This window comes from Panthera uncia, assembly GCF_023721935.1.
Source record: "Panthera uncia isolate 11264 chromosome B3 unlocalized genomic scaffold, Puncia_PCG_1.0 HiC_scaffold_2, whole genome shotgun sequence".
Lineage (NCBI taxonomy): Eukaryota > Metazoa > Chordata > Mammalia > Carnivora > Felidae > Panthera > Panthera uncia.
The window spans coordinates 1,851,539-1,921,912 of NW_026057583.1; the positions used below are offsets into that span (position 1 = coordinate 1,851,539).

Sequence of the window (70,374 nt, forward strand, 5' to 3'; positions counted from 1 at the left end):
TCCAAACTGTGGAGACTCCGGGGTCTTATGTGAGAACCAGTGTTCACTTTGGGCGAGCCCCTACCTAAAAAATAATAGAAGCCTTTCTTTACAATGAAGAAAACGCACCTGTCTACCAGATTTGTTGATTCATTCAGTGCAGTTAAAAACAAACAAACAAACAAACAAACAAACAAAAACCCGAAACATTTTGGGGCACTTGGGTGGCTCGGTTGGTTAAGCGTCCAACTTTGGCTCAGGTCATGGTCTCATGGTTCTTTGAGCCCTGAGTGGGGCTCTGTGCTGACAGCTCAGAGCCTGGAGCCTGCTTTGGATTCGGTTTCCCTCTCTCTGCCCCTCACCCGCTTGTGCTCTGTCTCTCTCTCTCTCTCAAAAATAAATAAATAATAATAAAAGAATAATAATAATAATAATAAAGAAGAAATTAAAAATAATATTATTAAAAATAAGAAGAAGAAGAAGAACATTTTGTGGTGGACTGTAAAATTCTTAGAATGACCAGCTCAAGGGGTAATGTGAAAGACTCCTTCAGTGCTAGTTCAACCATTCCTTCAATGTGTACGGTGTATCTTCCAACAAATATTTACTGGGAACGTTCTACATTCCAGACTGTTCTGCGCATTGTGGTTACCCACAGGAATCACACGTGACCATTGCCTTCCTGAAGCTCACAGGCCAACAGAGGCGAGAAACCATAGAAAATACACTGCAATACCAAATAATGTTTTCTTTTTTTTTTTTTTTTCCATATAGCTAGTGCATCTCAATTGTTTTGCTATATAACTGTAGTCAGCTGCAAAATGACCACAATAGCATTTTGGAGAATTCTGCCCACCGTAAACAAACATCTGGTTTTGCTCAGCAGATACGTTTTAGTTAGATGGAAATGGGATAAACTGAAATCTCATGGGAACCCAGAAACAGCAAGGAACACCCTGGAAACCTAGGGAGTGCCAGGCTCCCATAAACGGAACACAGTTCAGGACCTGGATAATCAGAGGCATCTCCAGACCCCTCAGGGGTCTTTCTGGCATTCCGCCATCAGGAAGATTCTATGGCTCTTCAACCGATCATCAGGGAGTGTGGAGGGCAGGTACACGAAGAGTCACTGAATCTGGCCGATGGCTCTCCCTTGCCTCTCCCTCTGGCCTCGTTCCTTCTGCCCCCGCCTCGCTCTCTTAGCCTTTTATTCATCGTTATCAGATGTGTGGGGAGAAGAAGGGGAGGAGAAGCTCGGTCTCATGAGAAAATCAGCCTGCAGAGAAATGAGGCCATGTACCCCGGGTGGCTACTTGGAGCAGGCCCATGACCTATTAGGAGTTGGGTGCTTACAGGTGTGGCAGCATGGAAATGGAGGAGGGGAGGGAAGCTGAAAAGACTTCATGGAGGATGAAGAGAGATTTTTAGCAGGTGCTTTAACTCCCTCTAAGGGAGGGAGTATATCGTCCTTTGGTGCATAACGAATTACCCCTCAAACGCCGTGGGTTACCACAGCCATTTATTATGGTTCCTGCGGCTCGCGAATCCGAGCAGCTTAGCTGGCTGTCTCTAATCGAGGGTCTGTCACGAGGCTGCATCCAGGTGCTGACTGGGGCTGCGGATGATCCGAAGGCCTGACTGGGGCTGGAGGCCCTGCTTCCAAGCTCACACATACACAGGCTGTCTCCTCACACGTAGGCCTCTCCTCACAACACGGTGGCCAGTTTCCCCAGAATGAGCGATCTGACAGAAGCAGAGGCTCACCTAATCTTGGAAGTGATATACCGTCCCTTCTGCCAAATGCCCTTGGTCATGCAGACCACCCCTGGTACGGTGCGGGACAAGGACACGAATACTAGGAAGCATGGATCAGTGGGCCACCTTGGAGACCGGCTACCACAGGACTAAAGTGGACTTTAGGACATTTTCCTTGTGACGCTCTGTCAAACTCCTGTGGCACCTCTTTAAGGAAACTTGTAATAGAGATCTATACGTATGGGGAAGCGGGGAGGGACAGTCACAATGTACATGGCATGACCCAGAGGTACAAATTAAAAAACAATATTTTTTTATTTTAGAGAGAGAGAGAGTATGAGCAGGGGAGAGAGTTAGAGGGAGAGAGAGACAGTGAGAGAGAGAGAGAGAGAGAGAGAGAGAGAGAATCTCAAGCAGGCCCCACACTCAGTATGGGGCCCAACGTGGGGCTCGATCCCACAACCCTGGAATCATGACCTGAGCCGAAATCAAGAGTAGGATGCTCAACTGACTGAGCCACCCAGGCGCCCTAGTACACATTTTTTTTTTAAGTCTTCATGGCTGCACTAAGATTCCTCAGAAGATTCTCATTACTGGGCAGCTCTTCAGCTTACTGGTTAAAAAGAACATTCTCTTTCGGGTTTGAAATAGTTAAATCTGGGCAAATCGTAGTCCATTTAAAGTTCAAATTCCCTCTGAAAGCTGTCTGTCTCCCCCAACGGGGTCCTCTCCACTTACTCATTCCCAAGATGTTATCGGGGAGCAGGGGGCGCACGGGGGGAAGGGACCCCAGTTCTCCAGCTGACCTTCTCCACCGACTCCTGCTCACCCCACGCACAGCTCACTCACCAGATCTCTCCTGGCCTCTCTACTCATTTCATCGCCACTGACCCATCCAATTCCGGGGGCCTGTTCTCTCCGGTGCCTGCTTAGGCCACCGCCCTGAAGTCTTGGCCAGGGGTCTTCAGCCACAGGGTGACCCTTCGGGAGGCCTCCTGGCTCTCAGTTTCAGCCTGTCCCATCACCCTTACTGGGAGCACTTGGAGATTTCTGAAACCCTCCATGGTACACAGCATAAGCCTCAGGGTGCTGCTTCTGACCCTCTGTCTGCCCGATTCATCCATGGCTGCCATTTCCACACTACTGTAACTACGTCACGTTGACTCAGGGATGCTCTACGGGTCAGTCTCCTTTAACAGTTCAAAAAAGAAACAGGCTGCGATTTCTTTCTTTCTTTTTTTAATAGGTTTCCTTCATTAAAAAAATTTTTTTAATGTTTATTTTTGAGAGCGTGGGGGAGGAGCGGGGGGATGGGGGGGACAAAGGGTCCAAAGCAGGCTCCAGGCTGACAGCACAGAGCCCGATGCTGGGCTTGAACTCGCCAATCGTGAGATCATGACCTGAGCCGAAGTCGGAGGCTCCCCCCGCTTCCCCGGCTGAGCCACCGAGGTGCCCCAGCTGCAATTTCTTTTATTTCAGTTTCCCTTTCAGTCTCTTTGGGGTTCTTAGCACTGTCCTGCGTCTGTTCCCGTTGGCGATAAACTTCCTGGCCTCCTTTTAATGGCCCCAGCCTGCCTGGAGCCCCTCTCTAAGGAACTGCGCCTGGCTGTGTGTAAGGGACTACTGTCGTTCAGCCTGTAGGGGCTATTTTTCTCAGGTATCAAGAAGCGTGGAAATAGCACCGGTCCAGCCACTCTGGGAGGGCCAGCAGGGACTCAGATGACCTCTGTGTCTCTGCTCTGCCTACCTTAGTGGGAGGCCCTTGTCTTGGTCGCTTCCAGTCATCACGTCCGGGTTCCAGAATAGAATATCGTTCCACCATTAAATGCTATCAGCATTGAACTAATGCAGAACGTGGAAAAATGAAAGATGTGTAAAAAAAAAAAAAAAATGTGGCAAAACAGGTGCATCAAGCACGATCACACTTGTATGTGGTGAACACTTGTCATTTGTCTACTAGCTCACTGGTCCCGGGTATTACAAGAAATAGCACCCGATCTTTCTTGAGGAAACAGCACCCGTGGTTCAGATGTCAGCTGGCCTCTCCTCGCGTGACCCTCCCCTCCGTCACAGGGTTTGGCTTAGAAGCGGGTACTTGAGGGCCGGCTGGGTGGCTCAGTCGGCTAAGTGTCCCACTCTGGATTTCGGCTCAGGTCGTGATCTCGCGGTCCGTGGGATCGAGCCCCACGTCGGGCTCTGCGCTGATATCGCAGAGCCTGTTTGGGACTCTCTCTCTCCCTCTTTCTCTGCCCCTCCCCTGTTTGTGCTCTCTCTCTCTCTGTCTCTCTCTCTCTCTCTCTCAAAATAAATAAGTAAACATTACACTCTGTACTGAAAAACAGAAGTGGGTACTTGATCCAGACTGAGCCAGTCACCGCCCCGTGCCACCTTGCGGCGACAGTTTGTCAGAGAGTGTGCTGGTGTATCGAGCAAGGGCCTGTCAGGAACCTTCCCTGGCACTTCTTAATCTGGAACCAAAGAAAAAAGGCCTTTTCCCACAGGGGAAGATGGGGGGCCGGGGGGCCGGGAGGCTGGGGCAATGGGCCGCCACGTTTCCTGCCGGGTGAACTGCAGTCTGAGTGCACGAGTGGACCACAGAGAGCTGGAAGCAGACAGCAAAAGCTGGGGGGCAGTCCTGAGAGCCTTCGGGTCTTTGGTCACTGAGGCCAGAAGTAACCCTGACTTTTCCCTAAGTGTGTCTTATGAGTCAATACACATTCCTTTCCTGCCTAAGCTAGTTTGAGTGGCAAAGGTCAGACGCTCGAAATTTAAAAATTCCCCAATAACGCACCGTTCCTGTCAAAGCAAAATCCGTGGACGTGGACACACACGTGCACGTATATACAAATATGAGAAGAGCTTTTGCTCACCTGTATTTCAAATCTCTCTCAATGACCCTAGTCGGTTTTTAATGCCGTGTTTTAGAATTATCCAGTTAAACGTACTTTCTGTAAAGCGTTCAGATAATTCGCCTAAAAGAGAATGCGATTAGAAACAAAATGTGCAGCTTTCATCCTTGCCGGTGATAACAAACGAGCAAAATTACTTGAAACCCTTTTAAGCTGAACCACTTCCAGGAGAATTAACCAATTCAACTCCTTCTTGGTAGAGATTCAAAACCAAGTATCTATACCTAATGTGATAAAAAGGATCAGGCGGGGATTATGACCAACTGGTATGATAATGAGGTAATTCTCCCAAACTCCCTCCTTACAGAAGAGACAGTATATCTTCTGTAAAGATGTGTTCTCATTTGGAGGAGGGCCTGAAATTTCCAGAGGGCTTCCGCACAACCTCCTTCCAGGATCTGGGAACCAACTTTGTTTCCCGTCTCTGGTAACCCGACATCACTCATAAAAGACTTTTTTGTGTACTGTGAATCGTATGAGGAAGACTTTGTGACCCTACAGGTTACTTTTTGCAAGACAGAAATTCTCTATTTGAAAATGCATGTTGAGATCACATATTCCATCACCATGGGGAGTTTCTTACTTCCTCTAACAAAAAATCTTTTATTTTTATGATTATGTAAGTAAAATGCATTCATTTTTTAAAAAATTAGAAATACAGGGGCACCTGGGTGGCTCAATCGGTGAAGCGTCCGACTTCAGCTCAGGTCATGATTTCACAGTTCCTGAGTTCGAGCCCCACATCGGGCTCTGTGCTGACAGCTTAGAGCCTGGAGCCTGCTTTGAATTCTATGTCTCCCTCTCTCTCTGCCCCTCCCCTGCTCATGCTCTGTCTCTCTCTCCTTCAAAAATAAATAAAAACATTTAAAAAAATTTAAAAAGTTAGAAATACAGAGAAATAGATAAATCCTACCACCCACTAAAAAAAATCACTTAATATTTCGCTACATATCTTTCCTCTGTGTGTGTGTGTGTGTGTGTGTGTGTGTGCGTGTGCGTGTGTGTCTGTGCATGCGTGCTAGAAAATTTTGCCCAAGCAGAAGCTACAGTTGAGATATCTCTGGGGAGAAGGGGGAATCCTTCCCTTCTTTCCTCATTCCATTTGATGTTCTTATATGTGTCGGTATCCGAGGTCCTTTACTTTTTTGTTTCAAGAAGGAGAGTGGAGATTTGGGGGCAGAGGTACCTGGTGAGAAGAAGCGATGAGGACAAGGTGGGGAACAGTTTGGTGACTGGTGTGTTTTTTGGCCACTTATGAAGGCAGACCGAGAAACTCGGAGAGCCGTGCTCAGCAGAGGCCGGCTGGGGCCCCGGGCACCGGGCACCGGCCGTGCTCTCCGGGGAGCAGGGATGCCTCGCAACCCAGGACTGGAGAGGGGCCCCCTCCTAACCCGGGGGGTGGTACTACCTGGCCAACAGCCTCTACCGCACAGGCAGCCGGAGAAGGGTGTGGGCTGGCCAAGCTTAACAACTGGAGTAGTGTCACATCTGGGGATGCCTCTAAGGAAAGGGAAGAGTTTTCCGAGCGAGGGTGAGGAAGGACATGGGGGTCTTGCAGTCAAGGGCATGATACGTAGAGCAGCACTTCCCAAATCTTAATAGCTACGTGAATCACCTGGGGCGGGGGGGGGGGGGGGGAAGGCTTGTGTTTTTTGTTTTGTTTTGTTTGTTTGTTTTTATTTTTAAATGCCTTTTAAATTTTTGGCTTTTTTCCTCCCCCCACTTTTAATGATGTTAACATAGCACTTTATTTACTGGGAACCTTTTACTTTACATTACTTCCATAGATGATCCAAAATAAAGCCATAAGATTTTCATGTTGTATTACTTGGGGAACATTTCTTTCTACTGGGATGATTAAAAAAAATTTTTTTTAATGATTATTTTTTTTTTTTGAGAGAACAGCAGAGCACGAGCAGGGGAGGGGCAGAGAGAGAGGAGATACAGAACCCGAAGCAGGCTCCAGGCTCCGAGCTGTCAGCACAGAGCCCGACGCGGGGCTCGAACTCACAAACCTCGGGATCATGACCTGAGCTGAAGTTGGACACTTAACTGACTGAGCCACCCAGGTGCCCCTCTACTAAAGTGACTTAAGCAGCATTTTCTCTTCCTGTCCTGTGGGAACAAAAGAAATCTAAGCTTTGTTAAAGGTTGCAGGCAATATGTTAGGTTGGCTTCATTTAAAAAATGTTTTTTGTTTTTTGTTTATTTTTGTTTTTACATTTATTTATTTTTGAGAGACAGAGTGAGACGAAGTGAGGGTGGGGGAGGGGCAGAGAGGGAGGGAGACACAGGATTGGAAGCAGGCTCCAGGCTCTGAGCTGTCAGCACAGAGCCCGACGCGGGGCTTGAACCCACAGACTGTGAGATCGTGACCTGAGCCGAAGTCGGATGCTCAACTGACTGAGCCACCCAGGCGCCTCTAAAAAATGTTTTTGAAATAAAATTCATATAGCATAAATTCAAAAATTCAGTGGTGGTTAGTATATTTACAATGTTGGGCAAACGTCACCACTATCTAATTCCAGAACATTTCCATCATTCCCCAAAAGAAATCCCTCACCCATCATCAGTGACTCCGATGCCCCCTTTCGCCCATACCTTAGGCAGACAATAATCTTTTTGTCTCTATAGATCTGCTTTATCCAGGACATTTCAAATGAATGGAATCATACGATATGTGCTCTTCTGTGTCTGACTTCTTTCATTTAACATAATGTTTTCAGGGCTTATCTATGCCATACCACATATCAGTATTTCATGCCTTTTTATGGCTCAGTAATATTCCATTGTGTGGACAGACCTTATTTGCTTATCCACTCATCAGCTGACGTGGGAGCCTGTATATTAAATATGTATTCTGATTCAGCAGGCGGGGCTAGGACGGGGTCTGAGATTCTGCATTTCTAGCAAGTTCCCAGGTTGTTGTCCCACACTGCTAGTTCAAACACCACGCTTGGAATATAAAGGATTTAGGGGCACCTGGTTAAGAGTCGGTTAAGTGTCCAGCTTCGGCTCAGGTCCTGATCTCACGGTTCGTGAGTTCAAGCCCTGCATCAGGCTCGCTGCTGTCGGTGTGGAAGCCGCTTAGGATCCTCTGTCCCCCTGCCCTCCTCCCACTTGCGCTCTCTGTCTTTCAAAACATAAAAAAATGAACGTAAAAAAAAAAAAGGAATATAAAGGATTTAGACTCTAAACACCACATTTTAGAGCATCATAATTTAGGATACTAATATGAGTACAAGCCTGAAGCATACTGGGTAAACACACTCATACACAATTTTTTTTTTTTTTTTTTTTGGTGCCGAGACCTGGGATCATACACAATTTTTAAAAGAAGGATGGACTCCTGCTGTTAGCGTACTTTTGTTAACGTGAATGAGGCGTCAATCTTCAGCATGGAGCTCTGCCTTCATTAAAGCCTTTACTCACCATGAATGCAGGGAAGAACCTTCCTTTCACAGCCCGGACTTGACCTTGACAAACGTTATCAAGCACTGATACCTGTAAGCCACAAATGGTCATATTACTTAGAGTGAATGTTTATTACCAACAACGGAGATCCGAGGTCCCTGATTTATGAATTTGTTCATCGCTCTTCCTTTTATGGGTCGTTCCCACAGGAGATGGGAGTGCCTCTTTTGTGAGAACATTTCTGGGCCCAGGATATCAAGAGACATGCTGATACGCAGCAGCCCAAATGAATTACCGTCTTTCATCTAAAATGCCACTACATGCCGCTAAGAGAGGGAACAAAACTGCCTATTAAACTCTGACATGCTGTCAGTTGTAAGGTGCATCCTGACTTCAATGATGCCACCATAAGGTAATCAGGGGCAGAGAAATATGGCAACGCCCCCGTGGGCCCCAAACTCACTTTATGTGCCCACTGAAATCCCGTACTGGCCTTGCTTTCCGGCCGGGATGCGAGCAGCGACCTGGTCTGTGGCTGCCGCAGGCTCTGAGTCACAGGAGGGCACGAACCCACCGAAGCCACCGTGCCCGGCCTCGCACCAGCATCTGTGCTTCCTCCCTCTGCCTCGCGGGTTCTAGCCTCGTCGGAGGCTGCCTTGGGTTCTAGCATTTGCCATAACTGCTGGAGGAGGAAGGTTGCTCAACTCCTAAGAGAGAAGAGGTTAATACCCTGCAGGGACAAACGTTGACTAATGAGGGACTTTAGCAGCCTGGAGATGGCTTGATCCTCCCTTCCGTGCCCCTCCCCCACACCGGCCCCCCACCCCCCACCCCGTCCCAGGCTCAGAGATGATACAGCTTTTTTTTCGGCTTCTCAAAGACATCCTGTGAGACACAGGAAGCAATCGTGTTTGCAAAAGCTGTGGCCAGTACAGTGATGCCTGCTCTCACATTTGCTCCCCTCCTTCCCTTGCTGTGCTCCCTTTTCCTCATCACTCCTGCGGCCCTGGGAACGGATGCTCCCACACAGTCTGGTATAAAAACCTCGCCTCAGATTCTGTTCTCTAAGGAACCCAGGCTCAGACATCATCTCCACCGACGCACGTCGCGGGAATGAAGTCACATGCCGATGTGGATGGGGAAAGACGGGGCGGTGTTGAAAGGAGAGGAGAAGTAGCAGAGTGTTCTAGAATTTTCCAAGTTGTCAGTACCAGGGCTTAACTGATTTCTTACTCACAAAACACACTGGACATAGATCTCTATGATCAGGTGAATAGCTAGTATCTGCCTGCAGAAGGGAGGGTGGAGGGGCGCCTGGGCGGCTCAGTCGGTTAAGCGTCCGACTCGGGCTCAGGTCATGATCTCACGGCGCGTGAGTTTGAGCCCGCGTCGGGCTCTGTGCTGACAGCTCGGAACCTGGAGCCTGCTTCGGGTTCTGTGTCTCCCTCTCTCTCTGCCCCTCCCCTACTTGTGCTTTGTCTCTCTCTCTCAAAAAATAAATAAACACAAATGGGAAGAGTGGATTCAGTATGTGACTTCTTAGAGACTGACACTAAGGGTAACAGCAGCTCCTTCAACCCAGCATTTTCACTTCTAGGAATTAATCCTACAGACACATTTCCGTGCGTGCACCGTATATAAAGATAGTATCATATTGTTGGTTATAACTGGAAGCATCTCAAACGTCGTCAGTACGAGACGGGCTAAATGAATTAGGACATCCCCAGGCCATGAAACACTATGCGGCCATTCAACAGTGAGGAAAATCTAAACGTTCTGGTGTGGACTGCCTTCCAAGATATAGTACAGCATGAAAAAAAAAAAAAAAAAAAGCCCCAACACCAAAGCAGTACGTGCCGTCGACCAACATTGGAGTGAAAAAGATCCATATACCAGGGAGCCTGGGTGGTTCAGTCAGTTGAGCGCCCGACTCCTGGTTTCGGCTCAGGTCATGATCTCAGGATTCGTGGGATCGAGCCCCCCGTCGGGCTCTGGGCTGAAAGTGTGGACCCTGTTTGGGATTCTCTCTCTCCCTCTCTCTGCTCCTCCCCCCTCAAAATGAATGAATGAATGAATGAATGAATGAATAAATAAATAAATAAATAAACATTAAAAAATATATATCTGTAAACATGTTTCTATCATTCATAGACTTTCTCTGTAAAAGTAAAGAAGAGATCGCTAAGACTGGTTACTTCTGAAAAGGGCAACTGGGGTCCTGTGGCCTGAGGGACAGAGGTGAGAGTGAGACCTGTTCGTTTTACTTCCGTTTTTTAACGGTGTGTATTCTTCAATCGCCTAAACGTGTTTTTGAGCACTGGCTGGGTGTTTCTCTTCTTCTGTGAGGTGGCAACTCTTAGTGTCCTGATTCCACAAGGAGGACACCAAGGTAGAAGAGGTGAAATGACTTGCCCAGGGTCACACGCGGCTATGGCAGCTGAGCCGGGATTCAAAACTGGATCTAACTCCAAAATCCAGGGGGATCAACTCATCCTGATTTGCTGGGATTCTCCTGGTTTAGCAGTGAATGACCCTCACCCTGGGAAATGCTTAAAAACTATCCTGTTTTTTTTTTTTTTTAATGTTTATTTTTGAGAAAGAGAGTGAGACACAGTGTGAGCACGGGAGGGTCAGAGAGAGGGAGACACAGAATCCAAAGCAGGCTCCAGGCTCTGAGCAGTCAGCCACAGAGCCCGACTCGGGGCTCGAACCATGAACCGTGAGAACACGACCTGAGCGGAAGTCAGACGCCCAACCGACTGAGCCACCCAGGCGCCCCTGCCCTGGTTTTCAGATGGAAAGCCCGCATCCTGGACACTTCCTTGGGCCTGGACAAAGCAGGATGGCTGGCCACCCTACCGAAATCCCAGATCTCGGCCGCTTTGCTCTGCTACCTTCCCGACGAACTCACGTGTTCTATCCGATCCAGCGTTGACAAATACCTATAAACCGGGAATTTGGAGCCGCACCTGTGGACACCTTCTGAGGTCCCTCTCCGGGCCACACCGTCATCTGGGAGAAATGCCCTCCCTGCTGGTGCGGGTCCCTGGGGCCAGTACGCACCACGGGACTCTACTTTTTCCTGCACAAACGGTTGCAGCGTGAGGGCACTTTTGATCCAGGTCAAAAACCCAGCGGTCACAGATTCTCTCTCCCAGGAGTGCGGCCCTGGCACTCTGGAGACTCCCTACTTGAGGCTGCAAGCCCCGTGAGGGCCCGGTAACCCTGGCCTGAGGCGCCACTGGGGCCGTGCGCTGGAGGCAGACTTGCCAAGCAGAAGAATGAACCCCATGTCAGACAGCAGCGGACGCGGGAGGTCACGGGGCCGCCTCTGGGCCCGGGGCCACGTGGCTTCTCGAACTGGGTCAGAGTACCCTGCGGGCTTGGTCTCATTGCTTCTCCTGGACACTACCTTGTCGCCCTGTACCTTCCCACCCGATCTCCCTTTTGGTCTGGAGCTATTCTCCGTGGGTTTCCATCCCTTGAAGACAAACATTCCCTAAACAACGAAAACAATGCTAATTAAAAATGTAATCTCTGCTGGGGCACCCGGCATGCAACTTTTCACCGTGGGCTGATGATAGGTTTGAGCCCCACGTTGGGAGTAGAGATCACTTAAGAATAAAATCTTAAAGGGGCCCCTGGGTGGCTCAGTCGATTGAGCGTCCGACTTCAGCTGAGGTCACAATCTCGCGGTCCACGGGTTCGAGCCCCGCGTGGGGCTCTGTGCTGACAGCTCAAAGCCTGGAGCCTGCTTCAGATTTTGGGTCTCTTTCTCTCTGCCCCTCCCCTGTTCAGGCCTCTGTCTTTTTCTTTCTCTCAAAAGCAAATAAACATTAAAAAAAATTGAAAATAGGGGCGCCTGGGTGGCTCAGTCGGTTAAGCGGCCGACTGCGGCTCAGGTCATGATCTCACGGTGCGTGAGTTTGAGCCCCGCGTCGGGCTCTGTGCTGACAGCTCAGAGCCTGAAGCCTGTTTCAGATTCTGCGTCTCCCTCTCTCTGACCCTCCCCCGTTGTTCATGCTCTGTCTCTCTCTGTCTCAAAAATAAACGTTAAAAAAAATAAATAAAAATTAAAAAAAAATTAAAAATAAAATCTAGAAAAAAGAACACACACACACACACACACACACGTGTGTGTGTGTGTGTGTGTGTGTGTGTGTGTGTGTATTGTGTGTATATATATATAATCTTTGCTTCCTGAGGGCTGGCAATCCAAGGCAGAGAACACTGATATTGCCCAATGTAGGGGGCCAGAGGACAATTTCTTTGGTCCTTCAATTCACAGGGTTCTTTTCTTCCTTTTAAAGTAGGTAAGTAATAACACATACTTATATTTTCATGGTCAAGGTCTCAAATAATACAGAAAAGATGAAGACCTACCTCTGCCTTCAACAATCCCATTCTTTTCCTCTGCCCCGAGGAAACCACTGTTAAAGGTCTGGTGGATGTGTATCCTTCCAGACCTTTCCCCTACATTTCTATTCACATGTGTACTTTTCTCCTAAATGCCACTGCACGCTGGGGGCCACAATCTGGCAGCCTGTAGGCTTATAGCAGGTTTGGCTTGACCCACAGAGCATTTTTGAAAATCTCTAAGTTAGTTGGCAACATTTTAAATTGGGATATCTCGTGAAAGTCTTGGAAACTTGGAAGATAAGGCGACAGGGGCTCTCACTTCTGCCTGGAAACCGCGGAGTAGCACCCAGCAGCGGACTGCCCCCTGCAGGCGGGACGAGCCCTTCTCTTCTCCGGCACCCACTCTTCCCAGAGGTCTCCCACCGGCCCGCCTCAGCCTCATCGGTTTACACGTCGCCTCTCTGGCCCTCTGAAGGATGTGCTTTTTCAACCTCTGTACGTAGTGTTCCGTGGCTCTCTCTTTTCACTTAAAAACCTATCGTGGGCGTCCTTCTGCAAGTACAAACTGACCTACCTTAGTCCTTTTCACAGGTACAGTCCGTGCTCACTATTTGCGGATTCTCTATTTGCAAATCTGCGGCTACTCTCTAAGATTTATTTGTAGTCTTCAAGTTAATAGTCCCAGCGCTTCCGGGGTCACACGGAGACATGGGCAGAGCACTGGACAATTTCAGTGGCTTGATGTGCATGTCTCCCGCTGAGGCTGAACGAGGTGAGGCCCTACTTCCTTGTTTCAGCTTTCATACCGCAAACGAGTGCCCCCAAATTTTGGCAGTCTTTTTAATGCCATGATTTTTGTATTTCTGTGCCCTTTTTTTCTTTTTTTAGAGACAGAGAGAGCACGCATGCAAGCGGGGGAGGCACAGGGCGAGAGGGAGAGGGAGAGTCTTAAGCAGGCTCATGACCGAAGCTGAAATCAGGAGTCAGACGCTTAACCGACCAAGTCACCCAGGCGCCCCTGTCTTTTTGTGCTTCTGCTGTTGATTTCACTTCTTCCATGAAAACCAGTAGGGCTGGAGTGGTGTCCAGCGTTCCCAGGATCAAGAAGGCTGTACGGGGGCTGAACCTATTGCAATAATCATTTGACAACACATGTCAATCAATGCATCCTGTGTGCCCCTTAAACTCACGCGGTGACGTGTGACAATTATTTCTCAGTAAAACTGAAAAAAAGAAGAAGGCTGTGATGTGCCTTATGGAGAAAATACATGTGTCAGATAAGCTTCATTCAGGCTCCAGTCAGTGCCCACTGGCTGTGCGTTCTGTGTTAATGAATCAGTGACACTGTCCACCTAGTTAATTTTGCAGGCAAGCCAGGTCTGCTGAAGAAGGGTTTTAAAAGACTACCTGCTAAATGTCATACAGGAAAAGGGTTACGTGGACGAGAAGGTTTGCAACACTGGTTAGACTGGCTTGTTTTACAAGGATGTTGGCAAATGAACCTACTTAAGGCAACTAGCCTCCAAAGCCCTTGGCTTTCAATCATTGAAAGACCTTGCTATTAATTATTTTTAAGCAATGTGTAATAAGTCAAGTGTCTTTAAACAGACACACACATGGGGCGCCTGGCTGGTTCAGTCGGTGGAGCGTGCAACTCCTGATCTTGGGGTTGTGAGTTCAAGCCCCAGGTTGGGTGTGGAGATTACTTAAAAAAAAAATCTTTTTAAAAAATCTGAAAATAAGAAATAGAAAGAAAATGTGAGCAGAGGCTCCCAGGAACCTAACCCGTATTTCCTTTAAGAGCACTGGTTCTGTATTTGTTAATTCAGTGTTCACAGTACTTTACAGAACGTGACTACTGTGAATACTGTGAATAATGAGAATCAACTGTACTTCTATTTAGCCACTCTGTTATTTATCAATATTTAGGTTGATGCCATTTTTTTTCATGTTTATTTATTTTTGAGAGAGAGAGAGAGAGAGAGAGAGAGAGCGAGCATGTGTGAGAGGGGAGGGCCAGAGAAAGAGGGAGACACAGAATCTGAAGCAGGCTCCAGGTTCCGAGCTGTCAGCACAAAGCCCGACGCGGGGCTTGAACCCACAAACCACGAGATCATGCAGGGCGCCCAGGGGTCTCAGTCGGTTGAGCGTCCGACTTCGGCCAGGTCATGATCTCACAGTTTGTGAGTTCGAGCCCCACATCGGGCTCTGTGCTGAAAGCTCAGAGTCTGGACCCTGCTTCAGATTCGGTGTCTCCCTCTCTCTCTGCCCCATCCTCACTCATGCTCTGTCTGTCTCTGTCTTAAAAATAAATAAAACGTTAAAAAAAACAAAAACAAAAACAAAAACACGAGATCACGATCTGAGCCACACCTGAGTCAGATACTTAACCGACTGTGCCACCAAGGTGCCCCCGGTTGATTCCATTTTTTAAATATTACATCCAGTGGGTACGTGTCTCTATATGCATATGAATGAATTTTCTCTAGGATAGGTATCCAGAAGTACAAAGCTGATTCAAAGGGTGTGCCCATTTAAAACACTGATAAATTCTGGGGCGCCTGGGTGGCTCAGTCGGTTAAGTGTCTGACTTCAGCTCAGGTCATCATCTCACGGTTTGTGAGTTCAAGCCCCATGTTGGGCTCTGTGCTGACAGCTCAGAGCCTGGAGCCTGCTTCGGATTCTGTGTCTCCCTCTCTCTCTGCTCTTCTCCTGCTCATGCTCTGTCTCTCTCTCATTGAAGAATAAATAAACATGTAAAACAACAATAATAATAAAATAAAATATCGGTAAATTCTGCTAAATCACATTCCAAAAGGCTCCTTCAATTTCACTGTCTACCAAGTTTGTGAAAGTGCCTGTTTTTGTGCATCTTCATCAAACTTGGTATTATCAATTTTTAATTTGGCCAATATGTTTGTCATATAATGATACATTGTTTTAATATGTATATTTGTACTATTAGTGGCATTATATATCTTTGCATATGTTTTGTGACCAGTTCATAAGGTTTTAATTGAAAAGTATAATAGCCAGGTTCACATATAATTTCCTACCATTACAGACATTATTACAAATACACACAATGAAACAGAAAATCTGAACAGGTCAACTACTAGCAAGGAGATTGAATTAGTAATCAAAAACCTTCTAACAAAAGTCCGGTACCAGACAGCTTCACAATGAATTTCATCAAACGTTCAAAGAATAATTAATACCAGCCCTTCACAAATTCTTCTAAAAAAGAGAAGCGGGGGGGAACTCTTCCAAACATATTTTATAACACCAGCATTACCCTGATAGCAAAACCAGACAAGGACGCTACAAAAAAAAAAAAAGGGAATTTTTACAGGCCAATATCCATGATGAACATAGATGCAAAAATCCTCAGCAAAATATTAGCAAATTGAATTTAACAATACATTAAGAGGATCATACCCCATCGTCCAGTGGGGTTTATTCCAGGGATCCAAAGATGTTTCAACATCCGCAAATCAGTTCACAGGATACAAAACGAAGGATAAAAATCATATGATCACCTCAACAAATGTAGTAAAAGCATTTGACAAAATTCAACATCCATTTATGATAAAAACTCAACAAAGCTGATATAGAGGAAACGTACCTCAATGTAATAAAGGTTACGTATGTCAAACCCACAGCCAACATCATACTCCATGGTGAAAACTGAGAGCTCTTCCTCTAAGATCGGGAATAAGACAGGAATGTCCACTCTCACACTTCTTTTTTTTTTAAGTTTATGCATTTACTTTGAGAGAGAGAGAGAGAGAGAGAGAGAGAGAGAGAGAGAGAGTATGTGAGTGAGCTGGGGAGGGGCGGAGAGCAAGAGAGAGAATCAACACGGGGTTCAATTTCATGAACTGTGAGATCCTGATCTGAGCCGAAATCAAAAGTCAGACACTTAACCAACTGAGCCATCCAGGCGCCCCAACTCTCACCACTTCTATTCAATATAGTATTGGAAGTGCTAGCCACAGCAATTGGGCAAGAAAAAGAAAAAAAAAAGTATCCAAATTGGAGAGGAAGAAGTAAAACTGTCACTATGTGAAGATGACAAGATACTATATATAGAAAACCCTAAAGGGGCACCTGGGTGGCTTAGTCGGTTGAGCATCCGACTTCAGCTCAGGTCATGATCTCACAGCTTGTGAGTTCAAATCCTGCATCGGGCTTTGTGCTGACAGCTCAGAGCCTGGAGCCTGCTTTGGATTCTGTGTCTCCTTCTCTCTCTGCTCCTCCCCCACTTACGCTCTGTCTCTCTCTGTCTCTCAAAAATGAATAAATGTAAAAAAAAGAAAAAGAAAAAAAGAAAACCCTAAAGACACCATCAAAAAACTGTGAGAACTAATAAATTGAGTAAAGTTGCAGAATATAAAATCAACAAATATCTATTGTTTCTTTACACCAATAATGAACAGAGAAATTAAGAAAAGAATTCTATTTACAATTGCATCAAAAAGAATAAAATACCTAGGAATAAATTTGACCAAGGAGGTGAACAACCTGTAGTCCAAAAATTATAAGATACTGATGAAAGAAACTGGAGAAGGTACAAACAAATGGAAAGATACTCCAAGCCCACGTACTGAAAGAAGTAATATTGTTGAAATGGCCATACTAGCCAGAGCAATCTATAGACGCAATGCCATTCCTGGCAAAATTCCAATGGCGCTTTTCACAGAAATAGAACAAACAATCCTAAAATTTGAATGGAGCCACTAAAGCCCCCTGAATGGTGGCATCACACTCCCTGAATTCAAACTCGATTTTGAAGCAACAGTAATGAAAACGGTATAGTACCGGCATAAAAACAGATACATAGATGAACGAGACAGAATAGAGAGCCCAGAAATAGACCATCACTTATACGGGCAATTCATTGATGACAAAGGAGAAAATAAAACTCGATGGAGAAAGGACAGTTTCGTCGGTAAGTGATGTTGGGGAAATTGGACAGCCATATGCAAAAGAATGAAACTGGAGCACTCTCTCATGCCATACACACAAACTAACTCAAAATGGATTAAAGATTTGACTGTAAGATCTAAAACCATGAAAATTCTCGAAGAACACATGAGCAGTGAACTCCCCGACACAGGTCTTGGTGATGAATTTTTGGATCTGGCACCAAAGGCAAAAGCAACGAAAGAAAAATATGGAAGTGGGACTCCATCGAAGTAAAGAGCTCCTGCATGGCACAGGAAACCATCGACAAAATGAAAAGACAACCTACTGAATGGGAGAAAGTAAGTGCAAATTATGTCTCTGATAAGGTGCTAATATCTAAAGTATATAAATAACCCAGACTCAATAGCAAAAAACAATCTGATTTACAAATGAGCGTAAGATCTGAATAGACATTTGTCTTAAAAAATTTTTTTTTGAGAGAGGGAGAGAGAGAGAGCACGGGCAGGGGAGGGACAGAGAGAGGAAGAGAGAGAATTCCAAGCAGGCCCCACATCATCAGCATGGAGCCCAATCCAGGGCTCGAACTCACAAACTGTGAGATCATGACCTGAGCTGAAACCAAGAGTCAAATGCCCAACTGCATGAGCAACCCAGGAGCCCCTGAGTAGACTTTTTTCTAAAGTTTTTTTTTTTAATTTTTAATGTTTGTTTTTGAGAGAGAGAGAGAGGGAGCGAGTGGGAGAGAGGCAGAGAGAGAGGGAGACACAGAATCCAAAGCAGGCTCTAGACTCTGAGCTGTCAGCACAGAGACCCATGTGGGGCTTGAACTCACAAACCACGAGATCATGACCTGAGCCGAAGTCAGATGCTTAACTGACTGAACTATGCAGGCGCCCCAAAAGAAAACATACAGATGGCTAATAGGTATGTGAAAAGATGCTCAATATCATTAATCATCAGGAAAATGCAAATGAAAACGAGAATAAGAGATCATCTCCCCCCTGTCAGAATGGCTATTACCAAAAAGACAAGAGATAACAAGTGTTGTGAGGATGTGGAGAAAAGGGAACCTTTGTGCACTGTGGGTGGGAATATAAATTGGTGTAGCCATTATGGAAAACAGTCGGGAGTTTCCTCAAAAAATTAAAAATAGAACTACTATAGGGGTGCCTGGGTGGTTCTGTTGATGAAGTGTCTGACTCTTGGTTTCGGCTCGGGTCATGATCTCACGGTTCATGGGTTCGAGTCCTGAGTGGGGCTATACACTGACAACATGGACCCTACTTGGGATTCTCTCTCTCCCCCTCTCTCTGCCCCTCCACCGCTGGCTCACGCTCTCTCTCTCTCAAAATACATAAGTCAACTTAAAAAAAAAAAAGAACTACCATATGATCCAGCAATTCCAAATTCCACTTCTGGGCATATATCCAAATAAAACAAAAACACAAATTTGAAAAGATATATGGCACTCTTCATGTTCCCTGCAGCATTATTTATAGTAGCCAAGATATGGAAACAATCTAAGTGTCCACTGATGGATGAATGGATAAAGACATTGTACACACACAGACACACACACACACTCAGAGGCTGGGATGTTATTCAGCATTTTCAAAAGAACAAAATCTTGCCATTTGCAACAACACGGATGGGCCTCGAGAGCATCATGCTAACTGAAATAGGTCAGATACAGAAAGAAAATACTGTGATCTCTCTTAATGTGGAATCTAAAAATAAATAAATAAATAAATAAATAAATAAATAAATAAATAAATAAATTAAAAACCAAGCTCACAGATACCTCTTGGTGGTTGCAAGAGGTGAGGGGTTGGGGGTGGGGAAGAAATGGGTGAACTGTTCTATTTAGTGTGGTTTTAAAACACTGAATAATAATTTTAAAAACCCTACATATTCATTGAACCACGCAAGGCTGACATGATCTTCAGCTGCACTTAGGGAAGCTCCAGGTTTGGCACCATTGGGGGGTTACCAATGTCAAAGCCCTAGATTCTTTCTTCCCACCATGCCATCCCGGGCTGGCATCCCTCTTGCCACAACATGGCTGCAAGCGTTTCCGATATCACACTGGCTACGGAAAAGTTCCCAGAGGGAATGAGACCATCTCTTCAGAATATGCAAACTATTCCTAGGAGCCCCTGCGGCACATCAGCTTTCTCATCCCATAGGTCAGAATCGGGTCACTTGTTCACCCTTTAAACCAGTCCCTGGTAAGGAAAATGGAACCCCGGTGAGTAGCTTCAAGTCCACAAATAGGCCAGACAGTCCTGCCTCAACCAGGCATTGCTTGCTCATCTTTCTCTGATCTTTTCTCACTTCTCACCTTAGCAGCCAGGCTTTTCTTGACCATTGTGTTCGCAATGACACCTCCAGCGTTCTCTTTTTCTCTTCTCTGCTTTAGTTTATTCTAACATAGCATATGCTTTACTTGTTTTTTGAAACGTATTGCCCACCTCTTTCAACCAGAATGTAAGCTGAAGGAGTGTAGGAATTTTGCTGTTCTATTCGCTGCTAAATCGTTAGCACACTCTGGCTGTATAAATAATACTCCGTATTTGTTGAACGAGTGAATACTATTTGAATGAATTCTATCTGAATCCATCTCTCAATTAATTCTAAACTCAGGTGAGGAAAAGAGGGGAATTGTTTATTGAGTCCTCCCCCCTCCCACCCCGCCTGGCCGCTGCAACAGCAGCTTGCACATCAGCAGGACAGGGTGACCCCATCGTCACCTACCAATCTTGGCTCTGTCGCAGACTAGGAGTCTGGAGTTCTTCTCTCTTGTCCAGCAAGAGAGCAGACGCAGCATTGAATACGAGAGAGGCTAATGTCCGGGAGGAGACAAGAGCCCCGAACAGGCATTTCATCTCCGTATTTATTGAGCTCTCAAGATCTTACACACGTGGTGAATGTGGAGAAAACAATGGGACAGTAATTGTTAACTTGTGTAAGAAGTAAAGGGTCTGGGGGGCAAGTGGTGTTTGTGATCAAAGTGTATTGGCACCAGATGGAAAGTAGTCTCCTGTAGGTGACGTAACAAGTTACTTGTGATCCTGTGAACAATATCTCGCTAGCTAACCTCGGGCGCTTTTGCCACATGGTGGTGGCTTTCCGCCCTAAGCTTTTTTCTACTAAGTGGTTAACCTTGGGAGCTTTCACCCTGTGGTGGTGGCTCTCTGCCCTAAGCCTTCTTAACCCATTTATGTGAGTATAAGGAATTCTGGAGACTATTTCCCCCCAGGCTCCACGTACAGCACTTCTACCTGGATGTGAGGTTGCTTCTGCCGCCCGATCGCAGGTGCATTTGAGCCGAGGCACAGTTCCTGGTGTTGGCTGTTCTGCTCCAACGTTCCTCACAAATGACCACGACCACCCGTTGGTGTCATGTCTTAGCTGAGAACCTCTACTCCAGGCCACTCTGCGGTCATGTTATGGCTTTGGGACCAGTATCTTGCCCTCATCCTCGGTTGTTTACATTTCCACCACCTGTGCTCATGGTCCCTTCTCCTCCTCTACTCTGGTGACTCACACCTCCATCTACTCAACCTCTGAGGCGTGGCCATATCAGGAACCTGCTTCTGCTTTAGGACCTCAACACTGTTCTCCTTATTCCCTCTCTTCCTTTCTCTTATAACAACAGGGACAGCTCTTTATCTTCACTGATGCCTCTTTTGCGTCCTTGCTTATTATTCCTCTTACTGTCCACTCAGTCTGGACCCTACAGTTGGTTCTTCAACCATATTCTTTTTTTAAGTTTTTTATGTTTATTTACCCTTGAGAGATAGAGCGAGAGCAGGGGAGGGGCAGAGACAGAGAGAGAGGGAGACACAGAATCCGAAGCAGGCTCCCGGCTCTGAGCTGTCAGCACAGAGCCCGACATGGGCTCGAACCCACGAACCCTGAGATCATGACCTGAGCTGAAGTTGGACGCTTAACCAACTGAGCCACTCAGGTGCCCCTCAACCGTGTTCTTGCTAGTGCCCTAGAATTCCTGTTCTCCAGCTTCTCGGTCTGCCCACTGTGTCATTCCCCACAAAGGGGAATTCCCTGCTGTCTGCGTCTGCAACTTTCGGGTGGATAGAAGTGGTCCTGACCCGGCCCAGCCGGAGGGGCCTGTCCAGGCGGTACAATCCCCACAGTGCCATCCGCCATTTTTCTTCCTGGAGCTGTCTGGGGTCCTGCCATCTGACCAGCCTGGGGAGTGGGAAGGAGATGGGTCAAGTGAAGGAGGGAGAGAAATGTGGGGCCTCGGTGCGCTGGGCTGGCCAGCCTGGGGGAGATTCTTCTCTCTCCTGTTCCTCCTTGAGGCTAGCCCAGATCCCTTACCTACGCCTAAAAACTTTCACATCACCAGGGAAACTGCTTGATTTCACAAATGCTTTGAACCAACTGGGAACTTCTTATTAGAGATGAATGAAAACAGGGCTTGCCCTCCAGGAAGCCCCTAGCAGCTCACTGGCTCCCCAAGTTTTAATGCTTTGAGAAGAAGCTGAAGTAGCAAATGAGAAAAGCAAAAACAAATGCCCAGAAAGACAACAGTATATGGACTTCACCTTCTTTACTGGAAATTTGGAAATGTGTAAGAATGTATTTCTTTATGTTTTCTAGGCACAAGAAATAACTCTAGCTTTTCTTGATGATTTATAATTAAACTGTTGGTCTTGTCCTAACCCTTTCATTTATTTATTTTTAATTGTTTTAAAGTTTATTTATTTTGAAAATGAGGGAGAGAGAGAGAGCACAAGTAGGGAAGAGGCAGAGAGAGAGAGGGAGAGAGAGAATTCCAAGTAGGCTCTTTGCTTGTGGGGCTTGAACCCACAAACTGTGAGATCATGACCTGAGTGAAATCAAGAATCAGGTGGTCAACTGACTGAGCCACCCAGGCACCCCTATCCTAACTCTTTTAAATACACTCAATTTGATTTTGAAAAGAAACTGTTTCCAGAATGAATCCAGGCCATAACCTATTATTAACCCTCAGCTTAAATATTGGCAATATTTTTTTAATGTTTATTTATTTTTTGAGGTGGGGGAGGGGCAGAGAGAGGAGGAGACACAAAATCCAAAGCAGGCTCCAGGCTCTGAGCTGCCAGCACAGAGCCTGATGCGGGGCTCAAACCCACATACCGTGAGATCGTGACCTGAGCTGAAGTCAGATGCTTAACCTACTGAGCCACCCAGGCACCCCAATATTGGCAATGTTTAAAGGTAATGCTGTATTTATTTATTTAAAAAATTTTTTAATGTTTTTATTTACTTTTGAGAGAGAGAGAGAGACAGAGTGTGAGGGGGCAAGGGGCAGAAAGAGGGAGACACATAATCTGAAACAGGCTTCAGGCTCTGAGGTGTCAGTACAGAGCCCGATGTGGGGCTCGAACTCACGAACCATGAGATCGTGACCTGAGCCGAAGTCAGATGCTCAACCGACTGAGCCACCCGAGCGCCCCTAAAGGTAATGTTTTGAAGAGAACATGATTGCAATTCTCATGCAGATATAAAGTGAATACATGTCCAAGATTTTATTGAATGCATTAACTAATCAAGAAACTAGTAAGATGTTCACAAGAGTATTCAAAGAACTACACACACACACACACACACACACACACACGTAGGCAGATAAGAAATGCTAAAAGGAATTTATAAATCGATGCAAATGTATGTATCCACAGGGCAGTAATCAGTTCCATTCCACCAGACATGACTAATTTGCATTTCTCTGGACAAGAATAACTTGCATTAATACTGGTTTTCTACAACTTACAGAGGTGTAAAATAGGTCAAAGATGAGAAAGATACCAGGGATGGTCCTCTAGATAAGACACCCAATAATGTTCATTTGGTCCAGTTTAGTCTTTTGCTTTTTCCTAATAGTGACCACTGGAGGAGAAAACCAAGAAGTATGAATACATAAAAATTTAAAACATGTACATCACAGTATATACATACATACATACATATATATATATATATATAGTTGTTATATATATATATATATATAGTTGTTATATATATATATATATATATATATATATATATATAGTTGTTAAAACTCTTTGGTATGTACACCTAAGATCTGTGCATTCCATTGTCTTATATTTTACATACATTAAAATAATTATTTCAGGGTTGCCTGCCTGGCTCAGTCAGAAAAGTACACGACTCTTGATCTCGAGGTCATAAGTTTGAGCCCCATGTTGGGTGTAGAGATTAAATAGCTAAGTAACTAAATAAATGGTTTTAATCTTAAAAAATAACAAACTGACGGGGCGCCTGGGTGGCTCAGTCGGTTAAGCGGCCGACTTCAGCTCAGGTCACGATCTCGCGGTCCGTGAGTTCAAGCCCCGCGTCGGGCTCTGGGCTGATGGCTCAGAGCCTGGAGCCTGCTTCCGATTCTGTGTCTCCCTCTCTCTCTCTGCCCCTCCCCTGCTTGCTCTCTCTCTCTCTCAAAAATAAACATTAAAAACAAAAATTTAGGGGCACCTGGGTGGCTCAGTCGGTTAAGCATCCGACTTTGGCTCAGGTCATGATCTCACGGTCTGTGAGTTCAAGCCCCGTGTTGGGCTCTGTGCTGACAGCTCAGAGCCTGGAGCCTGTTTCAGATTCTGTGTCTCCCTCTCTTTGACCCTCCCCTGTTCATACTCTGTCTCTCTCTGTCTCAAAAATAAATAAACGTTAAAAAAAAATTAAAAAAAATAAGCTTAAAAACCTTGTGGATGTTAAAAATGTTACTAATAAATTTTTCAGTTCAGCACTACACTGAGAAAACATTTGAAACACGTATGACAATAGATGAGCATCGTCAATAAATAATGGGGTCACGTGAACCAACTGAAAAAAATTAAAACTCATATAAATGGGCAAAAGCTACTAACACACAACAGAAGCAGAGACATACATTTAAAACCATTCATACCAGTGATTAATCACAAATTTAAATAAACTCTTTTTCACGTATCTAATGGTCCGAGAGTCTTAAAAACCATTTTGCTTTGGACAAGGGTGCAGGAGGGTAAGCATTCCATATCCTGCATGCTGCTGGTAGGACACACGGATACCTGTTTTTGAGGGCCTCTGTTTACAGCATGAGTAAAAAGACTTACAAATGTTTTTGACTCAGTAATTCTAATACTAGGTCTCTTACAAGGAAATAATTAGAAATAGCCCGGGTGGCTCAGCTGATTGAGGGTCTGACTCTTGATTTCGGCTCAGGTCACGATCCTCAGGGCTGTGGGATTGAGCCCCATGCTGGGCTCCACCCTGAGTGTGGAGCCTGCTTGGGATTTTCTTTCTCTCTCTCTGTCTCTCTCTCTCTCTGTCTCTCTCTCTTTCTCCCGCTGCCCCTTTCTACCACTCAGCTCTCTAAATTAATATAAAATAAATAAATAAAAAGAAATACCTTCCAAGACGTTATGTACAAAAATATTCAATATTGTGAAAAATTGGAAATAACCAGTATCTAGTAAAAGGCGAATCACTACAAAAATTACAAAAGAGGGGCAACCAGCTGGCTCAGTCTGAGGAGCCTGTGACTTTTGCTCTCTTGTGAGTTCGGGCCCCATGTCGGGTGTAGAGATTACTTAAATAAATAAAACTTTAAAAAAATTACAATAGAACCATAAGGTGAAAAGATCACTCAACCATTAAAAATAATGTTCAAGGGACAGCTTGTTGGCTCAGTCCGTATGGCATGTGACTCTTGATCTCGGGGTTGTGGGTTTGAGCCCCAGTCTGGGTGTGGAGATTACTTAAAATCTTAAAAAATAATAATGTTTATGAAGAATTTATAAAGACATGGGGTGATGCCCAAGATACATTATGCGAAAAGTGGATGTGGATCTGTATAGGTTACATTTACAACCATATAAAAAATATATGCACCGTATATTCATATGTCATAGATGCTGTGCTGGAGATGTAACTTGTGGTTCTGTCACTGCTCTACGAAAAGAATGCCAGAGGGGAGCCTGGGTGGCTCAGTTGGCTGAGTGTCTGACTCCTGGCTTCGGCTCAGGTGATGATCTTGTGGGTTCGTGGAATTGAGCTGTGAGCTGGGCTCTGTGCTGACAGTGCAGAGCCCGCTTGGGATTCTCTCTCTCTCTCTCTCTCTCTCTCTCTCTCTGTCCCTCCAACACCTCCCACCCCTGCTCTCTTACATCCCTCCCCACACACATGAGCCCTCTCTTAGTAAAGAAACATTAAACAACAACAACAACAACAACAACAACAAGAATGCCAGAAAGTCTTCTGGGGAGGAGATGCTATATGAGGTCTCCTTCCTCCAAGGGAGGTAACTAGAATTTAGCTGTTTTGAAGGGCTGGCCCCCGCCAGAGACAATCGGGCCCTAATGTTAGGGTAGGTGGGGACCAGTTACCAGCCTTTTGTGTGAAAGGGTACACAAAGGAGAATGCGTAGGATCCCTGGAAAGCCTACTGAAAGTCGCATTTGGGGCGAGGGTGGAATTTGCAGCCCTGCGGTCCAGGGGGGAAGTGGAACAAGACCAGTCTGGTTTTGTTTTGTTTTTATATGAAATTTCACTTTTTTTCCAGTTAATTTATTTATTTTGAGAAAGAGTGCACATGCGTGGGGCGGGGGAGGGGCAGAGAGAAGGAGAGAGAGAATCCCAAGCGGGCTCCGTGCTCAGCACAGAGCCCAATGAGGGGCTCAAAGTCACGAACCTCGACATCGTGACCTCAGCTGAAATCAAGAGTCAGAGGCTTAACCGACTGAGCCACCCAGGCACCCCAGGCCCAAGCTGTTTTAAGGGTCGAAAACACCTATGCAAGAAAGAGAAAGCGGTTGGTAGAATTACACAGCTTTTCATTGGAGCCAATCCTGAGACAGTGCTGGGGCTGGACACCTAAACGAGGCCTTGGGAGCTGGCAAAGGACTCTGGATTAGCTGACGCTGAGAGAGTGCACTCCCTCCTCCCTAGGACCTAACAGACCCTGTGTCCAACATCCTGGCCATCAGTCCCTTGGTGGGAACAAGCAGGAGCACCGGAGAGTGACACCTTGTGGTGGAAAAGAGCAACTGCAGAAACAGCCACAGCGCGGACAGGAAGACCTTAGGACAGGAAGGCTTTTCTCCCGCAGTTTTGAGCGGGACTCCTTTGTGTATTACATAGACTCCTGGGCAGGCCAGGAGAAGGGGGAGCTCCAAGAAGCGGGTAAATGGCGAATTTAGTAGTCAGAGCTTGGTTTTAGTTTCATTTATTTTGGAAAACTTTTTATTTTTTTTAAATACTTATTTAAAAAAATTTTTTTTTAATGTTTATTTACTTTTGAGACAGAGAGAGACAGAGCATGAACGGGGGAGGGTCAGAGAGAGAGGGAGACACAGAATCTGAAGCATGCTCCAGGCTCTGAGCTGTCAGCACAGAGCCGGACGCGGGGCTTGAACTCACTGACCGTGAGATCATGACCTGAGCCGAAGTCGGACGCTTAACCGACGGAGCCACCCAGGCGCCCCTTTAAATACTTATTTTTGAGAGAGACACATACACACACACACACACACACACACACACACACACACACACACACACGAAGCGCAAGCTGGGGAGTGGCAGAGAGAGGGAGACCCAGAATCCGAAGCAGGCTTCAGGCTCAGAGCTGTCAGCACAGAGCCTGATGTGGGGCTCAGACTCATGAACTGTGAGATCATGACCCAGGCCAAAGTCAGATGCTTGACGGACTGAGCCACCCAGGCGCCCCTCCTTTGTCCCTTTTTCTATAGAGTTGTTGGTCTTTCTCATGCTCAGCTGTATGGATTCATAGTAAATTATAAATTATTCATTTGTTACATGTTACAAATATTTCCCCTACTTTGTCATGTGACTTCATTTTTAACTTTTTATGCTACACAGATGTTTTTAATTTGGGGGGGTTCAAATTTATTTCTCTTTCTTGCTGTGTCTGAGTGCATTTGTTTTATAATTAAAAAAAATTCAAGTTGCTTATATGTGTGTGTGTGTGTGTGTGAGAGAGAGACAGAGAAACAAATCAAATACACAAGTAAACGACCATTAAAGTCTATGGCCAAACCATTCCCTGGGGATGTCTCTACCTCCCACACCATGTGGCTCAGTCAATCTCAGTCAGTGGCTTCCATATTGGCATAGGAGCAGCAGTCTGGTTTGACAAGCCAGTCGGGGAACTTGTCCCGGAGCCTCTCCTGCATGCCAAGTGCCTTGCAAGCTTTTACTGCAGGTTACAAGATTTTTCTTTTTTCTTTTTTTTAATCTTTCCAATGGTCAACTATTCCAGGAATGATTTTTCTTCCTATGAACTGAGCAGCCTAGGGATTATATATACAGCTGACTCTTGAACAATATGGGTTTGAATTGTGCGGGCCTTCTTCTATGTGAATTTTTTAAAATAATTTTTCTAAATGTTTATTTATTTTTGAGACAGAGGCAGAGCATGAGCAGGGGAGGGGCAGAGAGAGAGGGGTGACAGAATCTGAAGCAGCTCCAGGATCTGAGCTGTCAGCAAGAGCCTGACGGGGGCTGGAATTCATGAACCGTGAGATCATGACATGAGCTGAAATTGGACGCTTAAGCAACTGAGCCATCCAGGCACCCCTTAGGTGGATTTCCTTTCTTTTTTTTTTAAATAAGCTCCATGTCAATGTGAGGCTTGAACTCATGACACAGAGATCAAGAGTCATATACTCTACCAACTGAGCCACTCAGGCACCCCTAATGTGGATTTTTTTCAATAAATACCATATGGTACATCTATTGTATAGTATATGTAGTTTCTTTTATGATTTTCTTTATTATTTTTTTTAATGTTTATTTGAGAGAGAGTGTGTGAGCGGGGGCGGGGGGAGGGGCAGAGAGAGGGAGACACAGAATCTGAAGCAGGCTCCAGGCTCTGAGCTGTCAGCACAGAGCCCGACACGGGGTTCGAACCCACAAACCATGAGATCATGACCTGAGCCACAGTCAGATGCTTAACTGACTGAGCCACCCAGGCGTCCCTCTCTTACGATTTTCTTAATGTTTTTTTTTGTCTGCTTTATTGAAAGAATACAGTATATGCACATATATCAAATGTGTTAATCGACTGTTTCTGTTATTAGTAAGACTTCTGGTCAACAGTAGGCTATTAGTAGTTGAGTTTTTGGGGAGTCAGAAGCTCTGAGTAGATTTTTAACTGCTGGGGTGGAGATGGGGGGGCAACATCGGTGCTTCTAATCCCCACATTGTTCAAATGTCAACTGTATGTGTGTGTATATATATATATATGTATATATATATATATATATATATATGCACGTGTATATATAGTGTGTGTGTGCATGCATGCATTTACATTTTTTCTTTTTTTTCTTCCCTTTTTTAAAAATGTTTATTCATGTTTGAGTGGGGGGCAATGAGGGGTAGAGAGAGAGAGGGAGACACAGAATTGCAAGCAGGCTCCCAAGCAAACAGCCTGATGTGGGGCTCAAACTCACGAATATGAGGTCGTGACCTGAGCCCAAGTCGGACGCTTAACCAACTGAGCCACCCAGGTGCCCCTTTTCTTCCTATCTTCATAATTAGTCTTTGCTTGTAATAACCTGAGGGGACACTGGCGATCATGGAGCTAAATCCCCCGTGAAGCACACTCTATGTCAAAGCATTCCTGGCACCACTCCCGCCTCTGCGTTTGGCAAGCACCGCTCTGCACGAGGCCGCCTCCTGAGTCATTCTGTCCAGCCCAGAGCGCCCGTGTGTCTTCTGAGAAACATCCTTGACTAGAGCGGTTCACAATAGGGCGTGGGAACTGGCCGGAGGCTCTGAAACCATTCTTTCTCTTCCTTCTTGGCACAAAGAGGCTAAGGAGCCCAGGCCAACAGGACAACTTGAGAGAGAGAAACCAGCATCACAGGAAGAGAAAGACAGGGACCAAAGGGCCTCCCCTCTGTCGCACTAACTACAAACCATTTAAAAAAGAGGTGGGGGGGGGGCCGCGCAAGGCGCCTGGGTGGCTCAGTTGGTTAAGCATCCGACTTCGGCTCAGGTCATGATCTCACAGTTCGTGGGTTCGAGCCCCACGTCGGGCTCTGTACTGACAGCTTGGAGCCTGGAGCCTGGTTCAGATTCTGTGTCTCCCTCTCTCTCTGCCCCTCCCCTGCTGACGCTCACTCTCTCTCTCAAAAATAAATGCACATTTAAAAAATAATAAAATAAATAAACATTAAAAAATAAATTAAACATGGGGGGGTGGTGTCTGTGTGGCTCAGTTGGTTAAGCATCTGACTCTTGGTTTCGGCTCAGGTCATGATCTCATGGTTCATAAGTTCGAGCCCTGTGTCGCTGACAGCGCAGAGTCTGCTGGGAATTCTCTGTCTCTCTCTCTCTCTCTCTCAAAAGAAAATAAACATTTAAAAACCAAATCAAATCAAATCAATGTTTCCCCGATCATTCCCTAATTTCTCTTTCTCCCTGGGCATTCCTACTATGAGCGAGCCTCCCTTTAGATTTTTTTCTCTTTTTAGGCCAGTCTTACAGCACCCTACAGCACTGTTCACTTAACGATCCTTCCCCGGTCACACATAGGGGTGCTGGCTCCGTGGCACACCTATCAAAAATGAGACACACATTGTTCACGCAAATGAAGAGACTCCCTTCCTATACATGGAGGAAACGGGGTCGATTAGGCAATGGTGGGGGTCTCAGGCAGGGGGAGATTCTTCCTAGGCCCTGCCTCAATGCCTGAGTCTGCTTGGAGGTCAGTGGCCCTGATCCTGACCGAGTGTTATGGAAATCAAGTTCCCCCGCCCCATCGTCACCATCTCATCACTTCCAGCTGACCTGGGAGCTCCCCCAAAAGCCTTAGGTTGAGCATTCCCTGGGGCAAGGTCTCTTCTCACTCAGCATCTAAAGACAAGTGGTGACACATGTAGTTTCTTCCCGTTCACTTTTCCCTAACGGGCCTTCCATCGCTGGAGTGGAGAACCTGTCTTTGCGTGGGGTTATGAGTAAGGAAAACTAGGAGCCAGATCCAATCCCCTCACTCGGGTGGGTTGCAGGGGCGGGGGGAGAGGGGGGAGCAGGTGACAGGCTCAGCCAACCCAAGGCGCTTCCCCTGGTCTCAGAACCTTGAGAGGAAGGCAGGCTAACAGAGATGCCCGCAGGATCGCCAGGGCTCATGGGGAGGGCACGCTGGCCTGTTTCTGCTAAGAGGTTGCTGCTGCGATTCTTGGGGCCTTACTTAGCCTCTGTTTCTTGATCCCAACTGTTAATTAAGCCTGATTCTTCAGCTCCCATTTACTCGTGAGTTCTCTACTATTCTTTCCCGAAGTCCCTTTTACTTAGCCAGACTAGTTCTCTGAAGCTTTTAACAAGGAATGCCCACTGGTAGAACAGAGCGTCTGTGACCCCTGTGGTTTGGGCGACGGAGAGGAGATTCACTGGGAGGAACAATCCTATTCACCGAACAGGGTTGTGTTTCTAGGCTTGCTTGCTGTCCCAGGATGCTCTTAGGGCTCTAGCTTGGGTACCAGGACCATTATGCCATAAGCTGGTCTTAAATGTGAGTTGCTTTCTATCTAAACCCAGGACAGTTGACACTGGCCAGGACCATCTTCCGGAGAATCAGGCACAGGGAAGAGACGGCCGGCTCCAGGATTCTCCTGTGACAAGACAGTGCCAGTTTCCTGTGGTCCAGGGTTGGCCTGGGAGAGCAGCAGGGGCAGATTGCACTGGTAGGCTGTTAGAAAGCTTCAGCAGTGCACCCCCTCTCACCACCTAAACTAATCTTTTCCCTTTTGTGTAAATTCCCATTCCTAGTGGGGATGGAACTGTGGAGAAACAGATCTTTGTAATACGAGATCATCCCCCAGAATTATCATCCTCAATTATTTTGCATAACTGGCTCTCTAGGAATGCCGACCACTAGAGGGGAGGCTGGGAGTTTTGCCTTCAGGCAGGTGGTGCAAACTTCTCAAGCTGGCCAGGAGGTGGTGCTATTTGCATGAGGTCGGTTTAGGCTAATAAACGGAGGTTGTAATCAGTAACCGGACCTCACTTTGCATCTAAAAAAAATTTTTTTTTAATATTTGAGAGACAGAGAAGGAGACAGAGTGTGAGCAGGGGAGGGGCAGAGAGAGAGAGGGAGACAGAGAATCTGAAGCAGGCTCCAGACTCTGAGCTGTGAGCACAGAGCCTGACATGGGGCTCAAACTCTGAAGGGCAAGGTCATGACCCGAGCCAAAGTCGGACCCTCAACCGACTGAGCCACCCAGGCACCCCTGCATCTTTACACTTGCACTAATTAAAAGGATTAATTAGTGAAAAACAGGTGAAACTCAAATTATCTTGGGAGTGGGGAGAGAACTTTCTAAGAATGACACAAAACTCAGAAGTTATAAAAGACAAGGTGGACAGCATAAAAATTTCTATGCCAAAAAAACGGCAAAAAAAAAAAAAAAGTACAGCAAACAGAAAAATAGCAACTTCTGTGACAAACTAATAAAGAACTCTTACAAATAAATTTAATTAAAATATAGGAAGAAAAAGAAAGATCTTGCCATTTGCAGTGATATGGATGGATCCAGAGGATTTAATGCTAAGAGAAATAAGTCAGAGATAGACAAATACCATATGGTCTCACTCACATGTGGCATTTAAGAAACAAATGAACAAAGGAAAAAAGAGAGACAAACCAAGAAACAGACTCTTAAGTGGAGAGAACAGATGGTTACCAGAGAGGAGGTGGGTGAAACAGGTTATGGGGATTAAGAGTGCACTTGTTATGGGGAGCCTTGGTTAAGTGCCGACTCCTGATTTTGACTCAGGTCATGATCTCATGGCTGTTGAGTTCAAGCGAGTTCAAGCCCGGAGTTGGGCTGTGCACTCACAGCATGGAGCCTGTTTGGGATTCTCTCCCGGCCTTCTCTGCCCTTCCCCTCCTCTCTCTCTCTCTCTCTCAAAATAAATACGCTTAAAAAAAACTCTTCTAAAAAAGGGTGTGCGTTGTCGTGATGAGCGCTGAGTAATGTATGGAATCGTTGAAGCCATATATTGTACACCTGAAACATAGAACATTGTATCTTAACTATTGGATCAAAAGAAAAAGAAAAAAAAAAAAAAAACCATGGGAAGATATTCTCCACTGGTATCTCTCAGTTCACAGAAAAGGAGATTAAAATTATCCAGAGAAACATAAAACATCTTTCAACTACTCATGAAATTTTCATAAATATGAAATGAAACATAAATTAAAAATTAAAGCAACAAATGTAGTCATTTGCTTGTGCGCCTCCAGTGACTGGTCTGCATAATAAAAGCACTCACAATTGTCGTTATCACAGACCACTGACAGCGTGTTTGTTTCCATCCTCATATTGCCCCCTTGGGTTTCCAGACGGTTTCTCACCTGCAGGCGGTGTTGGGGCAGTCCTTTCTTCGAGGGCGCCAACTGTGGGAAGGACAGAGGCGGATCTCCCACTCTCACCTCCCAGGGCTGAGACCCACGGTGAGCGGCGCGGGCGTCGGTGACTGACACCGAGCCGCGGAACAGGTGTGCTGGGCGCGGCGTCCGCGCCCGGGGAGGTGATGATGGGGCAGGCTCCGAGAAGACCAGGTGGACCAAAGAAGGGAGTTCTTCGGTGGCAGAAGAGGCGGGGACTTGCCTCCAGCAGGAACGCCACGTGCGAAAACAAAGGGGTGTGCCGAGGCCAGGTGCGTCCGTGGACTTGCAGGTTGAGGGAGGGGGCGCCGGGCTCGGGCAGCCGCGGGGAGGGGGGTGCTTTTCCCGGGCGGACTCCCGCCTGCTCCGGGCACAGCCTTCGGAGGCGCCTAACAACATGCCTTGCCACGCAGTCCCCTCCGCACAACTTTCATTTTTTATAGGCAAGTACGCGGAGGCCTTCGGGAAGTGAAATGACCCGCATCAGGTCACAGCTCTGGTCCACCCTGGGGTCCTGAGGGCCGGTCCGCGGATTGGCCTGCCGCACTGCCAGGGCCGTCCACGCTGAGCGGCGCTCCCAGCCCGCGGCCCGGGCCGCCGCTGTGGACTACGACTCCCACAATGCCCTCGGCCCAGCCTCCCCCCCTCGGCCGCCTCAGGAGAACCAGTAGAAGAGCAGGATTTCCAGGGGCCGTTCTCGGCGGCCAATAAGCGCGGTGGGGGGCGGGCCTCTCCCGTCCATTGTTCTCGGTGCCCCTCGGGCTCGAGCCGCGGTGGATCCGGAGGGGTCGTGTTGTGCCCGGGGGCGCTTTTGCGTGCGGAGTGGCTGCGGAAGCCCGATCTGGTCTCCCGAGAGGTGAGCCGGGAGAGACGGGCCGAGAGCGGCGCGGGCCGGGGAAGTAGCTAGCCCGCAGCAAGGGAATAACGGGCCTGGAGCCAGTGCGGGCAGTCCTGCTGGGGGAGGGGCGTCGGGGGCGCTGTCCGCGACAGTGGGCCGGGGTCCCAGGGTGGGACGCCTGGGGTCCGCTCGGCGAAAGCACCCGGACGTTGCTCGCGGGCGGTGAGCTGCCTGCAAGTTCAGCCGGGGGCGCGGGATTGGGACTGGAAGGCACGCTGGACGGCATCCCGCTCAGCTCCTGGTTTCACGGATGGGGAAACTGAGCTTCCGAGGGGGCGTGTCTTGCCCGGGTCCGAAAGCGAATGAGCTCACCGGGTGCAGTTTTCCCGGGCTCCCAAGCAGGACTTCTGTTATACCTGTGCCTCTTCTAGCCCTTTGGTAAATAACACATTGAGAGCTTCAGTGTTCCCACTAGCTTTCTTCTTTTTTTCCTTCTTCTTCTTCTTCTTTTTTTTTTTTTTTAGTTTTTCCTTCCCAGTTTTCCCTTTTTCTGGGGGGGGGGGGGGGGGGGGGTTGTTATATGAGTCTTTACGATATAGTAATGATTTTTAAAGAATAATTTTCCCTTTTATAGTCTTTGAGTGGTAATTTCACTGCCCTCAACATCTTGTGTAATTAACGTCCCAAGTTTTTGTTTTGTTTTGTTTTTTGCCTTGTGTACGTGTTCATTTTTAAAGGGATTTGGGGTCATACTTTGTCTAGTGTTTCTGTTTTGCTAGGTGTGTTTTTTTCCATAATTTTCATATTTATGAAGATTATCCCAGATTATTAATGGTTAATAATAATCTTTGTCAGCATAATTTTTAAAAATATTTGAAACTACAGCAGAATGCACACATCTGAGATTTCATATGTATGTTTTGTGCAACCATCATCAAATCAAGGTGTAGAACGTTTCCAGCACCCCAAAGGCTTTTTTGAGCCCCTTCTCAGTCAGTACCCCTGCCCCAAGGTAACCATTATTAAATCAGCATATTTTTTAAAAAATTGGCATAAAGTAAATATATTTTACTGTGTGGCTGTGACATAATTCACTAACTATTCCTCTGCTGCTGGATTTTTAAAACGTCAGGTTTGTTTTGCAATTAGGAACAATGCCACGGTTTTGTTTCCTTGCAAATATATTTTTCTTTACAAAGATGAATATTTTTAAAGATAAATTCCTGAGGGGCCGAGTCTGCATTGAGGAGAATGAACATTTTAAAACTTCATACTTTCTTTTCTCATTTATAATTTTAATCGAAGCATTGCTGTTTATTTTTTAAAACTTCATACTTCTATGGTAATAATGCAGTTAAGGTATTGCCTTCCTTCCAGCAAGGCTCACAGTATCTTCACACCTGATCCATTGCCAATCCTGAAGATGTCCCCGTAAGAAGGATGGTCCCTGAAGTTAAGTGACTAAGTTGTGTGTTAGGTCAAGGTCATTCCGCACCAAGTTTGAACTGATTCAGGGCAGAGTAACTCAGTCTTGGGTTCTTCGGAGGGCTTTGGATTTCTGATACTCCTGCTTTTGGAAAGAAAAGTGCTTGTTTTTTGTGCTTGTGATTCATCTTTTGCCGTAGAAAAGTTTTCAGGAATAAGCCGTTTTTCCTTTAAGAGAGGCAGGAAACTTGTGTTGATCTGTGGACGAGAATCACTTGGTGGCCTGACCTGGGCTGCTGTGAGTTAGATCCCTGTAGGACAGTCTGCTTATTGATTGTGGTTCCCTTTTCTCATTTCTCAGCCAGACAACTTGTGGAAATTTGAGGACGGAGGTGTCTTCTCAGACGAGCCTGGCTCTAGAAGACTGACGTTCAAGGCTCGAAGCCTGCGGGATTGCCTCGGGAAGGTGGATGATGGCTGCAGAGGGGCCGAGAGTAAGCACTCCCTTGAGCCCCTTGGTCCAGGCACCTCACGAGGAAGATGAACAGGAGGAGGTCACCACCATGATCCTGGAGGACGACTCTTGGGTGCAGGAAGCTGTACTTCAGGAGGATGGCCCTGAGTCCGAGAGCGCCGGCAAGGGCAGCCCCCACGGGGAGGCTGCTGGAGGGCCTCAGGGTGCGCTTGGCCGCCTTCGGGAGCTCTGTCGGCGCTGGCTGAGGCCGGAGGTGCACACCAAGGAACAGATGCTGACGGTGCTCCCCAGAGAAATCCAGGCCTGGCTGCAAGAGCACCGGCCCGAAAGCGGCGAGGAGGCCGTGGCCCTGGTGGAGGACCTGACGCAGACCCTTCGGGACGGTGGTAAGACGCTGGGCCTCACCGGGAGGGTGGGCACATGCCTCCGACGAGGGGGAGTGTGGTGTTTGTGGCAGAGGAGAACGTGGCGTCCAGGACGGAGCCCGGTGCAGCCCATTCTCCTGCTCTGTCTGCAGGCGGTCAGAACGCTGTCACCCCGTTTAACGCCCTTGTTGTGTGCAGTGACAGTTCCAGAATTTCACAGGACTACGCTCGGAGCTCTGTCTGTGCAGTAAGCGCAGTTTTTATGTCTGTGCTTATTTGGCGAGGGTGGGAAGCCGGTGGAGGTGGGGGAGGAGGGCGGCTGGAGACCGAGTAAACCACCCCCCTTGGCACCTTCCCTTGGTTGTGCAATACATGTTCAAATATTTGAAGTGCCAGCAATTAGAAAAACCAGATAATCCTACGTTCAAAGAGTGATTATTTTTATGAAACCAAGATCAGTGACGAGTAAGCCAGCTAATGCCTAGGAACTGTCTGTTAAAGTCATCCCGTGCTCTTGGCAACAGTTAACATACTTGTCTCCCGTGTTAGCGATACCTTCTGGGACGTGGACATGCCATTTCACTACTCTGTCTCCGTTCGGGGCTTCGGTTGTGGACTGAGCTCCCTGCTTACCAAATGCCTTCCTTTAGGCTGCTCCAGGACCCGTCGATCGTGGCTGCCTTTGCACTGCCCAGAACCGTAGACGTTCAGAGAGAGCAGAGGACGGGAGAGGTCAGGGAGGATGTGGGGCTGGAGCAGGAGGTCGTCGGCTGGAGTGGAATTTGGAAAAGGTGCAGGGCGGCGGGGAGGGGTTGGCACGAAGCTCGCTGGTTCAGGTGACAGTAAGGGAGGCCCGCTGGTTGGAGTAGAAAGTGTGTTTTTAGGAAGTGGTAGGATGTGGAGCACGGGGGCAGGGTGGGCTTGGACTGGATGTCGCTGGCCTCAGCAGGTTCTCGAACTAGAGCCCAAGCATGGGAGGAAGCGGAGTCTGGCAACAGGAAGTAGGTTTGATTCGAGTAGGGAGACGCTGGGGACAGGACAACAGCCGGGCCTTGGCTGGGCTGAGGTGGGGACAGCTGGAGAAGGGGAGGAGACCGGACACACCTAAGGTGAACTGAGAGTAACACTGGTTAGCGTTTATGGAGTCTTTTCTGGTCCGGGCCCTGCGCCTGGTATCTACGATGCAAAACTCACAGACCCTTCACCATCTTGGGAGAGAAGCGGGATTGTTATCACCAGAGAAACTGAGTGACTCCCCGAAGATCACGCAGTGAGTACAAGGACAAGTCAGGATTCGAACTCATGGGTCTGAGGACACGGTTCACGTTCTTAAGCGTTTCATCACAGACGTGGTGCAAAGCGATAGTTCCCAGCGAGGGTTTGGGAAGAGCGGACGCAGGCGAGGACTAAGACAAAGGGGGCTGACTCAGAGGTGTCTAGTCCGCAGGATTCAGAAGACTGGGAGAGAAGAGAAGAGAAGAGAAGGAAAGGAAGGTGGTTTGGGAGCAGAGGTTGTGACGATGCCTAGGGACGTGGGAGGTACGAGTAAAGCTGTCTTTTGGAGAAAGGGGCTGATGTCAAGGGCCCACTGTGAGCCCAGCCCTGCCCTGGGCACCTTACGTGGCCATCTCACTGGCAATCCTGGGGGCGGCTGTCCTGTCGCAGATGAGGAAATGGAAGCTCCGCAAGGTCAAGGCCTTAGTCGGTGTCGCACACAGCTGCCAAGTGCTGGGGCCGGGATTCGCGCTCTGGTCTGTGTGCTTCCGTGTGTGTTTCGTAGTTTTTTTCTTTCGCGTTGTTTTGTTTTTTGAGCAGCAGGCAGAAGTTTATATTAGAGTATAAGACCCGAAAGGAAGAATAGTATGAAAGCTGTCTTTACAGAGACGGGGGCACTTGAAAGTGAACACCCTCGTGTTCGGTAGGTTTTATTTGAAGCGAAGTACCTGAGTTTCTTTGGCCCTGAAAAATAACTTTTGATTTTACTCTTCCTATTTAAGAAAACAAAACCAAAAATTTGTCTCCATATCCTAAAAACTTACCTGTCTCTTGACAGATGTGACAAGCTTGTGATGAACTTCAGGCTCTTCAGTCTGAGGCTGTGGAGAGGCCAGAGGGGTTGAGGGCTGAGGAGTGACCCCTGGGTTGTTTAGTTGGGGAAGTCACAAAGCAGAGGGTCAGGTCTCGGCAGGTGTCTGAGGTGGTTACAGGCACCCCCTGCTACGACCCTCCCCACCTGGCTTGCTGCAGGGCTCTGTGCCTCTTATCAGCCCCAGAACATCCAAGATGGGTTCTTCGGTCCTCTGTCTTCTGCCCTTGCGATCGGCTTTGTTGGTCTCCATTCATTTCACAAAGTCGCCTGCCCCCGTCGCCCCCCCTCCCGGTGATTACTCAGAGGTACACCTGTGATCATCTCCGTCCTTTCTCATTTATTCAGCGTAAGACCACTTGCCCTCGTTCTGTTTGTGCAGCTCGGGACCTTTGGACACGTTTATCCAGCACCGGACATTGCGAGGCCTGGTTAGACAGTGGTTATTTAATGTTTCACTACCAGGCACATCTAGGTACTCCCATTTGAAGGTTCTTATAAGTTCAGTTAAGACAGGACTTGTGTGAATAGCTGAGGTGGTAACACTCATCTCTCCTTGTGTTTCCCAAGGACACTTTCGTCCCCATTCACAGCCCTGAGCCAGGTCCTTGGTATTTCTCACCGGCACCCCCGTAGGAGGCATGGCTTCCTCCCCGTCCCTGCCCCTGTTCCAGTCCCACCTGAGTGATCGGGCGCTCTCCTGCTGAAAACTCGTCGTGAGTTCCCCCGTGTCTCCAAATCCAGCACAACCTCTTTCTCCGGCCCGGGATCGGGGCTTTGTGTGACCTGCCCTGCGGCTGCCCTCGGTCATCATGTCACTGCCCCTGCTCCATTCACACCAGATCTTGCTGTTCCTTGAACGTAGCTGGTGCTTTCTAGCATTCATCTGTGCTCCTGAATTTTGAGTTGGAATGGCTTTGTCCTGTCCCTGTGTGAGAAAACCACGGGAGTCGTTTGACTGCATACCCTTGGAGATACCCTCCATAAAGCTGTCCTTACTTCTGGTCCCTCTTCCTGTCCCTAGGTCCAGCCACCCAAGAGCGTCCCTGATCATCTCTTCCAGAAACCATCTCCCCCAGGGCGTTTGGAACCCTCTTGTCCTTTAGCTTTTGATTATGTTCCATGTTGTTTTCCAGTTATGTGAAGGGTTGACTTAGTTCTCCTAGGAACCTATAAAATCCCAGAAGGCATGGAACCTCTTACCTTTCCTTTCCCTCCCTCCGTCCTACCCTTCCTTCCTTTCGTTTCCTTCCTTCCTTCTGTCTTTCCCTCCTTCCTTCCTTCCTTCCTTCCTTCCCTCCCTTCTCCCTCAGCACTGTGCACAGTGCCCCACTCACAATGGGAACTCACGAAGTGTTATTGGTATGAATAAGTAAATCCTTCCTGCCCATCTGCAGGTGTGGAGACGCTCCCCTGCACAGTCCACGAAGGAGGCAGACAGCTTCTTCATTCCAGGCTTTCTGCCTCTCCTTGAGGAAGCCGTGCTAAGCTTTTGTTTTATTTTTATATTTTTAAATGTTTATTTATTTTTGAGAGTGCGGAAGCGGGGTAAGGAACAGAGAGAGGGGGAGACAGAGAATCTGAAGCAGGCTCTGTGCTGGCAGCAGCGAGCCCGACTCAGGGCTCGGACTCACCAACTGTGAGATCACAACCTGAACCGAAGTTGGGACACTCAACCAACTAGGCCCCCCCGGCGCCCCTAGCCACTGTAGAATTGAGGCAGTTTGACCCGGTGCTGTTCTGTAATTGCTCTACCCAGGTTTCATCCAACTTTCTGTAAGAGGTAAGCAGACACTGTTGGAGCCTGCAGACCGGCGGACTCATGCCACGGTGGCCTTCCCCAGACTCCTCACTACAGTGTTGGTGCTACATCAGAGGAAAGGGGAAATGCTTCTCTCCTGATACATAGATTTTATCCCACAGAAGCTCCATCACCCAAAAAAGAGACTGCTGACATGAGAGGGGAGCAAAGGGAAATTATTGGGCTCAAGATGGATAAATTCCTCATAGATCAGTCCTCTGACCATTAGTGCAATGTGTGGTCCCTGGACCGGCAGCATCAGCGTCATCTGGAAATGTGTTAGAAACGAAATTCCTGGGCCCCACCCCGGACCGATGGAACCGGAAACTTTGAGCATGGGGGGTTTAACAAGCCCCCCGAGCGATCCTGATGCTGTCTCCACTTCGCGGGCCACCATGCTACACCTCTGGTTCTCAAACTTGACCACACTTGGGAACCACTTGGGGTCCCAGAGCCCACTCCCAGGGATTCTGATTTTCTGATTTAGTTGCCATGAGGTGTGGCCCAGGCAAGGAAGTTTTGAAAGCTCCCGAGTGGTCCTAAGATGCAGCAAAATTTCAGAACCACTGCTTAGAGCCTGGTTCCTCAAAGTGTGGTCCGTGGACCAAAGATACTGGAATCACCCGGTGCTTGTTAGAAAGATACACTCAGTCTCACCCCAACCCAAGTGAAGCCAAATCTGCATTCGAGATCTCCAGGTGGTTCGTCTGCACTTGGAAGTTTGAGAGGCACTGCTCTGGCTTAGAGAGCATTGGAGGTTGTCCGCTTCAGACCTACTCTTGTCCAACAGTCGAGCCAGAGTCACAGCTGACCTCTCCAGCCATCTTTAGAATCATCTGGCTTTTGAGCACAGGCAACAGGTGACCTATTCTGAGTTTTCTGCCACAGCAAAATGCTCCCTTTATGACAACAGAGCAAATACATTCGTTTTTCTTAAGAAGGAGAGCAGAGAAGGTGTCTGTCTTTTTAAAGCCACGATTCTTGGGGCGCCTGGGTGGCTCAGTCGGTTGAGCGGCTGACCTCGGCTCAGATCACAATATCGCAGTTTGTGGGTCTGAGCCCATGTCGGGCTCTGTGCTGACAGCTCGGAGCCTGGAGCCGGCTTCGGAGTCTGTGTCTCCCTCCCTTTCTGTCCCTCTCCCACTCAACCCTGTGTCTCTCTGTCTCCCAAAAATAAGCAAACATTAAAAGGTAAAAAAATAAATAAAGCTACGATTCTCAGCCTCAAAACAAAAATCACCTGTAATTCACGTAAATACCTGAAATGTGTACCACACAGAGCTCTTAGACGGAATGTCATACCTGTAGGATGTTCGGCAGTCACTCGTTTAAACTGCTAACCGAGCTCACTGCCGGTTTTATCAGCGGTTAAGCTTTCAAGCGGCCAGAGTGCAGGAGGGACAGAAACAGCGCTCCCAGTCGCTCAGGCGTGAGCAGGTTCCTGCCAGGCTTGCCAGGACGGCGCTCCGATGGGGGGAGCCCGACTGGGCCCCAAGCTGTAGCCCAGTCAACGCCTGCGTTTTCGACCAATGGCTCTGACGGTGGTGTTGAGGCACTGGTGTGTCGCAGTCAGGTGGGAGGGGCTTTACCAGAATTTGAAGCCTAACCCATGCTAAAGTGCCAAAGCCTGTGACTAATTTATTTCATTGTTGTAAATGAATCACAGTAAATTCAGGTTTATCTCCCTAGTGATAGCGGTTTTCCGCACACTCGCTGTGTTATGCTTCCTGGTGTGAGAGAGAAAGAGGAGGCGTCTGGCCAGGCAGGGGTCACGCACGGCCCTTGAACCCCAGCGGGGATGTGCTGTGCACGTGAGTCTAGAGCCTGTGTCCTGGGTGGGAAAATCCAGGAACCATTGCTTTCGCCTGAGCTTGGCCTGCAGCTTTTGTTCAGTAACCCAGAAGGGAAGAAAAAGGTCATATGGCAATTCGAGAACTGTTTAGTGAATGGTATTTGGACGGTGGTCTCGCCATTTTGAAAAAACTAACATTGGATCCTCATTTCATAACTTACACAGAAATAGATACTGCCTCACAAGTGACAAAAATAAAGTCCAGATGGATTCTAGCTCTCTACTCTAAAAGACCTGGCATGACACGTAGGAGAATCTTTTTATAATCTTGTGGTGGAGAAGGCCTTCTTAAGCAAGACAGCAATCTTCAAAGATGGATTGGACACAGGAAAACAGAAAAGTCCTTTGTGTAAAAAAGGTACTATGCACAAAGTTAAAAAACAGTGCACCAGCTGGAAATATTTGCAGCAAAGTCTGCGGTGTAGCAGATAAGCGCCCAAGATCCTTGATCTGTGAGAGGTTCCGTAATCATAAGAAGAGTCAACCCAGAACAATGAAAGGTAATTAAGAGATATGCATGGTCGGGGGTGTGCATGGGTGACTCAGTCGGTTGAGCGTCTAACTCTTGATTTCGGCTCAGGTCATGGTCTCGTGGGTCACGGGATCGAGGCTCCCACACACACCCCCAGTGGAGCTATCAGCTTGGAGCTTGCATGGGACTCTCTCTCCTTCTTTCTGCCCCTCCCCAGCTCATGCATGTGAGCTCTTTCTCTCTCTCTCTCTCAAAATTAATAAATAAAAGATATGAACGGGCAATTTAGAAATGAAAAGTAAATTGTAACTTTATGAAACCAGATGTTCAACTTTAGGAATGATCAGGGAAATACTCATTACAACAAGATACTATTCTTTTGCCTACTGGACCATCTGAAACTTAATAGCATGTTTCTGAGAATTCTCTGCCTTTCTGAGAGTTTATTTAATCTTTTAAAATTAACTTCAGGGGCGCCTGGGTGGCTCAGTGGGTTAAGCGTCCGACTTCGGCTCAGGTCACGATCTCGCGGTCCGTGAGTTCGAGCCCCGCGTCGGGCTCTGGGCTGATGGCTCAGAGCCTGGAGCCTGCCTCCGATTCTGTGTCTCCCCCTCTCTCTCTGCCCCTCCCCCGTTCATGCTCTGTCTCTCTCTGTCTCAAAAATAATAAAAATAAACATTAAAAAAAAATTAAAAAAAAAATAAAAATAACTTCAGAATTAGGAGGTAATGTCACCTATTTTAAATTTGATAGAGGTGAGCCATATATTCTTTTTTTTTAGTGTGATAAAATTTACAGAATATAAAATTTGCCATTTTAACCATAAAAAAATTTTTTTTAATGTTCATTTATTTTTGAGAGACTGAGACAGAACGCGAGTGGGGGAGGGGCAGAGAGAGAGAGAGAGAGGGAGACACAAATGTGAAACAGGCTTCCAGGCTCTGAGCTGTCAGCACAGAGCCTGACACAGGGCTCGACCCCACGACCATGAGATCATGACCTGAGTCAATGTCGGACGCCCAACCGACTGAGCCACCCAGGTGGCCCGCCGTTTTAATCACTTTTATGTGTACACTTCAGTGACATTAGATATATTCATATTGTGGTACAACTGTCACCACCATCATTCATCTTCAGAACTTCTTCCTTTTCTCGAGCTGCAACTCTGTGCGCATTGAACAGTAACACCCCATTCCTTCTTCCCCCGCGGCCCCTGGCAACCATTGTCCTTTCTGCCCCTATGATAAGCTTCCTCCAGGAACCTCATATAGAGGAATCACACAACATTTACCTTTTTGTGTCCGGCTTATTACTCCATTTAGCACAATGTCCTCAGGGTTCATCCGTGTAGAAGCATGGGTCAGAGTTTTATTCCTTTGCAAGGTCGAATAATATTTCGTTCGCTCATTTGTTGATAGATGTGTGGGTTGTTTTCAACATTTGGTTGTTATGAGTAATGCATGAACATGGATGTCAGAATACCTGTTTGTGTCCCTGCTTCCAGTTCTTTTGGGTAAAGATCCAGATGTAGAATTATTAGATCATGTGGTGATCCTGTGTTTAATTTTTGGGGGGAACCGCCACACTGTTTTCCATAGTGGCTGCGTGATTTTACATTCCCACCAGCAGCGCACGGGGAGAGAACCATAAATTTGAAGTCTGTCTTGGGGATGCATTTTTCAAAAGGTTTATGTTATTTATTTATTTTTGAGAGAGAGAAAGAGCAGGTGTGCACAAGCAGGGGAGGGACAGAGAGAGACACACACTCTCAGAATCCGAAGCAGGCCCCAGGTTCCGAGCTGTCAGCGCAGAGCCCCATGCGGGGCTAGAACTCGCGAACTGCGAGATCATGATCTGAGCCGAAGTCAGATGCTTAACTGACTGAGCCACCCAGGCGCCCCTCAGGGGTGCATTTTTGACAATCTTTTTATACTTTCTAAAACCTGAAGTTAGTCACAGACAAATATATATGGCGCTGTTAGTAAGTGGGTAATTAAGCGCTATGTCCAAGAGGAACAAGCTTGCTAATTGTGTTTACAGTGAAGCATATGAATAAATCAACTGGGTCGATACTGTATAGATAACTGTTAAGGTCAGTTGGAGGAGGGGCACATGGCTGGCTCAGCTGCTGAAGCATGCAACCCTTAATATCAGGGTCATGAGTTTGAGCCCCACATTGTGCGTAAAGTTTATTTAAGAAAAAGTCATTCAGGGGCGCCTGGGTGGCTCAGTCGGTTAAGCGTCCGACTTCGGCTCGGGTCATGATCTCGCGGCTCGTGAGTTCGAGCCTCGCATTGGGCTCTGTGCTGACAGCTCAGAGCCTGGAGCCTGTTTCAGATTCTGTGTCTCTCCATCTCTCGGCCCCTCCCCTGCTCATGCTCTGTGTCTCTCTGTCTCTCAATAATAAATAAACGTTAAAAAAATTTTTTTCTTTTTTTACAAAAAAAAAAAGTCATTCAGAGGAGCACCTAGGTGGCTCAGTCGGTTCAGTGTCCGACTTGGACTCAGGTCATGATCTCACGGTTTGTGAGTTCGAGCTCCATGTTGGGCTCTCTGCTGTCAGCACAGAGCCAGCTTCAGATCCTCTGTCTCCCTCTCTCTCTTCATCCCCCGCCCCCCAAATAAATAAATATCAAAAAAGAAAAAGTCAGTTAGACCAAATGGTCCCATCTTGGCCAGATATCAGCTTCTCAGAGGGGCCCTCTGGTCGCTGGCTTTCACATTAACCCTATTTTATTGCTTTCATAGTACTTCACACTGTCTGAAAATGGCATAATCTGAATAAAGAGTGTGTGTGAGGCTCATCAGTTCTTAAACTGCACAGGACAGTCCAAAACCTTCGTTTTAAAGTCTCCACATAGATAAAGGAACTTCTTTGCTACTTCAGTAGTTTTAGGGGAGAGAAGTTATTTAGAAAATGTGACCCTCTCTTCCTTCTTTCCTTAACACCTGACTCATCTCTGGAGTTTTCTGTCCTGGAGATCTGGGCCTTCCTACCACATCCTCCTTCCTTCCCGCCAGCCTCCCTCTTTGCAGCCACATCCGCAGAATATGCTCCTCTTGGCATCTTATAATAGAAGATACGACGTCGACTCGTGAGGTTCCTTTGGAAAGAAAATTCCCAGCCCGGACCGGCTCTTCCCGCCCCACGCATCACGTGTTGGTGAAGACACTCCCCGTGCATCTGACCTAGCCGTTTCTGAATCTTCATGCTCTTCATTGGCCACCAATAAAAAAAAGGAGGGAGCTGCCTGAGCTCAAATGCACTCTACTTTGTACTTTTTTTTTTGAGTAGGCTGCATGTCCAGCGTGTGGAACCCAGCGTGGAACCCAGCGCGGGGCTTGAACTCACGACCCTGAGATCCAGACCTGAGCTGAGGTCAAGACTTGGGCGCTTAACTGACTGAGCCACCCGGACACCCCTACTTTGTACTCTTTTGACTTCACCCGTGCCCGTCTTTCTTGAGGAGATGCTCGGAAGGGGCCAGGATCCTTCATCCTTCCCACCTCGGTGATAGTGTTTCCCGTGGAGGCCCTTGTGAAGGCAGAGCACTCGAAGGGCCACTCTTCTGTCCTTCAGAATGGCTCCTGTGCCTCTCTGCTGTCAGAGAGCAGCTTTTAAAGAACTCCCGTCCCTCCTTTGGCCTTTCCTGGAATATCACGGTCTTGCCTCTTTGTCTAGTAAAGGGGGGTAGGACTGGTTCTTAAGCTGCAGACGGCGGGAGGGGGTGTAATGAGGTGACAGAAGATAATCACATGAAGTTCAGCATCACTTTTAAAAGCTTTCCTATTATAAGGGAATTCTCTCATAGTTTCATCTAATTGTTCCACACTGTTTTTGTTTTGTTTACATTTAAATCTTCGATCTAGTTGGGATTTTTCCTGGTATGGGATCCAACTCAGATTTTTGCATGTGGCCTAACCAGTCGTCCAGCCTCATTTACTCAATGTCGTGTTTCTTCTCCACGGATTTGAGAGGCTGCCTTTATCATACGTTAAAGTCCCAGAGTCATTATACGGATTCTTGTTTCCCTTCTACTCGTCTGTCTTTTCATGTGACACCTGCATCAAATTCTGAATTCACATGTCCTTTGAGTCTATTTCTAGAGTTACTGTGTTGTTTTGTTGGTCTTATTGTCAATTTATATTTTCATTCTTGAGATTTGGTAATAGGTTTTAACATCTGGCAAAGATAGTCCCTCTCCTCCCCACCCCTGATTTTAGTCAGTAATCTTAAGATTTTTTCAAGTTTTTTTTTTTTTTAGTAATCTCTACATCCAACATGGTGCTCAGACTCACAACCCCGAGATCAAGAGTCGCACGCTCCACTGACCGGGCCAGCCAGGCGCTCCTTAATGTTTATTTATTAAAAAAATTTTTTTTAATGTTTACTTATTTTTGAGAGAGACAGAGGGCGAGTAGGGGAGGGGCAGAGAGAGAGGGAGACACAGAATCCAAAGCAGGTTCCAGGCTCTAGGCTCTGAGCTGTCAGCACAAAGCCTGACTTACGAACTGCGAGATCATGACGTGAGCCGAAGTCAGACACTTAACCTACCGAGCCACCCAGGCGCCCGTTTTTGTACCGATAAAGACACACTTCGAGTGCACAATTTGCCAATTTTTAGTGATGCGCTTTGAATTCCCGGGTATCCAGATGAGGCAATCAGTGAACACGTCCCGTCTCCCAGCCACCTTCTCTCAGCCCCGATTTTGGCTAGAGTATCGCTTCTGCACCGCTCTGTAAACTTGACGTTCTCTTTTCTCACCGTAATCGCCCCAGTAGTGTGAGACTTGCTATCAGGCGTTCATCCCCAGCCCTTTTGCTCCAGGGTTGCCTTCATCTCTTGGTTGACCGAAGCTCACCTCCTGGTAGTTTCTTCAAGAAGGGCTCCCAGGACCCACATTCTGTGACTTTGTGCAGATTCAGCGCTGTTTGCCTGCAGGCCTGATCCTTGGGGGTTTTGTTGAACGCGAGATCCCCGGCCTACCTTTGCTTTCCTGGGCTGCCTCGCGGCTCTTGCCGCCTGAGGCGCTGAATGTCCCCGTGGAGAAGTCTCAGCCCAGCTGGTTCTCCTCCCCCATGTGAGTGATTGGGGCCTTGTCGTCTCCTGTCTCGTCGCTAACCACTCTGGGCTGGTTTTCCTGACACCGCGCACCTTTCAAGGGTCCTTGTAGCTTCATCGGTTACACTTTTAGTGTTTGTCCTGTTCCTTGGTTTAGTTCTCTTTCCTCGCTAACTCCAGTTCTGTGCGTGTGGCCTCTCCTTTTGTCCGTTTCCGCCCTTCTCTTTAATCCCCTCATCTTCTCTGTCCCCTTCTTTTCACTGCTTTTCTCATTTGGGTCCCCCTTCCCCCTTTCTGAGCTTTCCCATCTGCCTCTTTTCCTTTGTGTCCTCATCTTGTCCTCTTGTCTCCAGACTTCCCCTGCCTCCCGGGGCCCTGCCGCCACCGCTCCGGCTTTCTCGACCGTTCACTTCGCAGCCGGCCTTCCTATGGGCAGTTGCTTTGCTTAGTGTTGTCTTAACGCGTGACCTATGTCGCCTTCTCAGGAATAATTCCCATGATTAATGTGAGGGTCAGAGGCTCTCTCCTTCTCCGCTTCCCAGAAACAGACGCTCCCTGCATAGGTGGCTCATGTGGGTGATTCTGGTTGCAACCTGACCTCCCGAAGCCAGCCCCGCTTGCCCAGGTCCCACATGCACTGTTGCTCTTGAGGGCGCGTCCCTTACCTTCAGGAAGTGACTTTCTGAGCTTATTGAGATCAGTTGCCCTTAGTCCCCCCCCCCCCACTCCCCCCGCACCCACTTTCCATGTTTATTCTCTTCACTTCCTGCCTCCTCGGCCTCTGCCCAGTCTCTGCTGTTTTTGGAAGCCCTTGTATGTATTTTGGTGTCTGCAGATTAATCTGCTCCCTAATCTCACTGCAAATGGAGTTTGGGTGCTGTTCATCTTCCCTGTTGCTTCTGAGCTCATTGCAGAACACACCAACCAGTTCTTCTGATTTTAAGGCAGCGGAAAAGCTTATGAGCTAGTGTCCTTGTTCAGAAGAGAACAACTACTAAAGTCATTTTAAAAACATGTCTTGGGTAGTGTTGGCTTGCCGAAAATAAACCAGGGCAGGGCGTCTGCCTGGAGGACCTTGTAGAAGAGTGGTGATGGCAGATCTCTGTGCTAGAACCTTGGGAAACCGTTGCAGGAAGCCGAGGACGCGCAGAACTCCTGGTCCTGGCCGCGTGGGGACATGCACCGGTCCCTGGAGACCTGGGGCCAGAGGGCAGGTGTAGGGGCCCACACACTACCAGCAGAGTGTGTGTTAGTGAGCATAAAATGTACCCTTATGTCTACCTGTGAGTTTAAATACAGTCTCAGCCAGTATTGACTGATGGCACGGCTGGAACCCGGGTTCTCCCTGAGGGATGTGTGGCAGATTTGATCATGTGCACATACGGAAATTTACCTTACCTTACAGAAACTCATAATCATGGAATCAAGCATCTAACTTTAAATAAATGATTTCTGGGGCGCCTGGGTGGCTCAGTCGGTTAAGCGGCCGACTTCGGCCCAGGTCATGATCTCATGAGCCCCGCGTCAGGGTCTGTGTTGACTGACAGCTCAGAGCCTGGAGCCTGTTTCAGATTCTGTGTCTCCCTCTCTCTGACCCTCCCCCGTTCATGCTTTGTCTCTCTCTGTCTCAAAAATAAATAAACGTTAAAAAAAAAATAAACGATTTCTTAGCTTCAGTCATGGGAATGTCACTAGGACTTTGTATAATTATTTTACTAATTGTCTTCCCTGCTCTGGATGGATCTGCTCTTTTCTGGAGGTCTTAAGTTAGGTGTTAGGGATAATCAGCCTATCATCCTTATCAATAAATCATTGATTTACTTCTGTACCCTACAGAATTCCAAAAAAGAATTAAAGACAGCTTACAGAAACTGCACAAGGGTGCTCGCTTCGGTAGCACATATACTAAAATTGGAACGTTATGGAGATTAGCCAAAAAGAAAGAAAGAGAGAGAAAGAAAGGGGAGGGAGGGAAGGAAGGAAGGAAGGAAAGGAGAAAGAAAAGAAGAAAGAACAGAAAAAAGAAAGAAAAAAGAAAGGGGCACAAGGAAATTATAGCAAAAAAGAAAATAATGGGAGGGGAAAATGAGATGAAAGAACACAGATTGGGGGCGGGACAAACATCCAGTATTCTTTCTCTGAGCTTTTGACTCCAAGCCTCCAAGCAGGCAAGGCAGAGAGGGGGAGCCATAACCAGAGGGGTGAGGCAAACACAAATGTGTTGATCAGAGAGTGGTTCTTTTGGGAATTTCGGTTACAGGGAAATTTCCTTCTCGCTCATCAAGAGGACATTGTGTGGTATAAAAAGTGTTGCCAACAACTTCCTGGCAGTGTTAACGTTCCCGACAGCCATTAATTTCTGATGACGCTTCTCAGGCTGCTCGTGACTATCGGCCAGAGTCATTAAATCAACACACGGTTCAGTTCTGTGAGGATCAGAACAGTGAGATCCAGGCTAACGGCTCTCCACTGCTCTGGTTTGATCCTGGGATAGACTTCAGAGTCTCTCTGTTAAGGAAGGGAATGCATGTCTTTTCGGGGATCCTCCCGAATGACTTCTTTCACCCAAATGTTTGATAAGTACTGGGCGGTAGTTTGACAAGTTTCTGGAAGGTAGATACTTTGTATTACCGATGGGAGGTCCATTCTACTGCAGAGAAATTTTAGGGCTCTTTTAACTGCCCACTTGCTTCCAGTCATCTATATAGACACCTGGAAGTCCTTTTTGCAGAGGCCCTGTTATCTCGTCTGTCTTACTTAAAATCTAGTTAGATTATTAACACCATAGTGTGATGCATGAGATTATTATATAATCTTTTTTTTAAAGCTTTTTAATTTATTTTTGAGAGAGAGAAAGAGACAGCGTGAGTGGGGAAAGGGCAGAGAGAGAGGGTGAGAGAATATCCTGACGCGGGGCTCGAACTCATGAAACCATGAGATCATGACCTGAGCCGAAACCAAGAGCTGGATGCTTAACTAAGCCACCCAGGCACCCCTGAAAAGAGACTGAATTTTAGGGAAATTTCTCCGGCACCAATGAAAAACGTATTCATTCATTCACCAAATTTAATTGAGCACCTGTTAGGCATATGGCACCTTGGTGAGTTTTGGGGGTCATTGTGTTCCCTGTTGTTTTCCCTTGATTAGGATTTTCACATCCCCACCTGACTTCATTTCCCAGTGGAGAAACAGATATAGATGTGGGACCCGAATCTTTAAGTCTTAGAAATTCTGGGTGATTACCACATGGGTATGAGGTCTGACAACCAGATAATCAGAAGGAAAGGAAATCAGCCTGGTTTTTTTCTTTCTTTTTTTTTTTTTAACATTTTTTTTTTTATTTTTGTGAGACAGAGAGAGACAAAGCGCAAGCAGGGCAGAAAGAGAAGGAGACACAGAATCTGAAGCCGGCTCCAGGCTCTGAGCCGTCAGCACAGAGCCCAACGAGGGGCTCGAACTCACGAACCATGAGATCATGACCTGAGCTGAAGTCGGACACCTAACTGACTGAGCTACCCAGGCGCCCCAGAAATCCACGTGGTTTTTAAAAGTTTTGCGTATTCCTTGGCCTCTTCATTTTCATGAGTTTAAATTTTAGGGGAGCCTGGCTGGCTCAGTCAGTAGAGCGTGTGACTCCTGATCTCAGGGTTGTGAGTTGGAGCTCCGCATTGGGCATGGGACCTACTTTATTTATTTTTATTTTTTTAGTGTTTATTTTTGTGGCAGAGAGAGAGAGAGAGAGCATGCGTGAGCAGGGGAGGGACAGAGAGAGAGGGAGACGCAGAATCTGAAGCGGGCTTCAGGCTCCGAGCTGTCAGCACAGAGCCCCACGTGGGGCTCAAACTCAGGGACTGGGAGACCGTGACCCGACCCCAAGTTGGACACTTAAGTGACTGAGCCACCCAGGTGCCCCAAGCGTGGAGCCCGCTTTGAAAACAAAGCTTAATTCGTAAAAGATTTCACTCTGCTTTCCTTTCCTTTCCTCATCATTACAGGAGGTTGAGTACAAACTGAAGAAACGTGTTTTTCTTCCCTGTTTCAGATTTTGAGATCCAGAGCGAGGATGGGGAGAACTGCAATCAAGATGTGTTCGAGGACGCGGAATCAGGGCAGATGTTGCCGGAGAGGCCCGACGGGGCGGGCACTCAGCGGCCTGACTGGGAAGGCGACTTGGAGAGAGACCGTGGCCCCCCGGGGGGGCGCCGGGGAGGGGCCCCGGCCGGGGGCCCCAGGGAGGTGGCGGCCCAGGGCCGGGAGGTGGGACGGCTCATCGGCCTTCAGGGCACCTACCTGGGGGAGAAGCCCTACGAGTGTCCGCAGTGTGGGAAGACCTTCAGCCGGAAGTCCCACCTGATCACGCACGAGCGGACCCACACGGGGGAGAAGTACTACAAGTGCGGCGAGTGCGGGAAGAGCTTCAGCGACGGCTCCAACTTCAGCAGACACCAGACCACCCACACGGGGGAGAAGCCTTACAAATGCAGGGACTGCGGGAGGAGCTTCAGCCGGAGCGCCAACCTCATAACCCACCAGAGGATCCACACGGGGGAGAAGCCCTTCCAGTGCGCCGAGTGCGGCAAGAGCTTCAGCAGGAGCCCCAACCTCATCGCCCACCAGCGGACCCACACGGGGGAGAAGCCCTACTCGTGCCCCGAGTGCGGGAAGAGCTTCGGCAACCGCTCGAGCCTTAACACGCACCAGGGCATCCACACCGGCGAGAAGCCGTACGCGTGCAAGGAGTGCGGGGAGAGCTTCAGCTACAACTCCAACCTGATCCGGCACCAGCGCATCCACACGGGCGAGAAGCCCTACCGGTGCCCCGACTGCGGGCAGAGGTTCAGCCAGAGCTCGGCGCTCATCACGCACCGCAGGACGCACACCGGCGAGAAGCCCTACCGGTGCGGCGAGTGTGGCAAGAGCTTCAGCCGCAGCTCCAACCTGGCCACGCACCGCAGGACGCATCTGCCGGAGAAGCCCTACAAGTGCGGCGAGTGCGGCAAGAGCTTCAGCCAGAGCTCCAGCCTCATCGCGCACCAGGGCACGCACACGGGCGAGAAGCCCTACGAGTGCCTGACGTGCGGGGAGAGCTTCAGCTGGAGCTCCAACCTCGTCAAGCACCAGCGCATCCACACGGGCGAGAAGCCGCACCGCTGCGGCGACTGCGGCAAGAGCTTCGGCCAGCGCTCCCAGCTGGCGGCGCACCGGCGGACGCACACGGGCGAGAGGCCCTACCGGTGCGTCCTGTGCGGCAAGAGCTTCAGCCGCGGCTCGGTCCTCGTCATGCACCAGCGAGCCCACCTGGGCGACAAGCCGTACCGCTGCCCCGAGTGCGGGAAGGGCTTCAGCTGGAACTCGGTGCTCATCGTCCACCAGCGCACCCACACCGGGGAGAAGCCCTACAAGTGCCCCGACTGCGGCAAGGGCTTCAGCAACAGCTCCAACTTCATCACCCATCAGAGGACTCACGTGAAGGACAAGCTGGGCTGAGGCGGCAGAAGGGCCCCGGGGCACCGAGGTCCCTCCGGGAGAGCCATGCTCCCTAAGCGGTCTCTGGGGACTTTTGCGGGGACCTCGCCCTCCCCCGTCGCCATCTCTAACACACCTCGGTGGTCGCAGGCGAACCCCCAGAACAGGGCACAGGGACGGAGGGTCGGGTCTTCTCACTGCTTCCTTTTCAGGCGCGACTGGCGTCCTGCGTCCCGGTGCTCTGTGCCTCAGTCCCCCGCTCTAGTGGGACGGGGTGGGGCGGGGGTGGGGTGTTTCGCATGTGGAACGGAAGACCGCGTGCCCCCAGCCCAGGCTGAGTCCTCGGAAATACGGTCCACAGGTGCTGGTGGTCTCGCCCCCACCTCGCTGGGTTGAGGTGCCTTGACCCCGAGCTGCTGGCACGCCAGGGCGCCCCGTCCAAACCCACTCTTCCTGGCGTGCGTCCTGGGCTTTGATTGCAGGTCAGGGTGGATGGGCTCGTCCAGCTCTGGGTCCTCCACGTGAAGGCAAAGGCCGTTTCTGTTTGTAGAAAGCGTCAGGAACACCTAAACACCAGGCTGTATGCCCTGGAACCAGCATCCTGGTAGGCTTTCCGTTGGTTAGGAGCTGAACGGGGCCTGCCAGGAAGGGTATAAACGGGGATGTACACATTTGCCCGTGTCTCTGCTTACTGTCCCGTGGGAAGTCGGCTGCCGGGGGAATGCACTGGTTTTTGTGGAGTTTTGGTTTTTGAGTGGGAAGTGAAGTCGGGAACCCCCACTGCCTACCCCTGGCCGATGGTGGTTTCTGTCTCATCGAGGGTGGAACAGCCCTGCACTCTTCAGGGGGGCCTGTGTCTTCACCCCCACAGATAAACAGCCCCCAGATCATCTCTCTGCACTGGCCATTCCCGTTCTTCTCTTTTTTATGTTCTATATGCAGAGATAGAATTCTGTCTGGTAGCTTTTGTATACTTTCATATTTTTAAGGAAGTGTTGATTTTGAGGACACACAGTCTGTGCCCCGGAGGGATGTGAGCTTGAATCAAGGGCTGTTCTAACAGGTGTCATCCTTGGTCTGGGGGTGCTACCAGCGCTTTGTGGTTGGGTCCTTGAGCTTCGAAACCGTAGAGACCAGGGGATGGTAGCAGGTCAGGGGGTTGTTATGAGGAAGGGGAGAGCAGATAAAGTGTTTCTGGGAAATGCGAAACCACCTCCTCCAGCGCATGGAGCCTGTGCTCACCACGGGCCTTGGTTCTTAGAGAACGGATGCTCAACATTGCCTAATAAAATAGTCTCATTCTTTGCCTGTGTCTGCCTTCTGATGTGGACCGGACTATTAGCAAACCCACACACCTCACTTCCCACACACTCACCTCCTGCCCTAGGCCAAAAGTGGCCCAAGACCTTCAGGGAGTCAAAGTCAGTGGCTTCAAAGAACACACCTTTGGGTGAGCCAAGATCTGTGTGCTTGACCGGTGCACACACCTGTCCACCATCCTTTGCCGACTCTGCATCCGGTCTGTCAACCAAGATGGAGTGGCAGGTTTGGCTAAGAAGCCAGCGGCCTCCTAAGGAGGCTGTTGGGAATCATCTCTATCCAGAATCAACTAGATTAGACACAAGGAGGACGTTTCTAAACTAGGCAGTGATGGTTGTGAAACCAAGCCACGTAGGCCATGAAATCCCCATCATTCACTTATTTGGCAAACATTGAGGACTTAAGTACCATCACGGTGTTGGGTACTAGGTTCTAGGAAAACTCCATAAAGTTTCCGTAGGAGGAATAATCCCACCTGTCCGGATGGATAGGGTGGTTTTCCAGCTGATACCAAATTCTGGGATTTGGGTTGTAGAAGATACTAGCATTCTCTTCCTCTAAGTCTCAAGAAAAGAGCTGATATTAAGCTTTGCAAAACTTTTTTTTTTTTTTTACTCCTCTCTACCTAGTAGGGACACAAAATATCTTAGGAAAAAAAGGGACAGAAGATCAGGTTGGGAGATGACAGTCTGTGGTCCTAGAAAGCTTGAGAGTCCGTCACTTCCTGTCCTGCCTGCCCCTGGAGCGGATCTGTGGAGGCAGAGGGGGCTTAGCATGCACTGGCCTTCGTGCGGCTCCGTGTGGGATGCAAGGGCACAGCCTTCTTCCCTGGAAGACGTCAGGAAGCCCCAGGCCCCTTGGGGGGACTACTTCGGCCCCCCAGCAGATTTCCTTCGGCCATGTCTTTGCCTGTGATTCAGTCACACCTCTGTAACAAAGTCTATTTCCCCTGAATGTACATGCATTTAGGGATTGAGGTTTTATCATGTTTGTTTCATGGGAACAGCCTTGGGACAGTTACAAATTTAGGGACAAATTTCAAATTTAGAACAAATGGTGAAAAAAAAAAAAAGCAATTGCTTCACCCTCGGGGAGTCCCCCATGTCCAACTCAGCAGGTCCTCTCCGTGACTTGCTCACTCCCCTCTCCTGGGCCCTCAGGGGCCTCCTTGCACGCTTAGGCCGTTCCCAGACCCAGCTTGGCTCACCTTCCCTGAGAACCCCGAACCTGTCCGGTGTGGCCTCCCTCAGCGTCCCGGCCCCAGAGCAACAAGCTTGTCCGTGGCACCCTCACTTCCTCCAGGCTCAGCCAAGAGCCACCGTTCAGGGTAGCAGTAAACCATCTCCACCTGCGCCAGCGGCTGCTTCTCTCCCGGTCAGGGCCTCGCCCCCTCAGTCACTCCCCCACCCCTGCTTTCCAGTCTCCTAGAGCCTTAGACCCAGCATGTCCAGGAGGCCCCCTCCCTACCGGCCTCCCTTGTGTTTGCTCTGTGAGTAGCACTGCCATCGCGTGGCCCCACTCAACCCCAAACCTGGGAGTCACCCAAGACTCCTTCCTCCCTCCCTCCCTCAGAGCCATTCGGGACCGGAGCCCTGCAAGTTCTGCCTATTTAACATCTCTCCCGCCTCATCTCCCGCCTCACCCCACCCCCAGGGCATAGTTCATACCCTTCCGCTTGCAGTAGCTCGCAGGCTCCCTCCCTGCCTCCTTCTTCATCCTCAACTGTAGCCAGCCTGAGTGTGAGCCCTTCACTACCCAGTTTAACCCCCCCAGGGCTCCCCATCCTACAGAAAGGCTGTGTTCCTTGGAGCACAGATGAAGTCTTCCTGACGGGCCTCTGAGGAACCTCTGTACCCTGACCATCCTCGCCCCCTGGCCGCTCCCCTTGAATGTGCTCCACAGGGCCTGCCTTGTCTTCCCGCTGTCCCCTGTTCTGTTCTGGGATGCCTGGCCTCCCGAGGGCACACCTGCACATTTCTGAAAACTCAGTCTGGGTACCGTCTCCTTCGTGAGGCCTTCCCTGCTCTTCTCTGGCAGACCTCACCCTGCGTCCTGCACCCAAGGACTGTCCAACCTCAGAGCCTCAGACATGATTCTGCCCCTCTGCCTTCTATGTGTTATGATCACACCTGTACTGATCTCTGGCACCCACCTCAGGACTTGATATGTGGTAGGAACTCACTTTTTGCTAATTGAGTTCCTTTCTCGGAGATATACAGAAATGCAAGAGGCAGGGGGAGCCCGAAACTCTGACCTGGAAAATGGACTCAGTTCCCCACACTTCCCTTTGATACGATGATAAATACACGTTAGTGAGTTTTAACTTCAGTGCCTCTTGCCTAAGTTAGGATTGACTGCTATTGGTGAATGAAGTCACAGCCGAAGGCATCTATAAAAATCAACTAACCAGGTCACCTGGCTGCCTTAGTCAGCGGAGTGTGCAATTCTTGATCTCAGGGTTGTAAGTTCGAGCCCCACGTTGGGTGCAGAGATTACTTAAAATAAAATCTTGGGACACCTGGGTGGCTCAGTTGGTTGAGTGTCCAACTCTTGATTTTGGCTCAGGTCATGATGTAACAGTTTGTGAGATCAAGCCTTACATCGGGCTTCCCGCTGGGTGTTGAGCCAAAGATTCTCTTTCTTTCTCTCTCTCTCTGCCCCTCTTCCTCGATTGTGTACTCACTCCCTCTTAAAAAAAATTTTTGTTTAAATCCTTAAAAAAAACGAGCACCTGTGCGGCTCAGTCGGTTAAGCCTCCAACTCTTGACTTCAGCTCAGGTCATGATTTTACGGTCATGAGCTCAAGCCCTTCATCAGGCTCTGCACTGATTGTGGGGCCTGCGTAAGATTCTTTCTCCCTCTCTGCTCCTCCCCTGCTAGCACTCATGAGCGTGTGCTGTCTCTCTAAAAATAAACCCATAAATAAATATTAAATTAAATAATCTAAACATAAAAAAACCCCAAACTAACCAGTATCCTAATGAAACAACTCGTATTTTTGAAATGTCACAGGTGTCAGAAGCCAGTGGGAAACTAGGCATTTTCTTTCCTGTAGCTGAGTCTAGTACACAATGTTTCTCTTGTCTGGACAAGCAATGTATCTTATCAAGAGAGTGTATCTTATCTCACTCTTACCCTTTGATCCTAGTGCGTTTATATGACATATCCTGAGAACCCCCCCCCCCCCGTTTTAATATATACATTTAAAAAAAAATTTTTTTTTTTTAATGTTCATTTATTTTTGAGAGAGAGACAGAATGTGAGCAGGGGAGGGGCAGAGAGAGAGGGAGACACAGAATCCAAAGCAGGCTCCAGGCTCTGAGCTGTGAGCACGGAGCCCAACGTGGGGCTCGAACCCACAAACCAGGAGATCATGACCTGAGATGAAGTCGGACGCTTAACCGACTGAGCCGCCCAGGCGCCCCTATATATCCATTTTAAAATACAAAACACAGGTAAGTGCACAAAAGTGTATGCTCATGGCACTCTTACAAACTGGACACACCCATGTAACCAGCACCCAGATCAAGAAACAGCACCGCCACATCCCAGAGGCCCCTCAGGTCCACGCCCAGCAGTACTTTGTCACCCTGTCCCTGTTCTCATGTTTGGCACAGTAAAGGGAGTGTTGGGAGCTGGACAGACCTGGTTCTAGACACTTGGGCCACCAATCACAACCCCCCCCCCCGACTTTTAGTAGACATTTTACAATATGAGGCAAGTCACAAAGAGACTTCTTTTTTTCATGGAATTTTTCTTCCCTTTGGGTTGCGTTTTTATACTTTATGATAAGCCACACTAGCCTACAGCAACAACCCAGGGAGCAGCTGCTGTGCACAAGCTCTGTGCTACGTTCTACACGTACGCCTCACTTGATCTTGACAACCCTGTGAGGTAGGTCCATATCCCCGCTTTGGGGCTGGGGGAGTGGAGGCTCAGAGGGGAATCCGGTGCGTAACCTGCCCGGCACCTGCTGCTTTATTTCACTGTGTTATTAAAGCCCTGAGAAGTACCCATGGGAAAAAATGGAGAAAAGAACCAAACACTGAAATGCAAACAACACCGGCTACGAGGCTTCCCTGTAGCTGGTAGCAAGAAGATCCCACAACTGGAATTGGTCCTGCCTTGCACGGGGCCACGTGACCGGTGGTGGCTCTTCCCAGCCCCTTATCCCTGACTTTGCAGTCCTGTCTCCTCACAGGGAGCTCAGCAGGGACCCAGGGTGCTGGGCTCACACTCACAGTCCCTCCGGGACAGCCCTGGAGTTTTTTCACACGCACGGCCATTTTAACCTCCCCTGTTGCCCGGGCGGGCCCTGTTAAGTATTTTCAAATTTCTGGACAGAATATTAGGGCCCTTCCTTTTTCTACTCTCATGATTTGATAACATAGCCCCAGGCCCTAGAGGAAGTGGAAGTAGGACTGTATGGACAATGGTCAGATTTTGAGACAGAGGATTTCCTCGCCTGGTGGGGGGTGACGGCTGGTGGCGAATCCCCTTTGGCTCTCCACCCAGTCACTGGTGCAACTGAGCTCATGCCTCTGGTGTCAGCAGGGGCTGTGGCTCTAGGGCCTACCTGCCCCCGGTTCCCCCTCTCCTGCTGGCTCTTCCCAGTGTCCCAGCTCTGAGAACTCTCCATCCCTTCGCAGGCCCGAGCCAGCTGTGGAACGGCTGTGGGGTGGGGAGTCCGGCTCCAAGGAAACACCACCCGGGCCCCTGGAGCTCCCAGGCCCTGGCAGACACAGCGTCTCCACTGCCTGTTTACACTGTTGGCGTCTGAGGGCAGGCGTGCCTGCCAGGAGGCCTCAGCGGGGGCACCTTTGGCCAATTGACCGCAGAGTTCTGGTCCCCAGCCTTTCTGGTGCAGAGACTGGATTTCCCCAGTTACCCAGAGGTGACCGGACCCTGGGTGGCAGGCTCCTGCTAACTCAATTTCCAAGAGACCAAGAGAATCTAGAACTCCAATTATTAATTTATGGTGGGGGATCTCCTATCACAAGCCTCCTTCAGAGCACCCCTTATTCCTGGTCTTGAGTGACTGCAATGGTGGCTTTGTGATTACAGAGTGCTTGAGCAGCCGGACATGAAAGGAAGCGGTCATGTGAGGGACAGGCAGACGCCAGCCATGAGCCCCTCTGGGGACAGATGCCGGGCTTCAAAACCACTTGTTATCCGTGTCCCCCCAGGCTGTCTGCTCAGCGCCCAAGATGGCCTTGTTAACTCTGCCAGGTTTCCCTGTTGGACAGGTCTCCTTGCGCAGGTAAGTTAGTATCACTGGTTAAATGAGTTGGATGGATGGTCCAGTGGGCCTAGGGAACATAGTCTCCACTCATTATATGTGGCTGTCATCTGTCGAATTCCTGGAGGAGAAGCTTTTATCTCCTTCACCTGGAAATCCTTATCCCCTTATGCACTGCTTCTAAACACCTCTGTGCAATGTTTTTCTAAATACATCAGGGATCCAGAAACCAAACGCTTGCTGAAACTGACGTACAGACATTTGCCGCTCCTAGCTGTCCCAAATGGTGCTGCCTTCAGAGTTACTGGCTCCTGTGTCTCCCTCCCACTCGTGTCCTGGCGTCTGTGGCATAGTGGATGGTGGGTTGCGAGCCAAAGAGACCTGTTGGGCGTCTGGGTGGCTCAGCTGGTCAAATGATGGACTCCTGATTTTGGCTCAGGCCGTGATCTCGCCGTTCTCGGGATCAGGCCTTGCTTCCGGTTCTGCACGGACAGTGTGGAGCCTGCTTGGGGTTCTCTCTCTCTCTCTCTCTCTCTCTCTCTCTCTCTCTCCCCCCCGCCCCCCCCCCCAAAGCATGCTCTTTGTCTCTCTCTCTCTCAAAATAAACTTAAAAAACCTAGAGACCTGCCAGACCTGGTTCTAGACACACCTGTGCCACTAACCAGCATTATGATGAGGCAAATCACTTCCGAAAGCCTCATTTCCACATTTGCAAAACTGATGACAGTGCCCACTCCAGAAGGCTGCTTGGAGGAGGTCGGCCACTCTGTATGGCAGAGAACACTAAAATCCTATCCGTGGTAATATTGCTAACTCTGACCTAGACGTAGCCTGCTTTCACCAAAAAACGCACCTGTCTAGGTTTCTGAGGACAACTGTCCTCTGAGGGACCAGGAGGCCACAAGTGGGAAAGTATCTCATGTGTGTAGACTTTTGGGGGTCCTTTAGTCCCATTCTTTGAGGGGCGTGGCCCACAGCTTGAGGACACGTATGCGGGTCTTCTCCCTTCAAGTACTGGATGTGGTGTTGATGGTCGATATGACTTGTGTTTGGGGCTACACTCTCCCTGCTTGATTTAGCTTCCAGTGAAAGTTCCATGTGCTCAGGAGCTCCCTGAGTTAAGGTAACAGGGCAGGGACGTGGATCAGTAATTTTCAATTTTCTTCTTTTTTTTTTAAACAGAGGAGGGGCGCCTGGGTGGCTCAGTCGGTTAAGCGGCCAACTTCGGCTCAGGTCATGATCTCGCGGTCTGTGAGTTCGAGCCCCGCGTCGGGCTCTGTGCTGACCGCTCAGAGCCTGGAGCCTGTTTCAGATTCTGTGTCTCCCTCTCTCTGACCCTCCCCCGTTCATGCTCTGTCTCTCTCTGTCTCAAAAAATAAATAAACGTTAAAAAAAACCAACAACAACAGAGGAAACTCTTTTCAAGGGAAATCTTAAACTAATAGAAAATGTGTAAAAGCAAAGCTTCTCCGTGACTTCATGGTGGGAACCCAAAGCCTTCTCCTGGCCCAGACTCACAATTGGACTTAGGGCTTTCTGGAAAGCCCCTCTTGCCATCCTGTGTTTCTCTTGCCTGCCCCTCCCCCCCCCTCCCCCCAAAGCTGCCCCTTCTGTGGGAATAATCAGCTTCACCCACCTTTAATTGAATTTTGGACCTTTCATCTGTTAAAGAGGGAGTGAGGCCTACTATGCAGGATTCATTATCAGATCCAAACCAGAGAAAATATGCAATGTAAGTGCTCAATAAAATGCAATTTCCTGCCCCCTTCCCCTGAGGCCGCACCTTCTACCCTCTTGGGCTCTCCCAGTCGCTCTCCAGTATTTCTTTCCAGCCACATTCTTTGAAGGCACCTTTGAGCACTTACCACACTGCATTGGAGATATGTGGGTTGTTCAGGGCAGCATTTTAAAATTGCATCCACCAGAGGCGCCTGGCTGGCTCAGTCATTGGAGCATGCCACTCTTGATCTCGGGTCATGAGTTTGAGCCCCAAGTGGGACCTAGAGATACAAAAAATAAATTAAAAAATAAATACATAAAAATGCATCCTCTGCTGGCCTGCATTCCTTAGGAGGAGGGAGTGTTTGGCTTGGGCCAAAGTTAATGTTCCATGGCTGATTGTTGGAATGAATAAGCGTCAATAGTATTCATCCTGTCAAAGTATTCACCTTAAATCTCCCAGGGCTGTGCACGCAGGAAATGAGGGTGTGTGGCGGACGTGTGTGTGTGCGGAGGGGTGGTGGTGGTGGTAAAGCATTGCCATAGTGGACAACCATGCCGGAAAAGTACTTTCTTAAGTGGCGAAAAATCTGAATTGGAGTCTCGGCGGCGCACTCGCAGACCCCGGGCCCCCAAAGGCTCTCCCTCTCTCTCACTCAGGGCCCCCAGCAGTCGGGGAGCGGGTAGGACCACACCACCTCCGCTGGGTCTGCTCCAGGCTGTGGCTCTGAACTCCCAGATCCCGCGTGCAGTAAAGTCCCACCCCTCATCAGTGATTCGTCTGAAACACAGGCGTCTAGGCCGTCCTCACATTTTATTGGCTAGTGCTGTTGTCAGTCTGCGGGCACGGAGGCCTATGGGAAATGGAGTCTGGCAAAACCCAGTCCTTCTGGGGATCGCGTTTCCGCTTCCGGTGTTTAGTGGGCATCCGAACGCCAGGACTCCGGGTCCGGGCTGGGGGTTCGAGGGTCGTTTGGGGACGTTGCGCGGCCACGGAGAAGGTGCCACGGGCCCCGGCCCCCCGGCGTCGCAGGGCCTCGGCTGGCGCGCGCGGCTGTCACCTCGGGCCCTAGCCGCCCTCGCCGGGTGGGCGTGGCCGGACCGAAACCCAGGGTCCCGCCGCCTCGGGTCCAGGCCCCGCCGCCCCGCGAGCGGCCCCCGGGCGAGATGCGGCCCTCGTGCTGGCGGCGCCCTCCTACGCGCCGCCCACCGGACTCGGCGGGGAGGACCCTGGCCTTGTAGCCGCTGAGGCGACCCCGTCCCCAGGGCCCGCATTTACCCCATAAGGCTTCCAGAGAAGGTCGCCCGCGGAGCAGAGTAGCCTTCCGGTGTAAGTCACGCTCTGCGGGCCAGTCTCCCAGTCCACGGTCAAGGGGCTGAGCCCCTGTTTATTTCCTGCCAAACACCAGCCATGTGACCTTGGGCAAGTCTCTGGGGGTCTCTGAGCCACGATTGCCCAGCTTTGAGGGAGTTGAAGTCCAAGTATTTCTTAACTGTCCCGCCAGCCCTGACATCCCGTATGGGTCTGTTTTTAGTATCTCTGCTCTTAACGCTTGTAATCCTAACCAGGGTAAATCTCCCTGTTTGGGAGAGAGTTATTCCAGCGCTGAGGAATCCCGAGTGGGGTGACCAGCCAGAGGTGAGGGCAGTTTAGAGGTTGGACCCTTTGAATCTCTGAAAGGTTAGATAGAGCCAGCTCCACCCGGCTGCTGCTCTCCAAGGTGCTGCTACCTTGTGCGCCCTCTCGTACTTGTCCTGCCACATTGACTTTGTCACACTCTAGTTCCAAAGACCAGTGGCTTGGGAGGGTGGGCGGCTTATTGTCCCCATTGTCTTCTCCAGTCCATCCTCACTCGTCAGTGTGGATGAGTGACATCTTCTCGGCCTCAAGTAAATTGCTGTGCAAACACAGCCTCAAGCCCCCCTACTTTCCAATCAGATCACCCGCTCTTGACCCTCCTCTTGAACTTCTGGAGCTGCTTCCCCAGTGACACAGGGCCAGACTCCACGGGCACCAGGACATGGGGAGGGGAGGACACGAAGGCTCTTTTCTTCACCTCAGTCCTGCTGGGCTGACACTTGTGATGGTCACTAGCATTCACTCTGTAATGTATTATCCGTGGCTCTAGGATTTCGAGTTCTACTTAGTGACTCCTATCTGATGGTAGCTCCCCACTGAGGTAAAGGAAGGGCTTTGAGCTTCAGAGCCCAGTGGCAAGGTTCTTCCGTGAGCTGAACGATGGCTGTAGCTGGGGACCCACACGTCCAGACTCCTCGAGCGCAAGAAGAGCTTCAAAGAGTGAAGCTGGAAGACGATTCCCACTGGGAGCAGGAAATTTCCCAAAGGAGCGACCCTGGACCAGAGACCTCCTGCCGGCGGTTTTGGCATTTCTGCTATCAACAAGCATCAGGACCCCGGGAGGCCCTCATCCAACTCCGGAAGCTCTGTCATCAGTGGCTGAGACCAGAGAAGTGTACGAAAGAGCAGATCCTGGAGTTGCTAGTGCTGGAACAGTTCCTGGCTGTCCTTCCTCGGGAGATCCAGGTCTGGGTTAGACAGAAGCATCCAGAGAGTGGAGAGGAGGCCGTGGCCCTGGTGGAAGACTTGCAGAAAGAGCCTGGGAGACGGGGGCTCCAGGTGAGAAGCTATAACCTTGTTCTGGGTAAAGCAGGAGGAAGTGGGAGCGTGCCCTTGGTTTGCCAGCAGTGTGGGTGATGTGCCGTACTTTGCTGTTCGTGGCAAAGTGGCATTTGCTCATTCCCTGGGCCTGGTGGCTACGGCTTTCCTTCCACGCTCAGACGGACTCTTCAGAGGATGCGTAACAGCGCTTGCTCTGAGTGTGGGGCCCTGCCATTAAGTAAGAGAATTGCTTAAAATGGCTTGAACACCACTCCGGGCGAGGAGGAGCACACAGAAGGACAGAAAAGCTAGGGTTTGTGGGTGGGTGGGTTGGTTTTTGGTTTCTTTTTGGAGAACAATTCTCATTCGTCAGCAGCCAGCCTGATGCAAGTGGCTTCACTGGTCTTTATGGCCAGTATTGCACCTTTGAGTCCTACTGAAAAACAGCTATATTTTTGGTTGGCTGAGTCTTGCCTCAGGAGAGCTGGTGGGCAGATTGCAGTGAGCCTGGGATCCAGACCTTATCTGTTAGTCTTTTGCACATCCACACTCCTTACTGGACTGCAGTGATTTGCAGGAGACTGATTTCCTCCTTTGCTTCTTTGCATCTTGGGATAGTTAAGTTTTAGTTCCTACAGAATTTCGACCCCTCTAGTCCTTGAACAGGGACAGGAGGTATGCTCAGAGGAGAAGGAACGCTTAGGATCAGTACTAGCTTCCCAAGACATCCATCTCAAGCAAGCACAGACAGGATTCATGTGTCTGTTACAGGCAGTGGTGAAGAACTCACAGCCAGAACCAGATGAACAGTGGCATCACAGTCCCGAAGAGGAACTCCCAGCCTTGCACGGGAGCGGTAAGCAGCAGCAGTGTGGGGAGAGGGTGGGTAAGTTCCCTCAGAGTGCCGAAGGTGGGAGGATGGGGCAGGTGAAATGAGGCTTGGGGGATCCTCGACAGGTACCTCCAAAGGGAGGAAGGGCCTCGGTTGGCATGTTTTGTAAAAGTACCCAGCGGAGCCTGTGGTACCTTTCCTTGTGTGAGTGAGGTTACTGTCCCAGTAGGTTGGGCACAGATTTTAGGTCTGGCTGGTGGAGAAAGCACAAGGTGGGGTCAGATCAAAGCACAGTAATTCTCAGGACAGGTACGTGTGTCCCAGACCAATTTGGATGATGCAGATGTGTTATCAAAACTGAAGAAGAAAATCATGAAACTGCATCAGTAACCTGGATGGATATGGAAGGGGAAAATTGGGAACTCTCCTCATTTTGGCTTTTCACCAACTTTCTTTGCTGGGACAGAGCAGACACCAAGAGAAGGGGGAAGACTCTTCTGTTTCAGAACTAAGTTGGGCCCGTCCTCAGGAGGAGTTGAGAAACATGGTCTCCTCACGGCTCCTTTCTCTTCCCCACAGCCCTGCCTGGTCCTGGAACTCTGGGTCTTTCTCTGGAGGAGGGCGGCAGTGACCAGGGGATGATGCACAGCCCCCAGGTGAGCCAGATCTTTCTCTTACTTAGGACACCTTTCACTATTCAAGTGGGGGCCCTTTGCCACCAACTCTTTTGCTTACCAGAAATGCCAAGAGAATTTTACCCAGTGGTGGTGGAGGGGGTTCTCAGTAACTCTGTAGATTAGGCTCCAGAATTTCACCAGCCAGAAAAATGTTGCTGAAACCCCCCTCCGTATGGAAGGCAGCACCACAGCTGAGGCGGTGAGGAATGGTATTAAGTCATTCTTTTCCTTGAGCCTGAGATTGTAAGATCATGCTGATTGGCACGTTTGCATTAAAAGGAATAGTTACTTCCTTCTTTCCATATCTGAGTCTTGCCCACATGGTGTGCAGGACTGTGGAGGCGTGGAGGGAACAAAAGCCTCAGGGTCAGAGAGTCCTGCGTTCAAATCCTGGCTCTGCCACATACTGACTGTATAACTGAGCAAGTGTGAAAATATCTGGCACAGCACAACTGGTGTTCCGTAAATGTTAGCTTCTTTCTGGCTTTTCTTTCTCTCCCCGGCTCCCTCCCCGTCCTTTATTGCCTTTAAAAGTCAAAGAAAACTCACTTTTTAGTTTCTCCTCAGCCTTTTTTGTCACCTGCCCTCTGATGAAGGCCGTATAGGGAGGCATTTTGTCCCAAGGCAGCACCTTTTGAACAGGGTGTTATGTTTTCCCAGGAGTTGGTGACATTCGGCGATGTGGCTGTGTACATCTCCCAGGAGGCACGGAGGCAGCCAGGACCTGGATGGAGGAACCACCTGGAAGGAAGTTGGGAGAAATCTGCAAGTGAGGTCTCGCCGGGTAAGAGCGCCGTTTTCCTGTACAAAGTTAGCCGTGGCGTTATCTGTAGTGTTCACTACCCCAGACCTTTTTGGGATCATATTGTTCAAAGCCCTCGGTTCTGCTTGAAAAGAGACCCATAATCTAATACCAAAGTCAGTGCTCTCAAGGATGAGTTTCTAGAACCCAGAGAGAATATCGTATTGACATTTACTGACCATCTTAGGAAGACGGTCAGTAAAGCCTCTGGTGGGAGCCTGAATTTTATTTGTTTCAGGACAGATGTACGTGCATGTGTAGGTCTAGATTTGGGCCTGGATTTTTTTCTTACTGCTCCCTCGCAGCCTGAATACTACTTTTACTGAGGCTTCCCAAGAATCCCTTCAGACTTAAAAAAAAAAATTAATAGTATCTCCCCTCCCTGGCATATAAAGTGGTTGGGATTAGAGTCACCAAACCACTGTATCTTCTGTGTGTCTCCCTCTGCAAACAGATTTGCCAACCCCTCTACCCAGTGTCAGCTCCCATGTGGAGCAGGAGGAGGACCCATGGAGGCGTGATCTTCAGTGTCCCGGAGAGGAGAACGCCAGCGACTCCGCAGCGGGCGGGGGGAGAGGCCAGCCTGGCCATGTGCCCGTCCTGAGAAAAGCCAAGATGTGGGACGAACTGGAGTTGCAGGGCCTGGAGGATGAGAAGGTGGCAGGGGTGCACTGGGGCTATGAGGAAACCAAGACTTTTTTGGGAATTCTCAGTGAGTCTTGGATCCACGAGAAACTGCGCACCTGCCATCGGAACCGCCAGGTGTACCGGCTGGTGGCCGAGCGGCTGCGGGAGCGCGGCTTCCCGCGGACCCTGGAACAGTGTCGCTACCGGTTCAAAAACCTCCAGACCCACTACCGCAAAGCCAGGAGCACGCACGCCCCGGGCACCTGCCCCTTCTATCGTGAGATGGACGCCCTGATGTGCCCACGGGCCGCCACCCCGCTTCCAGAGGTGGCAGGGGCTCTTCTTGGGCACAGGGCCTGTGATGTGGAGCATGCAGAGCTTCAGGGGCGCCGCTGGGGACAGGAGGAGGCAGTGCTGGCTGAGGCTGTGTTGGAAGGCAGGGCAGAGAAGCAGGGGCCGGACCCCGGCCACACAACAGCATCTGTAGAAGAAGGGCATTTAGGAGCCGTCACAGAGGATTCTGAGGGGGAAGAACTGGGGGTCGAAGAAGTGTCTGGAAGCCCTGGAATCCCAGCCCTGTTTCGGAGTCCGGCTGGTAAGTCCTTGTCATGAGCAAGCTGGGAGGCCCTCGCTGTCAGCGGGGTTTGGAGAAAAGCTTGCCGCGACCGGTTATTTCGGGGGTGCCGTGGGTATTCAGGGCACACTGTAGTCGTCTGGAAAGGGCAAGGAAAGGCTATTTTTATGTACAAATGGGACAGCCCTTTGTTCCTGTGTGCGGTCGAGAAAAAGGAAGAATCATTATGTAAGAGTCATGTGTATAAGTGTAAAAATAAACGTGTGCATATTGTCGGATCGAGTCCCGTCACAGAGGAAAACCCGCTTGACTGCTTCTCCGGAAATCACCGAGATGCTGTGGCGGGAGCGGGGGGTCTCCCCCTGTCCTCCGCACAACCAGCAGCACCGTCTCAGCTCACCTCTGTACCTCTCCTCCAGGTGTGCACTGGGGCTACGAAGAAACCAAAATTTTCCTGGGGATTCTCGGTGAGCCCTACATTCACGAGAAACTGCGCACCTGCCATCGGAACCGCCAGGTGTACCGGCTGGTGGCCGAGCGGCTGCGGGAGCGCGGCTTCCCGCGGACCCTGGAACAGTGTCGCTACCGGTTCAAAAACCTCCAGACCCACTACCGCAAAGCCAGGAGCACGCACGCCCCGGGCACCTGCCCCTTCTATCGTGAGATGGACGCCCTGATGAGCCCCTGGACCCTTGCCAGCACCTTTGATGCCTTCGAGGTGGCAGGAGGCCTCCTGCGGAATAGAGGGGGCTCCGAAGAGAACCGGAAGGCCGTGCTGGAAGGTGTGACGGGAGACGGTAGCGAACCGGCAGAGGAGCCCCGAGAGGAGCCCAAGAGCCGTGGCCCCCAGGCTCTGAGGGGGAATCCCAGTGGTAAGCTCTCCTCCCCACAGCGGCCACAGACCGTGGGAGAGACGAGGGCCCGAGGGAAGCATTAGGGACTGTGAAGCGGGAGAGATGCTTCTTGTCTATCACTCTGGAGTGACCTCCTCAGGTTCAGACCGATTTCTTAGCCAGTAGTGCAGGGTGACTCACAAAGACAACGTTGAGGGTCTTGCCCTGCTCCCTGTCTGCTTTTAGTAACAACATTCTAGAAATAATATTTAGTAACCACTATAGAGGAAAGAGAGGTCCGAGTGATGTAAAGTTTCAGTTGTTTGTTTCCATCTAACATACCCTGTGTGTATTACATACAACAGTCTGCCACTGAAAGACTTCTCTGTTCTTGGGCAAACTGGTTAAACACCTAGGCCTCCACTGTCTCATCTGTAAAATGGACAGAGTGATAGTATCTAGCTCACTGGGTTGTTATGAGGATCCTGGTACATTGCTGGCCCTCAGCAAATGTTCCTTTTCATTGTCACCATCATTGTACTTACTGCTAAGATAGATGAACACCTTGCCCTGTACTCCTCACTTAAGGGGGCACATTTCCTGAGTCATTCACTAAACGATTTCTTCTGAAAACCAGATCTTTCTGGTAGGTGTTTCCATTCTCATTTCACCCACCACGTCCAGATATAAGAACAGAAGGCAAATTGCATAAGAACTCCATGTCCCTTCTTGATTTTCCTCGAGTAGGACTTCCAGTCCGCCAGCCAGACGGGGTCTCGAGGCCAGAGAGAAGTGAAGAGCTTTGGAATGACGATCCCCGGGACTTCCGGAAAACTTCCTGTGCAGGTGGGAAATGAATGAAAACGAGCAAAAGCTAGTATTGCACCAACAAGGAAGTCAGATCTGGAATTCCGAACACGGACGAGGCAGCACTGGGCGAGGGCTGGGAGAGGAACCCACTCACTTGGCCTTCCCGGTTTATTATGCAGGGGTGCTGAAGCCACAGGATGTGGGAGAACAGAAAAGCAGGTGGCAGCCAGGAAAGCCTGCTCTCCTGAGTTACCGTGGCTTCTAGTTAGATGTAAACAAATCCTTAGTGTTGATGATTTCCCTCCTAAATTTCTTTTTTTAATGTTTATTTTTGAGAGAGAGAGAGAGAGAGAGAAACAGAGACAGAGACAGAGACAGGAGCGAGCCAGGGAGGGGCAGAAAGAGAGAGAGGGAGACACAGAATCCAAAGCAGGCTCCAGGCTCTAAGCTGTCAGCACAGAACCCGACGCGGGGCTCGAACCCATGAACCGTGAGATCGTGACCTGAGCCAAAGTCGGAGGCTTAACCGACTGAGCCACCCAGGCACCTCTAAATTTCTTTTTTTTTAATGCCCCCTTTATTTATTAAGTAAACATCTACCCCCAATGTGGTGCTCGAATTAATGACCCCAAGATAAAGAGTCACATGCTCTACCGACTGAGCCAGCCAGGCGCCCCTCCCTCTTAAGTTTCTATCAGAGTTTTAACTATAATTAACTATCACTTAACTAGATTAATAGAAAAAGTGAGCCCTGGCACCCCCAAATTAAACTACAGTCAGCCTTAGCTTATTGCAGGGGTGAATTTCTCATGGTTAAGATGAGCTTCCCTCCTTGGTTGGGCTCAGTTATTTTGTTGGAAGTTTAGGAGATCTGATAAATAGTACTGCTCTTCCCCCGCTCAGATTCCAGACCAACCAAGAAGCGGAAGAGTAAGACGTTGAGATCAAATGACAGCTTTCTAACTGTAGAGCCGTTGGGCAGTGTGGCTCAGATGGGTGGCCACAGTGGGCTTCCTCACTGAACCCCAGTTGGAGCCACAGGCAGCAGGGGATGGCCACAGCCTCGCCCCGCAGGGATAGAGGCTTCACTGCTGGTCTTCTGAGCCACGGGGCCCAGCTCCTTGTTCATCAAAGAAGTCCTCCCTCCCACTTGCAAGCAAGGGGATGGAGAGAGGCCAGAATCACTCTCAGGCTTGTCCCTCAGCCTGGAAGAGAAAGGTAGCCTTTTAGTACCGATTGCCAGCACACAGGTGGGTGGGGAGGAGAAGAGGGGCCACGCCTGGGGGCAGAGCATCTGATTGGGGGGGAGAGGAAGAAATGGGTCTGGGTCCTGCCCTCCTCCCTCTCCTCAGCCTTCCTCCCCACGACCTTCTCGACCTTCTCGTTCAGAAGCTGGGGGAGGGAGTGAGATCTGGAAGTCTGCTGTCTTGAACGAGGTTCAGCCCTGTTCCAGATGATTGGTTTCTGGTTAATGGCAAACTGACTGTGTTCTATGTGTCACCGGCAAGAGTTTGTTTCCGACCGTCCGGTAGGGCTGCTTTCGCGTCGGTTCTGTTCTTCTGAGCTCAGAAAACACGCTACATTTGCAGTTTCACCTCATTCTTTCAGATCTTGAAACAAGGACAGAGAATGAGGAGAATTCAAGCCAGAACATTTCAGAGGAAGCAGAACTGCCGGGGGCATTATTAGAAAGACCCAAAGTGGATATTT

General features: G+C 49.1%; 2 protein-coding genes across 3 annotated transcripts in view; both read left to right on the forward strand.

The window, feature by feature from the left end:
* The first annotated feature begins 33,061 nt into the window (after nucleotides 1-33,061).
* Nucleotides 33,062-52,862, forward strand: ZSCAN2 (zinc finger and SCAN domain containing 2). 2 transcript variants are annotated; one of them, XM_049614235.1, is made up of 3 exons: nucleotides 33,062-33,624; nucleotides 35,393-35,892; nucleotides 51,188-52,862. In XM_049614235.1, the coding sequence occupies exons 2-3, from the start codon at nucleotides 35,502-35,504 to the stop codon at nucleotides 52,630-52,632; spliced, it is 1,836 nt and encodes a 611-aa protein (XP_049470192.1). In that variant the 5' UTR covers nucleotides 33,062-33,624; nucleotides 35,393-35,501; the 3' UTR covers nucleotides 52,633-52,862. The 2 variants fall into 2 exon arrangements, with proteins under 2 accessions (XP_049470192.1, XP_049470193.1); XM_049614236.1 differs by lacking the exon at nucleotides 51,188-52,862 and adding an exon at nucleotides 36,024-36,686.
* Nucleotides 52,863-61,723: 8,861 nt separating this feature from the next.
* LOC125910735 (zinc finger and SCAN domain-containing protein 20-like) overlaps nucleotides 61,724-70,374 on the forward strand; it is an 11,260-nt gene continuing 2,609 nt past the window's right edge. Inside the window, exons 1-8 of the mRNA XM_049614206.1 lie at nucleotides 61,724-63,527; nucleotides 64,281-64,365; nucleotides 64,921-64,997; nucleotides 65,679-65,802; nucleotides 66,275-67,042; nucleotides 67,441-67,893; nucleotides 68,602-68,700; nucleotides 70,273-70,374. The exon at nucleotides 70,273-70,374 is cut by the window's right edge and continues 2,609 nt beyond it. Coding sequence (XP_049470163.1) covers nucleotides 63,129-63,527; nucleotides 64,281-64,365; nucleotides 64,921-64,997; nucleotides 65,679-65,802; nucleotides 66,275-67,042; nucleotides 67,441-67,893; nucleotides 68,602-68,700; nucleotides 70,273-70,374 — 2,107 coding nt within the window. The 5' untranslated portion in view covers nucleotides 61,724-63,128. The remainder of the gene's footprint in view (nucleotides 63,528-64,280; nucleotides 64,366-64,920; nucleotides 64,998-65,678; nucleotides 65,803-66,274; nucleotides 67,043-67,440; nucleotides 67,894-68,601; nucleotides 68,701-70,272) is intronic.

Coding starts and splice junctions, on each gene's coding strand:
- ZSCAN2 (XM_049614235.1), top strand. CDS start 35,502: ATGATGGCTGCAGAGGGGCCGAGAGTAAGCACTCCCTTGAGCCCCTTG. Junction 35,893..51,187: donor GCAGACCCTTCGGGACGGTG/GTAAGACGCTGG, acceptor TCCCTGTTTCAG/ATTTTGAGATCCAGAGCGAG.